Genomic DNA, 60774 nt, shown 5'->3' with positions numbered 1-60774 from the left:
TTATTATACCTACCAAGACCCAAAGAGTTTGAAGTGCACAAAAGTAGCAGATATTTTGCTCCTGCTTTTCTTGGTTATGTCCTCCGAGAATACAGAAAGCTTCCCTCCTGCATTTTCCCCAGGTGTTCCCTGCATGAACAGCAACTTTAGGAATAAAACCCACCACAGGAATAATGCAAGGAAGAGACACAACAAGGCTGGCAGAAGAATGGCTTATCTCCTTTCTTCTGTGCCACAGGAATATACTATCCTGTCACCACAGCCTCACAAGGCACACTAAATATGATTACAAGCACTTTCCTCCTCTTTCTAAGGCAACTGGAAGAGCAACCACAGGAGACATCACACTGTCAGCTCCTGCTGTAAAACATGCAAAAGCTAATTATGCCATGAAGCAGACCCCAGAAACACACACTCTTGCAGGCAATCTGTGTACACTGGAGAGGCACTTCAATACCAAAACAGAAACCTCAGCTTCACTGCATATTTATGAGGAGGAACTTCAGTTCCTTTCATTACCCGCTTAAAAAAGCCCAGAGGAAGCTCTCATTGCAGCCAGACTTGGCCCTTCTCATGGAAGCTGTCCAGCCAAGGCATTGAATAGCCTGGGCTGTAAGACTTAATTTCAGGTTGTTTCAGTAACAGTGTACTATTGATATGCCCTTTGAACATTGCTGAGAGCCAAGAACACCCACACAGCATAAAGACAAAAAGCACAATGAAATATTAAGTGAATGGGTCGATTCTCCCATCACTTACACTAAGGCCAAGAGTATCTCCATTAAGTAAAAAGTAGCAAGAATGAGACCCTGTAAGTCTCCAGTAAAATCAGGCCAGCTGCAAACAAAAGAAATTTAGAGGGTTTTTTGCTCACTGACACTTGTAAGATAGCAAAACATGCAGAGCTGGAGAAGAGGAAGCCCTTCAGAGAAGTGACTGTTCCACCCACATAAGATAAGAAAACAGTAGTGACTGTCCCAGTCTTCATTGTTTCTAAGTATCTCCAAACCAAATGGTTTTAGAAGGGGTAGACTGCTATATTCCACAGCTACTTCAGTGCAAGATGAATAGGTCAAAAGACGCAAGTGTGAGATGCACACAGTTGGTCAGGAATTTAGCCAACTAACATGAAGGAAACAAATATTTGCAGAGTAGCATTTTGCTGTAGGAGGTGAGAGAACTGGTGCAGTTGGCATTACTTGACATTTCTGATTTTGCACACCATTATTATAACAGAAGAAAAAAAATATATATTTGAAATGGTAAGTGAAGTCACAGAATGCATCCGTGAATGTGAAAATTACTAGAACCTTTCATGTTCAGACTAGGGTTGCTTCTAAATATTACTTGTAAAATGTAGGCAGCTGCAACCACCTCAGAAGTTGAAAAGGTGTATTGCATGGTCTCAGTTGTTTCAGCCCATGTGTTAAATGTACATGAATAAATTTGAGTCAGGGAACAGTACCCATAAGCAGACAGCATTTCAGACACCAGCTCAAAACTCTAAACATTGCTAACAAGTGTCAAATCAAAAGGGTTTTTTCCATTTTGGACATAATAAACTTGGTGCCCACAAAAGGCTTTCAATGCTTTACAAACCAACAGGCTTTCCAGAAAAAGGCCTGTGAAAGTACCTGCCCAGCCAAATATCTGAAGTTAGCTAGTAACTAAGACTTCTCTATCAACACCACTGATTTCTGCCCTCAAAGTTGAGTGAAAAAAAAAATCTAACAAAAAGCCCATTACCTCAGGAGTTTAGGAAGCTTTTCCTATATCAAGGGGTGATATTGGTACAAACTTTGTCACGTAGATCTAGCTACACTAGCTCCTCTGCAAGGAGCACAGACCAAGGAGACAATCTTCTTGTGGCAAGACAGGTCATTCACATGGGCCTTTCAGAACCAAAGACATTCCACTGATAACATTGACAATGATAGTGGGACATCCCAACACAAAACCAGATGAAATCACAAGCTCCCCCCAGTTTCTCTGGAGCAGATTTCACTTCATAATTTTCAAAAATTTTACTGGATGACTCCTTAGGAAGCCAGAGCTGAATTGCAACTTCAGCAAGGTATGGGATTTAAATTTAAGATGCTGCAGGCAAACCAACCAAGTCTTTTCTTAGGGCTGCTGGAATTTCTTGAGAATTCAGAGGTGCAGAAGAGAAGAAAGGCAGAGTGCCTCCTGCTGAAAGATCCTTGTCTGACGCACCTTCAGCAGAGAACTGAGAGTCACCCAGTGTAAGCCCTCCCCTACACTCACCTCTGGTGGAAATAAAAAAGTAGAAACATTAATCTGAAAGAATTTCCAGGCTTCCCCCCCGTCATCTGCAGAAGACTTTCAAAAGTAAAGCTGGGCATTAGGTTACAGGAGTTTGACCAAGTGATACTGAGCAAGGGCTGAGTGATAGTGGTCACATTAAAAGCCAATTAGGGTCTACACAGCTGGGTTCCCAGGTACTTACCACCTCACAGGTTTCTCTTTTTGAGGAGCAAGTCCATTTACCAACCTACTCAGCAACAGTAGTCTTGTAAAGTGTACATGTAACAAGTCACAAGTTGTTCCATTTATTTGAGTAAATATCTGGTAAATAAAATCATTGGTAAACATTACAAAATTAAATACATTAAAAAAGCTTGCCAGTATACATAAAATTCACAAACATGTACTTCTTTTGAAAAATAAAATATGTTCAGAGCACCCTTGATATAAAATGCTTGACTAGTGTCACCTACCAGCATATGGTAGCTTATTGAACATTTCAGTTAGGACATTTTCCAGAAGGGAGTAGGAATCTCTCTTCTGTTCTTGCTTTTACAAGTAAGAGAGCCCAAGTTCAGAAGTCTCCCCACTTCTCTGGGCAGAGCCATAAACAAAGACTATAATATTCTTTGCCTACCTCAATAGGAGAGGAATCTGCATTCAATTAAGACCACATCACTAAATGCAAGACAGTGCTTGTAATTTGTTTTGGTAGCACTGCCTTTCCTCCACTGTGAAGCAGCTTTTAAATGGTGATGGACATTTCTCTAGATATCACTGCAGGTCCTTATTCAGTATAGGTTAGCACGGTTCCAAGACACCATGAGGTGGAGAGGAAATGATCTGGCAAAGTGGAGTCAAATAACTTTAAGTCTACAAATTAAGCCCTTGAAATTCCCAATTTTCACATGCTGCAGTCTAAACAAGGAAATATGATGAAATTCTTCACTGGGCTGCTTTAAGGGCATTTAGAAAATGGCAGCACCCATTTTAGTAATCTAAATTAGTACCTTCTGGGAGCAAATTTGCAATAACCACCATTTAAATAATTTACTGTAACAAACTTTTCCTTCCATCCATGTGAAACAGTATTCACAACCCACTTTATAATTTATGTACAGACAAGCACAAGAAACTTGACATCCATGAGTTAAATGTACAACCAACTTAAAAAACGTTATCCAACTAGTTGCAAGAAGTCTCCTAGCTCTGTAAATTTACAGGATCTTCTGGTTCACCATGTAGGCTTGCTGCCCCTCATCATTAACTCTTGGATTCTTCACTTGCTTCAGTAATCCTCAAGTGAAAGTTGAGCAGCATCCATATTGTTGATATTCTTGATAAAAAAAATTGACACTTAAAAAAGAACCCTTAAAACACACAAAAGAAATTCCTTGAGTCAAAACTGAATGAAATCAAAAAAGTTGTGGAGAAAGACAACTATTTTAATAAAGGTCTTGTATTCAAAGTCCCATTTCCCTTGACATGTCTTTCACAGAGTGCTACTACTTCGAGTTATTTATATACTCTTCTTTTGAGGGGGACTGAGTTTCCTCATTCCTCTTATCCGAGTTAGCAGCTCTTTGATAAATTCCTAGGAAAAAAGATTAGACAATATGAGTAATTTTAATGATCCCATAATACCATGATTGAGTTTTTAAAAAAAAGTCAAAGCAAGCTGTACATTCTTACTTAAGCTTTTACTGCTAAGCTGGAATTTTTCTGGCCTGATCTCCATGAACCTTATACGCATACTCTCATCACACAGTGGAGGTATGAACAACTAGCTTTTCCTCTGCATGAGTGTTCAGGCTCAGTTGCTAGCCATCTTTCAGGCTTTTACTACACAGGGCCTTCTATCAACTGCTGAATCAAGCAAAATCTATGGCTGGATACAATGCAAATAGTCAAGGCAGACTTTCACAGTTTTAGCCTGCACAGAAATCAGCACTCCTGCCAAAAGAGGTGTTTCTCTCACCACTCTCCATGACAGTGCTAGCATTTTGGTTGGCTCCATACCCAGCTGGAACAGAAAGCTGATCTGGCTACAGACTCAGCTGTTTTTCCTCTTGCCCTGATACTTTCCAAGCTGGCTCAGCTCTCTGACCAGGCTCACCACTCAGCCCCACATCAACACTCACGCCAGTCAGAGGGCAGGAATTAGGAGCCAGAGGTAGCACCACTGGCTTATGCTGAGTGAAACTAGTTCTGGAGCTCAGCAAATAACACTATTCTGAAAAAAAAAAAATATTAATGGACCAGGTCTTTATTCACAGTGGTATTTTCCAGTTTCAGCAGATTTTCTCTCTTTAAATTGTGGGAAGACAGAAGCTTACAGAGTTGCACCATTATCTGAAATCCTTTTGGAATAAAATTTCTTATAACTGCAGATGCATTAAAAGCTAAATCACCCCCTTACTGTCACATTGGGAGAATAATGTTTACCCACAGTACTACGTATACACCTACAAAAAGGTTCTTACCATGAAATCATTTAGCTATCAACACGGAATATAATTACGGATTTAGTCAGCCAGGTTGATGTGAAAGGACAAAAAGTATGACTTCCTAGCTTAATGCTGGAGGCTAAAAATTCCAATGAACAAGGTCACCACCTAAATGAGAACACAGTACCTTTCAAAAAAAAGTCAATGAAACACGTATTATCCAGGTGCTACACTGTGCATAAGGGAAGTCTCTGTAAATGTGTATTTTAATTTGAGAAAGATGTCAGGTTTTTCTGGTGGGACCACAATCCTGGCAGGTATCACCCCATGAGAGCAATTTCCTTTCCTGACAGGTTATGCACATCTATACTGTACTGCATGTACTGTTGCACCATGGTTATTGTTGCACCAACACTAGCTGTGGCTTCGACTAAGAGTCGCAAAGGCAGGGTAGCAGACACGTCAGTGAGGGCTACACACACTCACAAAGAACCTTTTATATTGAACTAATTAGATCAAGGCCAGGTACAGGAATACATCTATGCATATCAATATTGCGCTTCCCGTCTGGTTAGACGGCCTAAGGAGATGATCAGAAAAGCATATTTGTTAAGACCCCTAATCCTCCCCCTCCATCCTAGAAAAGCTCTCTTCTTCCACATAGGCCCAAGCCACTGCAACAATATCCACTCTAAACTTGTCAGAGTACAGTACTTATCCATTCAGAGGTCAGAAAAAGGAGGGAGAGATTCACTCTAAAATTTCACAGCTTTCAACGCACTATGCGTTGGTTCTCTGTTATCTTTTCATCATTGCAAAGACCTGCTAGATAATGCAAAACTAATGTGGCATGGTGCTGTCTGAAACACATAAATACACTTTAGGCTTTTTTACTATCAAACTTAAATGAAGCCCTGCAGCAAAATCATTATAGAAATAAACTCTCTAAAGTGATCTTAAAAGATTTTTTTACTTGGGATTAATGCAATTATTATTGCCTTTCAACAGCTCTTTCCATAAAAAGCTGTACTCCCATGCCAAAACATCAGATTAAGACAGCTTTGGAAAGGAACAGGCTGTAGTTCATTTCTTCCCTTTGGAAGACTTTATTAGTCATCCGTTAAAGCCACAAATACTCTATACTACCCTCACTCACCATCAAGGCAGCAACAAGACACTGCAACTGGAAACTGTCCAACTGCTTCACAGAAGTTGAAAGTTAAGAGTATGACATGAAGGGGCATCTGCAGAGTGGACAGGGGAATCTATGGTACTCTGACTGTACCCATTTGGGATATCCCTGTTTGAGAGGCACCTCTCCATTTCTGTCCATTTTCTCCCACAACTCAGAAGAGTTTGGAGCAAGTTTCCCTTGGATATGAAACACAGCCAGGGGTCAGTTGCTTTTCAGTACAACATTAGAGCAAGGGAGGAGAGATCCTTCCCCTATACTCTGAAGCAGTATCACAAGCACCTTTTTTTGCAAAACAAGATTATTTGCTTGAGGTTTTCAAGCAAGTTTCACACACCCATAATCTTCTTGGTGCTGCCAAAATAAAACAAAACTGCAGGGGCAACCCCCTAAGCAAAGCTGATGTAATAGAGGCTATTCTTAAGGAAGAAGGGAGCTGTATTCACTTGAAGAAGTACATATAAAAATTGGAAATACTTTACCCCTCAGGAAGTATTTTCTTGAAATAAGAGTGTGCAGTACCAAACAGTAAAATTCAACAAGAGCATTTTGTATGTGGCAGGCACATTACAGAATGCAGTAGGGCTGTTGTCCACATCCCATGGGCATGCAAACCACAGCATTGGTTCAGTACATTTCTGATTTAAGTACCATTTTGCATCTGACACTTGCATGGAGCTGGCTGTCATTAACACAGTTGCACTCCAGTGCTTGTGCCTTTCCTGTTTTGCAGCTCCCCATCAAGGAAAGGCTGCATTCTAGAAAAGATACACATTTTCCCTCTTGGAGGCAGGAAGAAGAGACTTCACAGCATTTCAGTAAGCCTTCACTTTATAACTAACCAACTCAGCTTTATGACAGTAATACCCATATTTTTTTCTTTAAACATCACTCAAAAATTGCAGTTTTATACCTTGTGGACATTTGAGTCAAGGCTTAATAGAAGACTTAATAGCCACATCTATTTCAACCTCATCACAACAATCATTTTTACACAGAGCATTTTATTGAAATCCCCTCTAAGAGATGTGCTGAAGTTTAACATCATGCATTTGAAAGCCGATCACGTACCACTCTGTGCTAAAAGTGGTTCTGTAACACAGGTTGGATTATCTACTTATATAATACTTACTTAATTCACAGAGTTGGAGAAGATTTAACAATAATTCAGCTAAAGATTCAAGAACTTATGAATTATTCCTTTGAGGGCTACAGCCAGAAATACATAGGCCACATCTACTTTTAATAGAAGAAAAATCTCACACCAGCACTTTGGGACTTGGTAAACGGAAAAAAAAGAGTGAAAACATACACAAACTCAGTTTAAATTCTTTACAGATTTTCTGCAAGATCACCTTTAAATACAGTTTTGATATAAGTATTGAGAGTCCTGTTAATTTATAATACAAAATCATTGTTTCTAGAAAAATGTCTCTCTAATTCTAAAGGCAAATTTAAATGAGAGACAGAGACTAAATCTATAGTTCATTTTAACTCATCTATATTCAGCCTTAGGCATTTGTCTTCTCCCTCCTCTAATGCTTTCCCTTGAATCAAAGGCATTCAGTTCAGCAGAAGCATTCATCTAATGCAGAATAAAAAAATAAAGACGACAAACAAAGGTGAAATGATAATTCAGGAAAGGGAAGGAAATCACTCTCTGCTTTGGAGGTGTGATTCAGTGTTTTAATGAGGTCATTTGATAGACAATGAATTCTAGGCTTCCTATTCAAGGCTTCCAATTAATTCTTGAGACTAATTAGACTGTCTCTCCAGATTTCTCTTCGACAAACAGTACACATGTAGCAGGACTAGTTCTTAAGCCAAAATTTAGGGTTTCTAGTCCTCCTGCTTCACTAGAGCATGAAATTAATCCTAAACCAGCTTTCCTCCACAGCTTTACTTCCCTGCAGCCAAGTCAAAACCCAAAAGTTTCCTTGACTGTTTGTCCAAGGCTGTTTCTTGGAGAGTACCTGGTTGGTTGCACGTAAAAAGTAAAGTCAGCCTGAAGATCAATCCCCACAGCTAACTGGGGAAGAAACTAAACAATAGCTCAAAAATGCCATCTGAATGGTAAGAAGAAAAAAAAGGAACTGTACTGACAAACACCTTCCCTTCTCCACAGGCTCAAACTTGAAGTGATCATATAGGAAGACGGGAACTGAGGAGACGCACATGCTTTGGGAGAATGGGGCCAGAAGCTGCCTTAGCAAGAACTGGTGCAGCACCTCTGTAGACTTACTGAACAATCCCACTGGTGTAGCTTCTCCAGTGAGGCCACAGCACCATCAGTGCCCAGAGGAGGACAATATACAGCAATTTAGCTTCTTGGTGAGCCCTGTACAAGGCACTGACTACATACCACAAAGCTTAGCTATAAATATATATAAAATTATATATAAAATATATATAATATATATACTTTGCAATCCAGGTATTCTACAATTCCACAGCATGTAAACAAGCACAACTTATTCTTGTCAAATCACCATTTGCTCCTCCATTCTTATTGCTATGGGTATTTGTAAGTTTTATTCATGAGTACTTGCAGAATTAAAACACACAAGCTTAATTCCCTCCAACACTATAGTACAATATGGGGCAGATCTCAGCAGGCATATAAACGGTTTTAATTCACTGAATTCAGAGTGGTCAAATGGATGAACAAGAAATCATGTTTCTCTAAAAATGCCTGTCTGCGTTGCTTTTAAATATGCATGTTTCTTAACTTTTTTCTCTACAAAGTGTCCTATTTGATTTCAAGTAATATAGACACATAATACAGTTACTGTGGCTTAATAATTCACCACCCATTAGCTAAGCTACAATAAATGTCTATGAGCTCCTAGGCTCATCTAGGTGTAAGGCAGTACACTGCACTGACACTTTAACACATCTTTAATTACTATTGCTTCAAATGGGTATCCTACATGTTGCTGCCTTGCAATTATATTAAAAAAACAAAATAGTAACAATAACTTGAAATAACTCATAACACAGTAGGACCAAAGAAAGTATAATGCTTCAAAAATTTAGGGGTTCCATTTTAGAAGGATTGACGTTTCCATTCATGTCTGCATACTCAATATATACATTATCTGAAGACTACTAAAAATAGTTTTCAGTTTTTAAAACCACAGTGCCCAGATCACTCTGAAAAGCTGCATCACAAGCCTGTCATTTGCTCCAACTAGTAATTAAACTGGGAGAAACACAGTTCAGCAAATGCATCTCTACCTTTCTCAAGATGAAGTGTTAAAAGCTGCTGAAATAGTTGGGCCACCTAAGTAACTGAGTAGTCAGTGACTTAAATCTCTGCCCAAATTCTCCAGAGAATATGCACAACAATTTAACATAATTGATTTGGAAATTATATTGAAAATTGTTATTAAAGTTCCTAGCAAAACAACTTTCTTTTATGATGCAACTTCATGTCCTTTTTCTCCCATTTTGCACTGAGTGAAGAATTATACTAATAATATGGTCTGGATAGATTTAATCCAGCATGAGTGGGAGAGATCTCCAGCCCGTTTGCCTGAAGCTTTGTATATTTCTATGAGAAAAGAAAGAAGCAAAGGAAACCCCAAATATAACCAATCTTTGAAGAGAACCAGATAAATTTTCTGCAGACATTGTGTAGCTCAACTGCATCTTTCAGAGTCAGTAAACATAGAAATTGCCCACTCATTGGATTTCTCTCCCGTAGTAGTTTAAGAGTCTCCTTGTCGTTTCTCCTGTCATCACTTTGGCAGTCTCACTAGTAGAATCTCTAATTCACATCAGCCACAAATGTTTCAGATTTTCCCCAAAGCCCAGTCTAAATGGGTGGTCTTGCTGCTACCAATAGCAGAGATATGCCAGCACAGCTTTAGCCAGCCTCTTTTGAAGCATATGTCTTGACAAAACCTTATTGATTTCGTGCCCACAATCTTCCTATTCTAAATGAGTCTATTGTCAAGTATCAAAACCTTATCATCAAGATTACAGATTATATTTCAATTTCTTTGTTACATTCACTGCTAACATGAGACAAAATTCCCTGTGACCTACATTATGATTCTCCATCACATAGACAGTACCAAGACAACAACTTGACAAAGGTCTGAGTGGGATTTTCCAGAGGCAATGCATGGCACTGAGCCAAGCATTGGCTGCTCTGGCACATGGGTGATGCAGGAGGATGCTGATGCTGCTCCCTGCTCCTTATCAACCACAAAAGTTCAGATCCAAGATTTGGTTATGGCACTGATTTTGCAGATAGCATACCCTTTAAGTTTGTGCAGTCCTAGAAATTAATTGTTCTCTCACTTCAAGCTTTGCCTTGTGTCAAGACATGACATGTACTGCTTTTGAACTAGGTATGATAGTAACAGAATAGAGAAAGGGAAGCAGAGAAAGTGTAGACTGTCTGAAGAACACTTCTAGCACTGTTTAGTTTTGCATGGTGGGAAGACCATCATCATGTGTCAAAGCACTGTCCACATTTGAGATCCCAAAAACTATAACATGAGGTCAGGCAGCTACTCAACTTCCCTTCAACAGGTGCAACTTAACTACACAGAGCCAGGAGATTGTGGCCCAAGTAAAAGGATGTAAAGTATAAATACAAGTTACATACTGCAGTGATTAACACCAATAAAAAACCATATACTTTACAATTTGCTAGTTACCAAATGTACCTCTGCCACTGCTTTTGTGGTTTGCTGGGGGTTTTTAATTATGTTTATTGAAACAGTCAAGTTGGCAAACTGTGCCCAGAGATTATTTTTCATTTCTGTCACATTTTACAAAACTAACTTTTAAATGACTGAATGATACAGTCACATTGCATATGAATCTTGATTAGCAAATCAACATTTTAATTTAAGTTTCATTAACATAAACTTAAATAGCACCCAAAAATCACACTGACTGTGCACTTTCCTGATTAACCTTTAGTTGCCTTGTTTGGGTAAATTATATGACTCTTTACAACAAGGTTCCCACATTAAGCATATTTCCATACCAATTAAAACAACAACCATAACTGCTTAGAAAAGTTTTTAAAATTTTAGAGCACATTCAACAGTCTAGCTATATTTCCCTTTGAAGAAAGGTTTCAGAGCAGTTCCTCGTAAGTTACGGTCAGCTACTATCTTTGGCCAATTTATTAAAGAGGCTGAGACATCCTTCTACCTTTCAAGTGACCTGAATAACACTGCTTCTTCTGATGAAAAGTCAATCCAAAATAAATGTAAAAATCCCTCAGTCTTTCCTTTACCTTTAGTCTAAGTGGAAGACACTATGTAAAATTGACTTAAAATACACCTTTGGGTTGGTTTGGGTTTTTTTAAACAGATGGGATAAGAGCTGCAAGTTATTAAACTTTCTGTCTGTACTATTTGTCTCTACTATTCAGAACATAAGGACATTACATAAATTTTTCCCCAGTTAGGGATTACTGCCTTTTACAAGCTGTATAACTCTTGATGCCAAAATCCCTAGTGCACTTGATTAACTGTATTTGATTGGTCAGGAGAAATTCCATCAGCTCACATCCATTCTCCACAAATCTTCTAGAAATCCGTTCACAAACCAATTACCTCAATAGTTTTGAATGGTCTGCAAATATGAAAGGATTGCAGATTTTCTAGACAAGGTGTGGATCCTCATACAGCAAGTTTAAGCCAACTTAAAGGCTCTTCTTAGTCCACACATGGCAGGTTAAAAATCACTATTTTTAAGTGACCTAAATTAGCAGTCATGGAGTATTACTGGGCTTATCATGCTACAGATGAAGAAAAGCTGCTGTTGTGAGAAGTCCTGGGAAATTACTCCCATTTTGGCAACTATCCCCACAGAAGAGTGGCTTTAAGTACTTGCCTTGATTCAAGGGCCTTGAAGACAGGCAGGCACACGTGTCTAGGATGTTGTTTGCTGTGAACTGCCACGTCAACTTAATTTACCAGCACAGCACAAATATTCCCTGCAGTTCTATGACCAAGGTTTCCAGTCGAAAACTCACTAACATCTGTCATTTGCCCTTATCAGACCTCTGAAATTTGTCCTTGCGTTAAGTGTCAAGCTTCAGAGCCAAGAAAAAAATTCATATTACATGTTCAATGAAAGAAGAAGGGTAATTATTTGATTCTCTGCCTTCTTATCTGCCTTCAGATAATACAGAGGTAAGAGGTCAGCATGTGAGTGGCTGCTCAACTCTTGGAAATCTGTTCCTCCCACCCACTCATGACCCCCACTTTCTCTCACTAGCCTGTGACAAGAACCATGTCAGGCTCCTCATGCTGTATCAATCTTCACACTTATCTTATGAAAAAGAACTAAGGTTCAATGGCACGTGCCGAGAGAAGGCTGGAAGAGGCTGACAGATCATCTGTAGTGTGGCATTACTACAGTAAGACATCTGAAGACTTGATTTTTTTTTTTGGTCTGGAATCTCCATAATGGGAGATGTGTGTTATCTGCTGTAAAGAAACCAACATACAACACAGACCAAGCTATACAAGTGTTACCATGTGAATCTTTCTGGGTCAATTCCCTACACTGTCAAAAAGATAGTACCAACAACTAGTAGCAATTCTGGAGAGTTTTCCCAATCTGCCATAGAAATCAATAAAAATGGAAAAGCCCTGAAGAGAGTATCTGATGGACAGGGAAGTGTCTATATAACAATACCAGTGGTTCTTCCTGACAGCCTGAATATCCTTAAACCCCAGCAGTTTAAGGGGCTGCAGATGTTAGAGAAACCCAGCTATATGCAGCCTTGTTTCAAAACCCAAACACCTGGCTTCTAGTAATGCCAGCTGAAAGGTCCCTAATTAGGGAAATCCTATAACACACCCACTCTATTAAATACTGCACAGCAGCCACTGGTGGGAAAGCACTGACTCTATAAATTGAACCAGAAACTAGACTTTTTTTTTTTTTACAATAAGTCCAATTTTGTTACAATTACTTTCTAGTAAGCACACTTTACTATGAGAAGTAGCCTATATTGACATTGGACATGCTAATGGATATTCAAGTTGAAAGTTGAGTACTCTTAGCTAAATCCTGCTAGTTCAGGTTATCCCACAATTGTATTCAAATTCATTCACGAAAACAATTAGCTGAGCTGCATATCTACATAACAGTTCCCAGAACAAACAATTTTACTGTCAGAGATAAAATTAAATGGCTTCATATTGAAAAGCACACAATCCATCTCAAGTTGAAGTTTCATACAAATATAGTTGGGTTTTAACAATCTAATGAGAACTGTGTTTAGTTCTATTGTAACATGACAGCTTTAAGCATCAGTAAAGTCAATAAGGACATTACAGAAGACAATATTGGTACTTCAGCTAGAATGATCAGCAGTTCCTCTGCAGGGCCCAATCCTTTTCTTACTGTAGTCAAGTGACAGGCACAAACATTCCCAGGATATAAAGCCCCAAGCCCATCAATTCCCCATTAATATTCCTATATTTACTTTATCTTAAGTATAAAAAAAAGTTACTTTAGCTTGAATATAGCTACACTTTCCACACATGAATAGTATTTAAGAAAAGTCTTTTTACCTCTGTTGGTTTGTAGCAATCTACAAGAGTTTCCTAGAAGCAAAATATGAAAGCATCAGTTCCAGTACAGAGTAACAGTGAACACAAACAAGTCTACAGTATGAAACCTGGCAAGGGAGTGGGGAAAGAAAAGGAGCAAGAACCAGGAATCACTGGATGAAGATGCTACTGAAAACTGAGCATTATAGCAAGTCACTTTTGCTCCCTAGGTAGATCATAATGATTTTCAAGGGGAGAAAAATAATGGCTTCTTCCTCCAGGTTGGAAGTTACAAAATCCCCCTCTCCAAGAAAAAGCAAGAAGAGGAGAATCCACGAACATTTCTCCCAGCAATACACACGTGAAAGGTAGTTTTCTGTGAGGGCATCAGCCTTTGTAATGCAGAAATACAGACTTTAGCTAGGTCAGGCATTCCTAGCAGGGCGGCTGCAGCAGCTAGTTTAGGCAGAAGCAGCAAAGCTATTTATGAACGCCGTGTAAACAGCCTGGCCCCACGTCTCTGGCTGGGCAGCGGATACTGAGAAAAGGGTGCCAATAGGCACTGCAAATCAGATGTAGTGCATCTAAGCACCTCCCAGAAGTGAGCTGAGGGCAAACCACTGCTCTGGGACGGGTTTCCTTCCTTTAGCACATCTGAAAACATTATAAACAGAGACCCTCATATTGGTTTTACATGTATCTAAACCAGGATATATCTCTTAAGACAATGATGTTTCCTTTCCCCTTCATTTTTTCATTCATTAACTTTTACCTCAAGCAGGATTCAGAGAATTAGAGAGATGGTTTGAATTGTAGAATTTCAGTAGACAGCTTCTGACTTTCCCTACTAATTCCTGTTGCTGACCATCTTAGATTTTCCTCAAGCTTTTAGACAAGTTACTCCAAGATAACTCCATGGATTCCAATTTCTAGCTAGTATAGACAGAAACAATTTCCAGTATCCTAAGGACAAGGGAGGATTTCTGGACTCTATATCATGCATATATATTTCTGCTGCTGCTGGGAATCACACAAACTATCTGGTCATCATAACTGACCCTCAGCCACATAATTTTTCTATGTGACTTCCTTATTTTTCTGTTTTCTGTTCTTTTATATACTTGTAAAAATTAGAATGAGTCTGATCTGTCTCAGCACATCTCTCTGTATTACTGGATTCTTTGAACTTGTATTTACACCTGTTATCACCTAACTTCCAAAGATTTTTTTTATCCTAAAGGATTTTTATTACCTTTGTACAGTCCGGTAGATTATGCTAAATTCAGACCTAGGAACCTCACAGTTCTAATGCTGCATTTACAGTGGATTCAGTCAAACACAAGATACAGACCCAGACACATTCCACATTCCAATTTAAAATTAGAAAATAATATTACCTGTAATTTGAGAGCTCTCTCCTCTTCGTTGGCTGCATCAAGAAGGTCATCAATGTCAATTTCTACATCTGGCATCTCTTCTTCCTGAAAAGCAAGAATTGCCACTTAGTCCACTGAGATTTCCTTTAACTAGCCTCAAAAGCAGCCTGGAGCCAGACAAGAAGGAAATCAGTAAGGGGTCGTGGCTTGATTCCCTGCTCCTGGGCCAGCAGAAGGCCAAGCTCTGGCCACACAGGAGGTGACAGCTCTTCAGCAACCCTTCTCTCACAGCCAGGAGCTGTGTTACTAACCCATGCCCAGCAGCACAAGTCATGCTATTCTCACAGTACTGGGTAACAGGATGAAGAAGAGGTCAGGGAAGAGGAAGAAGATAAAAACTACTTCAAAGCAATTTCATGGCTTGCTAACAATCTTGATTGGACTGCTTATTTTATTACACTATGGAAGAGCTCCCTTGCTTAAAGTTGGGTTACAAGGATGACATTACATGCCCCATCAGAAAAGCTCAGATTTCCTGTGCCTGCAGCAAAGCATGAAGTCTAAGGCATAGAGTTTTTACAGAACTTTTTCTAAACCTCCTCCACCCATACACTACTTTCTTTGCATCACCAGCACATCAGACACATTGTTCCCTGAGTCAGAGCAGCAGTCCACACATTTCAAAGGACCCCTGAGCTCTGGAATCCCAATGAGAATTCATCATCCACAGATATCACCACTTATTGCATTTATAATTATGCAAAAAAGATATTCTGCTGGACATTTTTTGCATTTTCTCACCATAAAAGGTACTTTCAAAATGGTAAAGCAGCACCTCACTGCACATACAAAACACTCTGGTCCCAACCTCTCCTCCACGTCAAGTCCCACCCTCACAGTGGCCTCAGTGCCACAGACACACAGCTCCCCCATTGCCCCTGCTCCACCCAAGCCAACACATGGGCACTGCAAGGCTGTCCTCTCACCCAAGTACATTGTCATTGATCATCTCACTGGCACTGAATCACCTTGGCACCTCCTGAATGAAAGCAGAGACCTGAAAGCGTCCAAAGGGGAGGGTGGATTTGAGAGTCAGGTTGAAGCAACAAGACCACCATCCCCAGTACTAGCTGTCTTCTTGTACCCCACTAACACCTTTTCAAGATCCTTTAAATAAGCATTTTGAAAAAAGTGTGGTGGTTGCAGCAATTTGCAAGAGTTTCAACAACTGTGAAAGAATTTAACAGCTCTAATAGCAACTGCCACAGGTAACATCAGAATTACTCCTCTACTGGATAAAAGAAGAATCCAAACATTAGAAGGGAAGACAAGAAATTAGCTTGAGTTAATCTAAAGAAAGGTAAGTATCTAAACATCAAACTGCCTATATCAGAAGCTCCAGCTAAAATGTCAACTGTTCAACTTTTATTTGGGAGTGAGGAGGAAGGGCAGAAGTAGGATGATAAAGTTCCCCATTCCCCTCCTCTGAAGGAAAGCATGCAGGAACACAATAGTGCAGCTGTGCAGGCTCTGTTAGACCCAATGAATAAAAATACATGAAGTACATCTTTTGCCCAATTAGCAGGTTCACTCTTTTCCAGCATGCATTTTAGTCAGAAAAGGACGGGCATTTGCTGAGATGAACTATAAAAATACTAGTTACTCTAACACAATTTGGCAATAAAGGAGTTTTAACATAATGCTATACACTCATTAGCAAGTTAAGCAATGAAGGGAAGAGGAGAGAAAAGAAGTCTTCCACTGACTACAAAGATATTCAGAAAAAGCTATCAGGATTGGAAAGGATAAAGATTAATCCCTAACAGTGGTACACTTTCTTAGTAGCTTACTCCCAACTCTACCCTATTCACATATCACACTAAGAACCAGAAATTCCCCAAATACACAGTAAACCTCCTGAACATTTTATCTAAGCAGTTCGTTATAAGTACTGTTAGGATAGGGTGCCTGGAGTTACCATTAATACTGTAAACTTATTAGAATACACATCCATGGACCCGTGTAAGTGTTGATTATGCATCTGTCTGTGCTCAGATGCGCTGTTCAACACACTGAATATTTTGTCAGATAAACATTTTGAACTCTCGCCTGTGACAGTGGCATTCTGGCAAACTGAAATGATATTGAAGTGTGACATCAAGGGACAATTCCCTAGAAGGTATACAACGCTTTATGATCACATTTCATTGAAGCTAAACACTCCTGAAAGGTCAGTTTTACTCTGATTAGTAACAGTCATGTGGGAGAAATGCTTGCTTCTATGCCTTTTCACTCATTTTCTTCAAATCAACTTTCTCCTACATCTTCAAGGTTCATGCTGCCATCAGCCCAGAGGGCAACTGTACCAGTAAGTCACTGAAGCTTTGGTGTAAGAGGTAACACAGCTCTTCTACATCAAGGAAAGATGTAACAAAAACTAAAGTAGGAATACTTCAGAAATGAGGGATTATAGTTCTGTCAGACATCCCAGCATTCAATTAAGTTACATTTTCTGTAAAGGCTCATGTGTATCTTCATCACGTCACTGCAGATTTGAACTCTGATACACAACACAAATGGAGGGGAGAATCCCAAAAAGGTAACTCTTGCTCTTATTTTTGGCTGAATGAACAAATATAATCAAAACATTTTTTCCCATCTGAACTACTGTGCCTGAATGATCTCAAGAGTTTTATATTAGGCATGAGAAACATGTGCTTAGGTCAGGAGCCTGACCACTACACAACAGCTGTAATGACAGAGGGATTTTTTTGCCTGATTTTATTGGCAAGATAAGTGTGGTTGAATCCTACTACAATTAAGCAGCTAGATCCAGATTAGGCTTTGACAAGCCTGAAAGGGGCTGTGCATAGCTGAAGGGTGGTATTGCAAGGGTCATCTTAGTGCCATGAGGCTGTACAACAAAACCAAAGCACTGCCATATTCTGCTCCTGTGAGAGGGAAACAGGGTCATCATCTGTAAATAGCAGATGATGGGAGGAAAAAAAAGAAGCCACAAGAAGCATGCTGACACAGAGCAGCCCCCAGAAAAGCTAAAATAGAAGAGGTGTGGGGCTTATGGGTGCAAACACCCATCAGTTGAAACAGGTGGGGGAGAGGAGGATGGACACTCTCCTTTTAAGCACCCTCTCCGGTTTGCATTAACAATGTTGGTAGGACATGAGCTGATTTCTTCTTGAGTATTCAGGAGTCAAAAAAAAATCAAAAGTTAGTTTCCATGCTATTTAATGCAACTTAAATTCAGCCTTGCATTGGAAGATTGCCCTGTGATTATTTAGGTTGCATGAATCCTTTGCAGGCTACTGACAAAAGACCTTGGGGCACAGACATGCACTATAGTAGTAAATAGATGTAGCAGTTCAAGACATTACAATCTCTCCAACTGTTTGCTTTTTAGCCTCTGGCAGAGGTGATCAGAGCTCCAGCCGTGAATGGACCAGAAACAGGTGAGCATCCTTTAGTGAGACTAGGGAAAAGGTCTGAAACCACAGGGCTGGATTTTGCAGGGACAGCTGAAGAACACTCACACACTCTAGTCTGCTGACCCTGAGGACAGCACCTCCAGCACAGCAAGAGCATGTCTAACATCATTAGAAGTATTTACCAACATTTATCTGAGGCTTTAAAATTTAAAAGGGCAACAGTTGCCCTATGGATAAACCCCACTCTCAAACTAGCCTTAATAGCTATCCCTCATCCTCACCGCCCATTCACTGTGTATCATCTCATACACAGTGCTGGGAAATAATGAAATAGGTTTGTTTGGTCTTTTGTTTAGATTTTAAGTTTTGGCGAGAAAGCAGAAGTTAAGCTCAGCAAGAAAAGTTAAAACCATCATTTGTATAGTGAGTTTGGAAACAAACTGGAAGGACAGCAAGAGAAAAAATGAAGGAAAGGGAGGGAATGAAGACAATACAATTCAGACATATGAAAAGTTTCAGACTGTATGAATCAGGGATTTCTCTCAAAGTCCTGGAAGATGGCAAGTGTAAGTGATCAAAACCAAACTAGAAAATAAGATCAGTTCTAGAATTATCCATTTAATACATGATTTTTTTTTCTCCCCAAAGAGACATCTGCTGGACATCTAACAGTTAGATCTAAACAAGTTCATCTGCAGATATGGATGGCATTGCCCCAATGCAAGACAATGTTTTCAGTCTTAGGATGATAAATATAAGTGCCATAAATTACCACAACTAGAAGTTGTTGGCTGCATATGTAACCTGGTGGGATTTTGAATGGGTTGCACTATATACAGGTAAAAGAATACTACCAAATAGTCATTTGTATGAAACACAAAGGAAAGACCCATGTGTTCCTCGTTTCAAAGTGTTCTGTCATTTTGAGGGACTTACAGGTCAGGGTAAAAGTAGATAAAAATAAGAATAAAAGGAATAGTTTAAGTCATCAAAAATCATGAATCCAGAATCAAAACAAGCTCTTTTTGACTTAAAGCTAATCCTAGTTAAGTGGAGAGTCAGAATACAACAGCTAAAATAAAGCTGTTTGCAACACAAAAAGGCTGTTAGTGTCTATTGATTGTCATGAGGAAGAGAAGATTAGGAAAGGATGTCAAAGACAGTGAGACTCAGAAGTGCCAGGGTTGGGGACACTTGCAGTAGGAACAAGAATCCTCAGTGGTACAGTCCAATTACTAAATGACCGTATGTCTTCTCCAATCCTAAAATATTAACAGCAGTAACGCTATAGCAGCCATGATGATCTAATGTTAGATATGCAAAAAAAAAATTACCTCTCATTTCTGTTGGTCCAGGTGAAGTGGTTCATGCAACAGTGAATATTAGTTTGCACAGTTGATAACCAGTGAACAGATTTAGGATGCTGCTCCCAGTATGACACAATCCTTATCATGCAGTTGCATACTAGTTCCTCAGCCATCAGATACTTACCTAATTAGCAACCCATCGGTTTAATGTGAAATCTCAAATGCACCACAGAGTTCGAGGCCCCACACCCCCGAGCACTTGCCATCCAGTCTTGGCTCCAACTAAGAGTTAGAAAACACTGTGTTGCCCCCAGGCTGTTCTAACCACAGCAGTGGCCTCTTCTACCAACACCAACTCTACCCTTCTTTATCACTTGTTTATTAAATATAAGTGCAGAGACATTAAAGGCAAAGTTACCAGATTTGTCCACTCATTTTGAGTAAATAACTCTACTGTTTCTGAAAAATCATGATTTATCTGTGGCATTGTGGCTATTTACAGAAACCTTCTCTTGTGCTGAATTTGTCTTCAAGCCTGACCTCATGTGAGTTCAGTTACATACCCAGGAAGGGGGGGAGACTAAGTGCATCCACCTGTTAAGAGAATGGCTTATGCAAGTCGCCCAGTATCTCATGGGAACACCAAGTGCATCTGTATCTACATAACATCGTATGAATGACTGGAAAGAAGTCAAGGACAAGCTGTTTTATCTATATGGTCTAGATCGGATCTACCCTCACCACTGGAGCTCGCAGGGGACTGTGCCCACAGCCTCGCACACACACCACTAGAGGGAGGTAACACTTTACAAACACAGCAAGGGCCCCTGAAGTTGCTAGTAGAGCATGGAAGTCTTCTTGAGATCTAGATTCAGTTCTCAGGTCTGGAGAAAAGCAGTCCTAACTTTTGCCCTCAAGTACCCATTTCCCTCTGCTCCTGTTCTTAAAAATTGAGTCCTCAGCTTTTACTCTCATGGCTTGGTTCCTGTAAAACCCTACCTCTTCTGCTCCTATTTTTTGGGGTACTGCTTCTAACTCCTTCCTATGTATCCCTTCTCCTCAGCTGATAGCCAGAGGAAGGATCACTGCAAGCAGAGAAAGGAGAAACTCTCAGCTCCCAGGCACTGTGACCAGGCTCCCTGCCAAGATGGACGGCAAGAGCCCAGCCCCTCCTAGCCTACAGAAGAAGCTTGTTCACATAAGATAGTCATTGAGCTTATTGCCAAACTTTAATGAGTCTGGGCACATGACAAGCACAAGTGAAACAGGAGGGGAGATGCTTGATTAAACTGAGAACACTTTCATAAACTGGCCACAGGCATCTCTAACACAAAGCAAGTCTGCTCCCTCCCAAACTTCTAAGATCAGACATTGGAGTTTCAACTAAGCTGTTGAAAGTCCTCATGCAATGTGGAAAAACACCTTTTTCCTCCTAATTTTAGTCTCAACATCAGAAATAACTGAACTCTTACCTAGAAATCTTTCCAAGATGTTTCAGCTGAGTCAGGCACCTACTGCAAATCTCTTCAGCTCAGATCATTTTAATTTAGACAAGTTTAACATTTTAAAAGTGTGTTTTCCAGTTGTTAAATCAAGGGTAATGCCAAGAACATTGCTTATGGGGCTCTGCATGGAGGAATACACACCTTGTGAAGCAGAGGGGTAGCTTACCTAGGAATCATCAGTGCCTGGCAATAAAGAGGATGTAACAAAGCTGCGGGGAAAGGTTATTAAACCAGATGAGAAAGATGGACAGAGACACACACATGCACAGTGATAGCATCTATACAGACAGATACAGCTGGACCCTTGCTTGCTCAGCCAGTGTGCACAAACTGCATGGCCCAGAAACTACAGCTGCATTAGTGCAGCTTTCAGACCAAGAGAATAAACCCGGTTGGCAGAGCATTTACTTTCAGGTGCCATAGCTTATTAACATAGCAATCGGATTTCCAGACCAAAGCTTACCCACATCCACCTGGCTCAGAGAAGAAAGAGCTAGCTAAAGCCTGTCTGTATCTGCCAATTCACCCTATGTTGTTTAGCAGATAAATGGGCAAATAGCCTGAAGCTTATATTAGGAAGAACACATCTTACTCCAAGGAAATCCTAAAGAGAAGACCTGTTGGAGATTCATGTCTGAACTCAGGGAACAGGGAACACTCTCAAGCTCCCAGGCCTAAAGCGTAACCTAACAGCATCCCAGATCCATGTCAGTATGCAACTTAGGTATGTGTTGCCCCCAGCCAGAGACACACTATGAGAAAAAGCACAGGATTACATGTTAAAAGGATACCACCATGCTCCTTGAACAATTGGAAGAGCAAGCCCATCCCACCAAGCCAGCTTTCGGTGAAACAGCATGGTTAGGAATACTTCCTTCTCCTTCCTCCTCATACCCCAGCACAAGCAAACACACCCTTCTAACAGACCCGCTTCAAAATACAGAGACAAATTTGCAGAAATAACCTTAAAGAGTCAGTAAAGTCTGGGAGGACAACACTGAGCAGATGATACGACAATGACTAGATGCCTTTGCATTTTACAGACTAATACTTTCTGTATAAGACATATCTTCAACATATCAGTACATCCATACATATCACTAAGCAGCTGATCAGCAAGTGACTCATGTTTTCACGAGTCCTGTGAGTCAAAGCTTCAAAGAGTAGGGAGCTCACTCTTGACCACCAATGAGCAAGGAAAAGACTGAAGCTCCTTCTTTAGCTTCAACAGCTCAGTCATTATTCCTGGTGAAGAACCACATAGCTTTCACAGTATTGTCAACTGCAAATATTGAAAAAAGCACATAGGGCTGCAAAACTGTACTGTGACAAGGTGACAGTAACCTCTAGATGAGCAAACTACAGTATGCTCTCCAATAGACAGCAATATGGAGTCAAAGGGAGAATGAGACTGGAGATGAGAAAGGCTTTTGCTCACATTTCACACAAACCATTTGCAAGCATTTTGGTGAAAAAAATATGGTTCCTTTTTATAGGCTTGGTAAGACATTCTGAAGTTAACCCTAGTTAAAGAAACACTAGCTCAGGGTGCATCTGAAGCAAATGATTTCCTTGGCCAAAATGGAAAAACCAGACAGAGGAGAGGGATCCTGTGAGAATGCCTCCTTAATGGCTGGGACTCTCATGAGTTTTGAATATTTAGGATCACTTATTCCTTTTTGAAGACTATGAGAGGGCGTAAAGTTAGCCAAGTGAGACAGAGGAAGACGCACATAGCTGAAGTATAAGGGCAGCCTCTAAGTAGCTTGGCCTCCTCCATACCCACCACCATTCCCCTTTATAATTTCCTGTTATACAGGTAGCAGACCAGTTTGAGCAATGTGTCCCTTATGGGCAAGAGAGGGACCCATAGTTTGGATTTAAGCAGCATCCACAATGACAAGTTTAGAGATTTTTAAAATTTAAAGGGATGCAGTCAAACAAGAGGGACATGCTCCCTCTGTGTGTTACATTATCTGACAACATAAATTGTCAATCAGTACTCTTGCAAGCTGCCCGGAGAGCATAAGTCATGAGGGTCACAGGTTTGGCAGTTTGGTTTTGGGCAGTGGGAGGAATGAGGGAATTCAGAACAGAATAACATCAAGTGGGATGATCCCTGTATAAGGATATCACCCTAGACAAACCAGGACACTAATCCTGTATGTTAGTGTTGCTTATCAATAGCAAAGAACAACTCAAACTTCCTTACTCAGAAACGATTATAAAGAAAAAACATGGTGCAAGACAAATTTAAAACAACTTCTGGGAAACACTTAAGTATAAGGGCATCTTAATGTCCACGTATGTGCCAGGAATTAGGTACAGCTGTAGCTTCAGAATTCAAATGGAAGTGAAAAATACACTAACAGGGCAATGACTATACAGCACACACAAAACGCTTAAAATTCTAGTTATGAACCTCATTAAAGCTATTAACAACCACTGATATTTTCAATAAGCAAGGAAGAACACCCATTCAAGCCAAGTTCTTCCATCTCATTACCCAAGCTGGCTCTTTCTCTTCCCTCAGTCACTGTAAACCATTGTTGTTTGTTTCAAGCTGGCACTGCCATAGATCAGCCTCTCCTCTTGGCTTTCAAGTGTCTGCAGAGCAGATGAAGGGGACAGATGCTATTCCAATTACAAGTTCCATTCAAAGAGTCAGCCCCTCTAAAGCAGTAAACACAGCCCAAATTTTTATTATAAAATAGCACGCAAGTCCACCAAAAGGACAACAGCACAATCCTAGCACTTTCAGTGATAGAAAAAGAAGCAACTTTGTTGTGCCCTTCCTTCAGTTGGGGTGCCTCTGTCAGCATAGAGGGATCAGGGTTATGGGCAGCAATATCATCATCCCTCAACGCAATTCCTATGAAAACTCCCTTTATGGGCAAGCCTTTGTGAAAGAGGATAGGGAAAGGACCTCCATGTCCAGAGCATGGGTCCCCACCCAGCTTCCCTGAATATCTTCACCCTCCCCAGAACACAAGCCTGCCTACATTGACACTCGACAGAAACAGCTGCTGTCTTTGCAGATGCCACTGCAGTTTTGTCTTTCCTTCAGTTCAAAGGCTAGAGGGCAGAAAGACAATGGCATGATTTCCTCCAGACAAACTCTTTATAGCTACAGGCTGACCAAACACTAAATTTGTGTCAGCTGCTTAGGTCCTACATCAGACCATGGTTAGCACGTATGACATTTTGCCCTGTTTAAGGGGTGGAGGAAGACAGCCAAGTATGTCATAAATCAGCTGAAAGAGGGGAAAGGGAAGTTTAAGTCAAAGCATGGTGAGACAGGTACAAGTACTGCCAAACCATTCACTGAAGTCACTCAGGGAAAGGGAGGCAGGACCAATTTCAGAGGACAACTCAATATATAGAGGCTATGCAACTAAAGATTTTTGGAATTGGAGCAATAGAAATCTGGACCACTCTCCTGCTACTGTGTTCTGCTGCACATCACATCTAAACTGCCTTAGTGTCACACAGTTATGCCAACATAAGGCTTGGAATAAAACATGGTATCACTTAGCACACAACAAAAGAGCAAGCAGTTGAAAAAATGTTGACATATTTACTTGAAGCTAGCACTTTATAACATTAGTAGCTTGTAATAGACACTGCATCAGAATTTCCATGAGCTGTTTCAGTGTAAGTTCTGGCCTACCTCCACTTGAAATGCCATTAAAATTCACTGTATACTTCAGCATCAATGTGACCACTACTGTCAGACTCCTCTATGTTTATAGACCATACAAGAATGCCATGGTGACCTCACTCTAACACTCTAAAACTGTCTCTGCAGAAACAGCCTTGGTCCTCTTTCCACAGTTCTCCTTTCTGCTTGGTAGCAGGGCCACAAAGCTGCTAGTGAAAGAATAATGTGTTAGGAGGGCTAAACTGGAGTTTTATCGGACTTCAAACCCTGCCAACTCAGTCAAGGCCAGGTTTGCCTAGCAGACACACTGCATACTGTTGGTCACCACCATACCCATCAAGTTTTCTTGGCTGGAAGGAAGGTTTTCTGTGCTCTTTCAGAAGGCCGTGCCTTTTTACTTAGACACCCTTAGAGCCAGCATGGGCTGGCTGCCACATTTCACTGGCTGCATTCTCCCATACGCAGCAGTGAAGTAACTCTGTATGTACAGTTGCAGCTTTCAACTCCATAAACAGCACTGGAGGCTTGTGCAGGCACCTCGGCCAATAAATAACAGATCCTTTTACTTTTCTTCTCCCCACTTCTGTGGGGAATTTTTTCCCCTCTCAGCTTTTTTTTTTTTAATTATATGAGAGCTAAGGAAGTAATTTGCAAAGAAACAACAGGAGTAACTTCTCTGATTAGCTGCTAAATGGGCTTTTGTAAAAGTAAAAATGCATACACACATTACTTAGGTGGTGGTTTTAGCAAATTAGTTTCTTGGTATCCTGTGTTTTAACAAGTGTCAAAAGAACCTATTATGTAGGTGACTGAAAATACTTATCCTGGGCCCTGGACTTGCTATTTTTAGTTTGGTATTTATCTGTTGCTTGAATGGGTGACTGAAACACTAGTCAGGGGTCACACACTTGCAGTGCTGACTCTGGTCTGTCCATACACAGTAGTTCTTGTATGAGCAGCTGTTTAGGAAGCACTTGCCATAAAGCATCCAGCAGTGAGAAACCAAAATAGGCTCTGACTTGGAACAGAACAGCTTCTAGGAATCCCTTGCTGGCCAAAAAACACAGTTTGGCAATCCCTGCTTCGTTTGTGGCCTCATCACTCGTTTAAATACTTCCATTGGTTCATCTGGAAAATGGAAGTTGAGAGTCAGATACAGCTTATTATTTACTCTTATTTTACCATATGGGTATTTGATAACTTCAGAGAAATTGTGACAGCCCTTAAAAATGAGATGGTTTTAACTATGACACTGATGCAGCTGCCCGGTACAATAGAAACATGGCCACTTCTCTTGAACAGTCAGTATACCTCTTTGTACTCTCCTGTCCTGGCTGGGAATTCTTTGCCTAGTCTACAAGGAAAAGTCATCATGGTGTCAATGCAGACACAGCTGCTAAATGAGAAAAAGGCATCTTTCCCTAACATCTACAGCCAAAATAGCACAAGCCAGTAAAAAATATACAAGGAAAACTCCATTTCTCTACCACTTGACAATTTAAGAAACTTTTCAGATGAGACATTTGTATCAGTGGAAGATAGAGCAAACAAGTAGTGCTGGAAGGTGAAAGCTGAACAAAGTTCAGACTATATTTTCTGCCATTGGCACAGGCATATTAATTCCTTTCAAAAAGGGGATTTTCAATGGAAGCATGCAGTTCTCTTTCTTTCATTGAAACATTGTCTTCACAGCTGGTTTGTTAACTGGGATTTCTGTTTTGCAGCATCACCCCTCCTTCACACTTGCAAAAGCCCCATTTCACTACCTGACATGTGTTCACAGGTCCTATATGTCATCGCATCCTGTTTTAATTAACATCTAATTGTCATAAATTTTAGTCCACTCTTTTTTTCCAAAATCCTTTTATTATATCCAAATGTTGCACATTTGAAAGGAATTTAGGCTTTTGCCTTCATTTTATGATACCTCCACTTAAAAGCTCTAAGTCCAGTAAAAACGTCTTCCCATTCATTTAGTTACAAGTATACACATCCACTCTTTCCTGAGAGTCTCTGAAAAACAGGTTGTAAGGAAGCACTGTATTTCCATATTAAGAGCACATCCTTGCAACCCAAGCACTGAATGCAAGAGAAGAATTCATTGCAAAGAAGTCCAAAGCACCACTAAAATAAAAGCTTCCAGCAAACCCTTCTGAGTCCCAGCTCCTCCCATATTCTTCTACCCATTTTACTATGAAGCCCCCTGCGTCCCTATGGGCACATTTACCTGTCCCAAGAGAAACAGACCTTTGCTCACTGCCAAAGAATTACACTGTAAACAGCCAGCCAACCTTACAAATGGTATTGCCATCTTGAAAATTCAAACTGAGTAAGTATCATTTGACAGAGTCTGCAGATGATCTGCAACAACTGTTTTAAGAACATACTGGCCTAACTGCCTCACAAGGTACCAGGACCTCCCATTTCAGCTCCCAGAATCCTTAAAGAGTGCACTTTTTCAACAGAATTCTCACTTTGCTGTGATCTGCCTAAACTGTGCTGTGGTCCTCCTGCTTCAACTTCAAGATTTATCTTTCTTAAGCAGATGTCACAAATATATGTTAAAATATTTTCCTCCATTTTTCAGAGACACAAACATGCAGAATCAGGACTTGCCAGCGATCTCTAGTCATCTGCATTGTTGGAAATTGTCACAGGCTGAAGAAAAATGTGTGTTTCTCTTCCCAGTGGCATTCCAGAAGAATGAAGAGTTATGAATGATACAGATTTTTTCTTAAAGGAACAAAAGCTTTGTGGTTCCATAACCACAGCCCAAAGAGTCATTTAAGGCACACTAAAGGAGAAAAGTATAACATAAGGCAAGATATTTGTTGCTTTGGCTTGGTATAAAAGTAAAAAAACAAAGTCATTCTGAAGCATCTCATTTACTCACAGCTTTACTTTTTAAATGCTAAAGAGCCAGGATATCTTCCAGGACATGCTATCTTGCCAGCAGCAAACACGTGGCAGACCTTTTCACCTTGGATAATGAAAACTTGTGGTGGGCTACATGATCATGACAGTGTTAGCAAGCCCAAATCAGAATGGGGCCAAAGCACTGAGGTGTTCCTCTGCTCCTTGGATACACAAACGGGTAATATTTTCCTGCACAACCTTAAAAATTCCAGATGCTCACACAACAGCTGCTAGCCCTCACGAATCGCTATAGCTGAAAGATAATGTAGGCAGACAGAGCAAGTCCAGGACTGATGAGGGCCCTTAAATGAGATGAACTTACAGACTGGCAATATCAAGAACAGAAACTGCAATTGGGCTGAACTGAAGGGATAGAACTCCAACAGGCTGCTGAAGGATGAACACCAATTTTTTTTATTCCCTTAGCAGCACAGCTCCCATGTACATGCTAAAGAAAACAACTGCTTAAACTGTTTCCTATGACTGAAGTACAGCTCTGGGAAAGGACTATTTTTAAAAGCTGTATCAAGCCTAGCCCTTCAGTACTGGGTTGGAGTCCTGGTAGAAAGGCTATAATCCTCATGTTTTCAAGTTAAGGAAAGACTGATAAGACTACTCTTAAGTATGTTAATCAACACAATAGGCAAAACAAAAGGTGGGGAGGCAAAGAAGGTTTTAACGACAGTGTAATTTTCTCAAGTATCACTTAAATGCTGGAAGGACCCACCTTCAACTATCAAGAATACCAAAGCATCCCAGAAAGGAGAGAATTCACATCCATACGCAAGATCTCGTTTCTTAAATAGTTTCCAGGTTCTGTGGGACAGCACACACCAGGACTATGTGGGATCCAAAGCACTTTGATATACATCAGAGATCCTCTGCAACTCCTGGAAGTCCAGGACAATCAAAGCAATGCTTCTGGTTAGCATTGAGTTTTCAGAGGCCAAAACAAGGGTCTTTATCTGTGGCCAACTAGACAAAGCTTTTCAGACAGAACCTAAATGAGTACAGCAGTCTTTCAGTTCTCCTAAAGTTATTTACCTAATACGTAAAGCATTTCCAGCAGCCTGGGTATATTAAAGATACAGCCAAACAGTAGCTTCATTCAGACTGATGTTACACTGAATTGTAATACTATTTCATGTTACACCATCCAACGGCATACTATATACGCAGTGTACATAAATATATACACTAACCCTTCAGAAGCATGTTAATAGACCACAAATATGCACCTACATACTCATATGTATGAACAGTCACCTATTGTTACAGAAAGTTACCAGAAGAAAAAGAACCTGTAGGCAGATTTCTGCAGTGAAAGTATAGGTAGCAAGACCTTGAAGAAGCACAGCTTGCCATAGCACAGCAGAGCATATTAACAAGCCATCTGTTCATTATAACGGGCTCAACAGGATTCAGCTTCTAGCTGCAGAGATGCTACCTACAACATGTCCCTTGATCAAGCAGACAGTTGTTAGATATTGCCAAAGTCTTGCCACATCCCTTTCAGAGAACATGGTATATGTCTCTGCCGCCAGCACAGTCTGGATTTAATAACGGCTTTCCCAGGGGGCTGTGCCTTTGAGCAGAATTAGTCACACTAACAAGCAGCCCAGAGTCAGGTTCCTCCAGCTAGAGATATGCAGACATAACCAATGCTATTTGCTTAAAGCTCTCAACTTCTGCTCTCACCTCAGAGAAAGATGCATTGTATTTCCAGGAACACAAACACTGAAGAACATGAAATCTGTTCTCAGAAGAGATACTGGTTCTTGAAAAAGAGACAAGAACATTTCTCTCTAGTCCTTTGCAAGCAAGATGACTAGTCTTTCAGTTTCTTCCATCCTCCCCTTGCTATGTTTCTCTTCAAACAGAGAAATTATGAAACAGCTGTTGCTTTTGCCAGCTTTGTGAGAGGCAAAGAGCAGCAGTCAGCAGTAGCAGCAGGGGAACAAAACTGTAATATACTCCAGGTCCCATCTGTTGAGATTAAGTAACAGAAGACAGAGGGCAAAGAGACAAATAGGGACTCCAATACACAGTCAAACAGCTTCTCTCTCACCACCTATCTTATGCTCTTTCGTTCAATACCCAGCAACAGCAGGAAAGGAAAGGACAAAACTCTTCAAGTTAAAGTACAACATCAATCAATTTAGTATCTTGAGAGTGTTCACAAGCAAGTTGTTTAATTAATACACTGTGCAGCCAGTATTTTGGCTTAGTTGTTACTCTGCCATGTGGCAAACTAGACAAAGCAGATGGTCAATAAGCTCTGTTAAACTGTCAGGGCCAGCTATTATGAAGAGACACAAAACAATTCTCTGCTAGGTCCAAAATTTTTAAGCTAAGTCTTAGCAACCTCAGTTCAGTTCCTCCTCCTAGAAAAGCTGGCATCAAGAGAATCAAGGTTCAACTAATAACTTTCCCAAAGCTCCAATGCTGAAGTTCCAAGCACGCCAGGCCCCATGCTAAAAGATGCTCAAGTTCATTAAAAGGCACAAAAATCTGAGAATAGCTGGTATCACCTGCACTACACTAAGAAACCACCGACTTGTAAAATCAGCTGGTTTACATCTTAAAAAATAAGTGTAGCACTTAAGTCAGGAGAGTGAGGATTGAAGTTGAATATTAACTCCTCAGTCTTTGAATTCCAAACAGGGAAACCAGCGTAAGTCTTACTTAAAAGGATGAATCAGTTAACAAGTCAAATTTCAAAATATTTTCTGCTCTTCACCAAAAAAGTTGTTGTCACACTTAAACTCTGAAACAATCTCAGACACTTTACCTCACATGTACCTCCAGATGGTACTTTGATCCTCACAACAAAGACAGACACTCTGAACAAATAACCAGAGTTGAAGTCTGGTTCAGCAAACAGCATGAGCTTTGCCATGTTAGAGGAGAAGGTTTCTGGCAGGGCATTCAGCTACTCCTTGTTTTGTTCTGCTAAAATCCACCTCTTCCCACTACAGCAGCCTCTCTGCCTACTCACCAAGAGACATTCATGTAGGGGCCTTGTTCTGAGGCGTCTCCAGAGACAAGTGTTCACATTTTGACAAAAACGTGCCTCTGCCTCCTCTACTGCCTCCCATGACAGCAGGCTTTCCTTCAAGGACTTCAGGTGGTACAGTTTAACTTCTGTGTTTCACCCAAGGAAAAGCACCAGGCAGTTTTAGAGCAGAGCACTTATGACAGCCCTAGTCCCAGCTGCAGCAAACTCAGCCAGCAAAACATGACATACATACAGCCCCAGGACTCCACAGAGCTCTTCTGAAATGAAGCATCAAATAAGGAGACTGGTATTTCTATAGTGCCCAAGTAAGGTATGTTGCACTTTACCTGCAGATGGGAAGTTCTGCTTTCCCAAATAAAAAGCTGCTGAACCTCTACACCAGGAGACTAAGAACAACTGACTTTTATTAGTCTCTAGTACAGACCGACATCAGAGACAACCAAATAATGAATGTGTTGGCTTAGCACAAGGTGAAAGTGAAGCTTTATCATATTTTAAGGCAAAAACTTTGACCAGTCGAAGGTTTATGCATCTACATCCATAGGCTTCAGCCCCACCTACATAGGGTATCATATTGACTACCACAATGCCAGCATGTTTTGTTCCCTGGGCCATAAGGGAGCCAGGTAATGCCTACACATACTGCTCCCTGGCCTTATAATGCCTAAGGACAAGATGTTCCTTCTGCTTTAGCACATCTAGCTAAAGTAGCTAAAGTTTGCTCAGGATTTAAAAGCTTTGAGCCCAGTTCTCCATAAACCACCATGAGGGGAGGCTAGAAGCTTAAACATGTATTTCAGGCCCCAGAACACATGGAATAGTATCATAAAAATACTGTAGTTAGAAGTTGGTTTGATGATGCCATTTCTTACTGCATTTTAACATTTATATTTAAAGTAATTGAAAGTCTCCCTTAACAGACAAACTGCAAACTTTACTAGAGAGTCTTGAGAGGGTGTCCAGTGAGCTGATGCACCTGTCTCTGCGAGCTCATGAAAGGCAAGTTCTTGAAGCATCCTTTTAGAAAGCCACTTTTGTGTTCACAAGCAAAACATTATCAGTTAAACCTTCTGCCACCCAGAACCTTTTCAGGGTCCAAAATGGCCCTCATCTTTAAACATGCTACTTTGAGGCCAGCCACCTCAGATGAGAACTTTAGACTACCAACAGCTTTTAGAAGGTTCCTACACCAGCTCACTGGGGTGCATTACAGTCACCATCACTAGACACGTCAGCACGACATTTTTCATGTAGTACTATCTCCCATATGTGTTTGCAACTAAGTGCCTGCCACAGTAGGGCTCTAATTTGCTCGATCTTGCAAAACCTCCTGCAACAGCCAAAGTCCTTTTAATCATAAGTTTGCTGGCATCATTCAAAAGCTGCTGGCAAGAGAAATTAAGGAGTCTAGAGACAGACCAACTTTGTTTGTCTAAATTATCTCATGATTTGTGCAATACAGGCTCAAAATTTCTGTATCTTGAGCTCAGTAAATACAATATATTTACAGCAAGAAGCCAGACCAGCTTGAGCAAGCATCAGGTGAGGCTGTAACAGCATGGGCTTCCTCTTTCTGTACAACACTGGCTAGTTTCTATCCTCTGGCAGACTTTCAAGGAGTCATTCAAAGAATTTACCTGGATTCACACTTCAGCTAGACATTCCTGCGAGTTTCACTTTCCTTCCACCATCTTGCACCTTGGAAGCACTTGGAGGTTAGTCTTCTCCTTTCTTCATCTCCTCTGCTTTCAAACACGCACGTCCATCACATGACAACCAAAATTCATGCATATGAAGCTGCTTAGCATCTAAACAGACATACCTAACTCAGGAGCAACCATCTTCCAGAATGAGACCTTCATCTGATCAAAATCATTTGTGTTGGGCAACATTTTAAAGCAAAGCTACAAAAGTGACTTTTTTTACCAAGGCCCAGGACTCACAAGTTGTGATTTCTCTCACCTGGCTTTCTACATCTGCCATCCTTCTACAGTAAACAACAGGAGACTGTAAATGGAGAGTCAAACAATTATAGCATAGAAGTCTGTCTCACAGCAGATGAATCTTACTAATGGTATCTCTCATATACCTGCATGGAAGACCTGTATCCTCCTGTTATGGGAGTAGCTGAAGTTCACTATGGCTATTTTTCATCCTGAAGGCAACATACAGCATTATCCTAGTCCAGGAGAGCTGGAGCCAATGCCCTTCTTCAGATCTTGATAAAGTTAACCAGTGTACCTTGGTAAAGGTTGAGTCAGGACATGAGATTAAGGACAGACTGTCTTAAAGTCTGGCTGATTGTGTTACTCATACAGCTTCATCAAGAGATAAATGTTACAAGTCACAATTAATGTAATTTCGTTTTTCCATCTGTTACACTGTATTTTAAAACTAAACTTTTTACCACCAGATCAAATGAAACACATCAAAAGTTCTAAAGATGGGCACTACCAGCTGGCTACTTTGACCACCCAACAAATGTTAATTTCAGTGCCAAAAAAACCCAAACAAACCCGAGCCTGCCTCAAGTTAAACATTTAGCTTGGGCAGATTTTAATTAATTTACTCAATATAGCGCAGTAGTCTTTTCTGTAGAAAATTATTTTCTACCTCCAGATCAAAAAAAGTAGTAATACAATTTGAGCATCCTTTCTGCTCCAGTTCTGAAACACAATTTAGCTTTTTCTCATCAACACACCTTAGTCAAAGAGCTGACTACTTTGCATTCTTCTCACATTACTCCACCTTTGAAATCAAAGATAGAATTGGAAATGCAGGAAAAGAAAATTTCAAGCACTTAAACATTGCAACTTAAAATAAAATGGTATATGTAAAGGACAGCTGTGTTCTCACTGACACACACTGTACTTAGCATATACACTCAAATGCAGAGTCTTTGGGTGGCACTGAAGTACATATAAGAAATGTAACATCATTATCCCATGGGTCACAGATAAAAAACTAACTCCAAGGAATCCAAAATAAAGTCCTTCAGTAGAGCTCCTTCTCAGGTGACCCAGGCCTCCAGAACACCAAATATCTGCAACAGCCTATTTCTATTCTAGGGACAAAATGATAGCCATAAGTAATCACGTGCTTTCAGCAAACAGAAACTCCATTGACTCTGACCTCAGTCACAGCACAGAACTGATACCATCAAAAGGAATCCAGAAGCACTCCTGCACATCCTTAAAGTACCAGTTGTGTGCTAGGCTATGTTTAATACAGAACAGCCAGTTCAAAGCAACTTTGAATTCAAAGTATAATACTATGTTTAACAAAAAATCAAGTTATTTTTACCTGGCTACTTTTCCTACAAACATCCAAAGTCTATGATTTGAGGCCCTTGTAGAGATCAGCCTGGACATAAACATGTTCATGAGGAAGACTCCTATAATCTTTGCTCCTTCAGATTCTCACAGGCCTGTTTCTATTCCCACCTACAGATTTTCTCAAATGGGAGATATTCCAGGAACACCAGAGACGATAATCAAGTCTTCAGACATGAAACTGCATGAACATGCACGCAGAAGCCGGTGGAAGGAAGGGAATAAGATCAAAGTCAGGCACTCCCTTTCCCTCCCTGGGAAAAAAAGATAAGAGAGAAAGCTCCATGGTGCTCCTGTCTCATATTTCTGTTGTTCCCCACTTTAAAAGACTTCAGTTGTCAAAATAGTTTTCAGCACAAACTACGTCCAATGCATCCCAAAACAGCTGACTTCCACAAGACCTCCTGTAGATGGAACAGGAGTGTTCACCTAGCTCCCAGGGCAACACATAGGACCACTGGAGTCTGGGAGGGGGGGGGGGGAGGTGTGTATTTTGAGATGGGTTGTTTTGTTCTTTTGTTTGTTATTTTATACTGTGGCACAACAAAAGAGCAGTGATTCCCTTTGCCACTGAAATGGCCCATCAACAAAGTAGATTCAGGGGATGACTAGTGGCTTGAAAATAAATTTCACATCAAAGTATTTTCTTTAAGATGACATCCACTTTAAAGTGAACATTGTCTCCCATAAACTAAAAGAATTTTAAAAATAAGAAGATGGCACTATGATCTGCTATGAGAAGCAGATCTACACCTGGTCTGTTGGAGACCAACACAGGAGCTACTCAAAAGAGTGCTACATACCACATATGTCATTGGATTCCTCATGTTTGTTCTTACACGGAGCAGAAACAATGACACAGATTAGGAAGCACGGGAGCTAAGGAAGCATGAGTTTCCTATGATTCATGTCTTGAGTCTCAGGTGCCCAAATAAAGCTCTTTCCTTAAGAATATACAGAAAGCTATAACAGTTTACCTGTGTGGATTCACTACCATACAATAACAGATAAAGATCTTCCCTCCAGTGAAGATACTCAGGGTCTCTAAATTTTGTGAAAATAGCCAGCTAAATTCTACGGTTATCATTATGCTACAATATCATTATCCCTCTGGCCAATTTCAAGCTAGTGTTATAAAAGTTAGCATGGCAGAAGACACACACACATGGATTTTCTGCCAAACACTTTTAGCTTGCCATTTTAGCTTAATAATAGAAACAAATACACTCAGTGGCTTTGAAATACAACTAACCCTGTTCTAGTGGCAGTCCAAAATGGTATTGGCCAGAGAAGCAGGTTTCAGGATTTGTATTTGAATGGGTTCAGCAAGCTGTTCTGAACTTGGAGAAAGCGTTTGTGCCCATAAAAATAACCTGCTCCTGCTCAGCTTTTAGAGTACCTTGTAGCACCAGCTCAGAAGACTTCCTGCAGTGGAAGAGGACCCTCTTCAAATTGGTAGTGGTGAATCAGTGCTCAGGTAGCCTCAAAGCATCTTTTTTCCCCCCAGAGGAAAAGCCTGAACTTTAGAGGACTTCCTATGCAGCGTCGTGATTGCATGCAATTGCTCTTTGTCCAATGTATGTTACCAAATTTCTTTAAAACTCTCCTTTTAGGCACCCTAAAACATGGTAGCATACCACATTAGCCACAAGCTGTAAGGGATGCACATTTCTTTAATATTTGCTCTTATCAATGAAGAAGGAAACAGAACAAGGAAAAAGTCAGCATAACCAAAGTGACAGGTGGATTCTGAAAAAATCACTTCAGGCTACAGCTAATAATAGAATACTCAGTTTCAAATTAAAAGTTTGGATGAGTAGTCTGACACCCTCAAACACTAAAGAAACACTAGTGCTTTTCCATGAGCTGGTCAGGGAGAGTGAACATGCCAAAATACAGGAGCAGCATGAGAATTTTCTCATATAGCAATTGGCCTGAATCCAACCTCCTGAATAGGCTTTTTCCTCCAAGGGGAGCTAGGCTGCACACACATGCAGCCTCCAAAGGCAAGCTTTGCTCCAGCAAACCAAGCCAAAGCATTCTCAACATAGCTCAGAAGAGAACCTGGCTCACACAGGGTCATACCAGTCAGCACAAGACGGTATCATCAGCTCCCTCCCACCAGCCTTCACCTGGTGCTAACTTTCTTAATTATTCAAATGGCCAATGAAAGCAGAGTTTAAAGTTCACCTCACCACTTCCAGGATGTCTCCAGAATGAGCACATGGTTAGACATGTCAAATTCCTCCAGGAACAGCAGCAACCACACTTTCCACCCCTGCATGCCTCTTTACTGAACTTCACCATCAGAGCAACAGCTTAAGAAATGCCTGACTCCTTCCTGTGACAGAGGACTTGGACAGGTTGGGTCACTGAAGACATCTTAATCTGCTGTCTCAAAGACAACATAAAGGATTGGGGGAGGGAGAACTGTTTTCTGAAAATAAAGAGAGAAATTTTGAGATGTTTCTAAAGAAGCTACATCTCAGCACTGTTTGAGGACCTCACTTTCTCACTGTTGCCCAAAGCTACCAAATAGCTACTTTTAATCCTCAAATTCTTCCAAACCCAGATGGTTTGGAAGAGAGAAAATGGAACAACTCCCTCAAACCTATCTTCACAGCTTGTAGAAGGTACATGTAAAGGACACTGTACTCCTATTACTCCCACAGGCAGGGAGCTTAGATAAAGCACAAAGGGTCCAGTTCTGCACACATAGTGCCAAGCACAGAAGTCAGGACCCTAATAAATCCTGCATTCATAATAAGCAGTGCTACCTTCCATAACAAGAGTTCACAGGATAAAAATCTACTGAATATGGAATGGATGCAGCAGCCATTGCCTGGTCATTTCTGCACAACAGAATACAGGCATCCAGGGAGCATTTTATGACAAGGAAAGAGTCTCGCCCAAGATTTTTAACTGGCCTATGGAATAAGGAGTTAAAATAAGGTGGCAGAATCCACTGCTACTCACTAAAACTGAACATATCCAATATTCCTTTAAGATCCCCATTACCTACAGCTGCAAGCAGGAGATGAGCTGTGCCAAGAGTACTCTTATGTCCATTCCACTTTAAAAATGCTGAAGATCCTTCATACAATGCTTTTGGCATCTACCACTGAATAAAGATAAGCCAAGTCATAAGATACTTTGTCAGACAAAAATATTCAAAACCAAAGCACACAAACTTGCAACACCATTTTCCAATCCAAAGGGTTTAAACAATTATGTACTTAATTAGAAAAATTAGGACATCAGTTTCACCCTGTTTCTACACAGACCAGAACTCATTTCCTGCTGTGGTTTCAGATGTACCTCTGGATGACTACTTATGCAGACAGTAAGGAAAGAAGGTTAAATTTTAAGTTCCTATGTGGTGTTGTTCTTAACAAATAAACAAATATTACACACAGAGGAAAAAAAGAACTACTTTTTGTAAGTGAAGAGTTCAGGATGTATGCACTCAAATAGGGAATATTCATGTGAAATTCTGAAATACTTCAGAGCCAAAGGAAAAATAACACCTAGTTGAGCTTCCAATCTACAAAGAAGATTCCAAATATACAGAGGAACAACAGAGGGTAAGTTAAAGTTATAGTTAAAAATTACTCATCCCTTGGTAAACCCAGGTTGGTGGCTTATGTTATACACAGATTCTACCTGGCAATCTGGCTCAGGTGCCAAGAGTTGTTTTGAGCATTGGGCCACAGTTTTACACCAAAGCATCTTCACATTGCCCTAGCAGTCAAGGCAATGGTATCTGTCTTGTTTGACTTTTCTTATTCACAGGAAGTTACTCTGGCCTTCTTTTAACACTTTGTTTTATAGCAAGTCAGCTTTGGCCTTTACTCATGTACTGGTCCTAATGAGCTCCTACACACAAGTAGTCCATTGTGCACTCAGGGCTCCCACTCCCTGGCCTATTTGGAGCTACAGGCAAAAACCCCACTGCTGCTTACCCACACTCTTCCACCTTTTGATGATTATAGCCGTTTGATTACAGCCTTAAAGCTATTTCAGTCATTTGATGCTTTTCCACAATATCTTCCTCCTTTCCCCCCTCAAAACATGCCCCAAGGACAGACAAGTTCCTACAATTCACTGGGAAATAAAGAGCAGCTCAGTTTACTGGAGCAAAAAAACCATGGGAATAAGACACCAGCAGTCCTAGCAACGGGCATATGGGACTGAAGTGCCTAGATACACAGTGATCCATGCTGCTCACAAGTGCACCAGGCCTGAGAGCCCAGGTTAGTCCACCTGCTCTGCATCTGGCTGTGTTTTACACGCAAGGCTATCCCTGCACACAGAAGAAACACGCCAACTGAACACCAAACTCATTGTACACTACACAGCTGCTCTCCAGGGCTTGCAGAAGTCTGATTCACAAGGAAGTGTGGTCTTGAACTGTGTGACACTGGGCAAGTCAAAGTGATCATTTCCAACTGACATGGAGGAAATACTTAGCTAGCCCTTAGTTCTGAAGCTTTATTCATTAACCTTTGAGCACTCGAGACCGACTGTGCTTCAGAATTAAAGCAATGTAAATATTTATCTGGGAAACAGGAAAAATAAAATTCTGTGAGTAAGAGTCAAATGAAAACTAACCCGTTTAAAAAAAAAAATCTGTCTTTAGTTGCTTGACTGCCCTCAATCACGCAGCCTCAACGTTACATTAACAAGCTTCTTCCTTTTTAATTGCATATAATTTTTCTTGAGATGATGTCTGTTTAATACTGGCAGTTAAATGGATCATTAGGACTGGAACTGTTCACCTCTTCAGAGACAAATAGGATGAAGCAGGGTAAGTTTCTGTTTTCGAAGCTGCCATTAGCCTGCTGATAGTTTTCGTTAAGACACCATTAACACAGCAGCAGCCAAGACTGGCTTACATTGCTGCAAAGACACTATTATCCAACAAGTTTAATCCTTTTTCCCTTACCTACATAAGCCTTTGCAGAAATCTTTGCAGGTCAGGTAGTGCTCTGAATATTATAAAGATACAACCAGAAAAGTCATCAGCTCCTGCACTTCCATGACAAAGTGATAGGAAGAGGTTGTACGGCTGACTTCTGGAGGAATACTGGACTGTAAGTAGTACTTGGGCTCTTACTGTCTTTCCTCCTTTTAACAGCTCCAGCAAGCACCCAGTCCCCAACAGTCCCTGAACACAGCATGGGCTCTGGGCTTGGCCTGCTCCCTCCTCTCCCTTCCCCTCCCCTACTGTGTCTTGTACAGCTATTTCATCCTCAGCACCAAGAGTCTGTGGCAACCAGAATCTTTCAGCGTATCAAACTGTCATGATATGAGGAAATTAAGATAAGAAACATTGTTCCAGATATTGACATTTAAATGGGCTTCGAGGCTGAACAAAGATGCTTCAGAAAATAAGTCTTTACATAAAAGCTAAATTAATGGTGTGACACGCACCTTCTCACCAGGGTCCATAGGGCTGCTCTGGTTATGGTAACACACCTGGGTCTGCACTGACATCTTCAAATGCTCAGTCTGACACGCACATTAGCATACCTCACACCCCTACCTTACAGCCTGTTTTCCAGACCTGGAGCTCTCCCTGCAAGGCCAAACTTCCAACATTTGCACCCCAGAACTAAAGGCTTTTATAAGAATGTATCCTAAAGTGAGCTGGCAAGCCAGTCCCAGAAGCCAAACTCCCTTGAATGCCAGGGCCCTGGGGGCACCACCAGCCCTGACTGTCCCTGCTCAGCTCCCCTGGCCCAGCACACCCCATGTCAGCTCCCATCCAGCAACACCTCAGGAGGGCCAGTCTCCAGCTCCCCACAGCCCTGCCCTGCCATGGGCCCACATCCCAGCCTGGCCTCAGCCCATCCCCAGGGAGGTGTCCAATACCCAGCACTGGCCCTGCCCAGCCCAGGCAACCTGCGTGGTACAGGTGCAACAGCAGCACACAGGACAACTGGCAGCAAGGCCAGGGCCACATGCTGTGCCTGAGCCCCCACAGGACCCACACAGCACTGCGAGGCCACTGCATAAAGTGGATGGTGAAGAGCAAGATCTCTTACCAAATACTATTTTTGCAGCCAGCAGCAGAGGCATCCCCAGCTGAGCTCAAACAAGAAACACCTGGCACTAGGGAGCCAGCTGGAGGGCTGCTGCTGACCTTCCTCCTTTCTCAGGGGTGCTTGAGTCTTCCTTCCTTCACCACCAGCCAGCCTCATCAGTAGTACCACTGCTCTGCAGCCATGTTTTGACCAAAAGCCAACTTCAACATCACTGCTGCTCCACACTGACAACTACAAGATTTGAGAGGGGAGGGTTTGTAAATTAGGAGAGAGGAGAGAAGAGATCACACTCCTTTTCCCCAGCTTCCACTCCAAGTCTCATTTCCTTCAGCATCTCATACACTAAGAGTAATGCCAAATGGTCATCTCTTTGCATATGTTAATTGCCCTCCTATAATACACCCCCGTCTGCTTGCTACAGCAAGCAAAGACTCCTCATCTACGGCAGCAAAGCTGAAAGCCAACTGCTCAGCACACAGCTCCCCCCGTGAGGCAGTCTCTACTAATTCATGGATGGATTTCCTTCTTTTTTGCCTTGTCTGTGTATTGTCTTTTGGGGCAAGAAATTCCCAGGCTAGGTTTTAATGCATCTTTCTTCACCTTGATTTGTTAACGGACCACTTGAAAAGCAAAAGAAGTCAGAAACCTGGATGACTGCTAAAAGAAACAATCATACAGGATAGACTCAACATGAAAAACAAGCCATTGTGGGAGGACAGAGTCAGACATGCTCTAACTTCACTACTTCTATGCTTAACACTGCAGCTGTGAAAATCAGAAGGGAAGAAACCTGCTTTTTCGAGGCATAGCCAACCAGTCTGCTGCAGTGTTTCAAAAGCACATCCCTAGTGCTCCTGTTCAGCACTGTGGAAATAATTGTGTGTATAGTTCAGGATTTGCCTTTTTGTAGATTTTTTTTAAAAGTCAAAAGGATGAGAAAATAGTGGTAGTCTGGAATAACAGCAGATGCCATAATGTGACAGGATGACCAGGTCACTTTGAGATTAATGTTGAGAGACCATCATTTTCTAACACTAACTGTACCATACCTGGAGTACTAAAATTAAATAAGTGTTAAGCTGGGCTCAGCGAGTGGAAAATTGCTTCTATTAAAAATCTGCCTTAAAACATGCCTCTGAGAAGCACAGAGTGCAGAACATTAGCTCAAAACTGTCTATTATTTCATTTTTGCTATAGCCTGTACCTCAGACATTTGGACCTGGTGGTTCCTGTTCCATGAGAAAGTCCTTATGGCCATTAACAATCCATCTTACTGAACAGCTGTCAACCCAGAAAAGTCTAAGGAAAAGCCATTTACAAAGACCATTTCACTTACTGGTGGTAGGCTTGGAGTGAGGTGGCAACTGCACAAGTGTACCTGTAGACACTTGCTCAGGTTTGATGAACAAGTTACAAAAGACATTGACAAATTCTTTAGAAGCATTTGGGTACCTCATGTGCCTTCAGAGTTAATGTACATACATTCTCACTTAATTGTAGAAATGACAACAGTTGTTGATAGTGATCATGTTACTGCTCCTTCTAATCCGCTTCCAGTGGACTCTCCAATACTGGCATTGCTTTAAACATTATTCAAACAAGTTTTCCTAAAATAGAAAATTCCGGCATCCACTTGTCCAAAAAGCAACCTCCAGAGCAAGAGAAGCAAACTTATAAACTACTGTCAATCTCATTGTCCCTACAACCCCTGATGTTCTCTCTTCCACTACTGTGAATATTTCTGTGAGTCTTTAACAAAGAGGAGAAAGACAGAAGGGGACAAGCTGGATTAGGGACTCAGGGGCACAGGAAGAAAGCAAGCTACTAAATAATTATTTATATTTATCAAATTGACACTTTCTACTGCCCATACTCCTGCTGCTAGAAGCAAGCCAGCAGAGTTTAGGCAAGGAGACCTACACCCATATACCTGGATCAGAAGTACACATTAGTGAAATAAATAAAATGGAAAAACAGAGACAAGGCAGGCAGCCTACCATACACTTTCTATATGCATTCTACCATCTCTATCTTACTTCTGCCTCTCCAGGTCCGCCCGACTTTCCATTTTCTCTTTTGCTTATCCAATTTCTTCCTACCTGGCCCTGATAACCCAACACTTCCCATAGGTTCAGAGGCAGTGGATACCCTTCTATCACCTATTTGAGAGGGACTGAAGTGAGCTCTAGGAGAGAGGAGTATTTGTTCTCCACTAGTCAGACATGAGGTTTAGGACAGCACAGAACTTGACCTCCACTTGCTGACAGTGGAGAAGTAGGTGGAGGAAGGGTCGCAAAATCCTCATCTCCTCAGAGCTCTATCAACAACTGCAGCCTTTGCACTTTCTAGGACGAGGGTTCCCAAAAGAGTTGCCAAGTAATCCATCTTCTCAAGCACTTAAATTTCAGAGCAGTTCTCAAGGCAGGAGATGTGTCCTTGTGGTATGCATCCTAAGAAGGTAAGTTACGCTAGAGCCACAGGCAGTAAAAGCAGGGATGTAGCCAGCAGGTGGAGGTGTAGGTAAGACACAAAGTGGAGCAGCAAGTTCTCTGGGATTCATGCCATTGCTACTAAATTATGGAAAACAAGCACCACAAGAAATAAAAGTCAGAATCTCATGGAATTTGGTCTTGTGAGAACTCTAGACCTCATGGTGCCCATAACTTTGACAATAAAAGTGAATCCCCCATTACAATGGCTGCAGCTCTCTCATCTTTATCACAACACAGAATAAAATCAATTGGTGAGAAGATATGATTACAGGGAAAATATTTTAGGACACCAAAATACCCATTTCCCCAAAAAGAACTGCCAATAATACAGCACATCAGGCATTCCATTCAGCCATAAGGTTAATTTAAAAAACCAAAACCCACCTCTGCTCATGCAGAGAAAGTAAAAGAATCTTGCACTCTGCAACTGCAGTGTCATTAGTAAGCACAGAGGAACTGACATGCAGTCACAATAAGGTTTAGACTTCATTTAGCCTTCTTCAGTACCAATACTGGTATTTTACTGTTCTCATAACAACTTTAGCTTATCCAAAAGTATCCATAACATGCTGGTTAAGGAATTGTTGTGTAATTTGTGCATCTCTACAGAAGTCTAAAGGAATCACTAGAGTGTGAAATTGCTAAATGAAGAAGAGTCATCAATCACAAACTACACTGAGCAGAGGAAGAGAGAAGCATTCAGCACTTCCTAACCATACTCATGACATGGATCCAATCTCAGCAAGACATTTGTTAAAAATCAGATGCTGTCTCCAAAGCAAATGCCTTGTGTTCTCAATATAAAAAAACAGGACATGCCAAGTCTATGTTTGGTTGTCACTGTTAAACAAAACACTCCAAAGCAGATAGGAAGGACACATCATGGGTTTTGTCATCATCCACTTTCACACAGGGCAGAAATAGTTTGGTATTAGCAAATACATGTTGTACACTAAATCACTGTTACACAGTCATCCTTGATAGGCACAGGAAGTTAAGCCATCAGGAGCTTTCTAAATGGTGATACTTTGAGGATTACACCAGTGGAATGACTTTCCACAGAGCAGTCACAGGGCATTCCTACCTCTGCCTGATTCACAGTAGCAGGTCACTCTCCAACTTCAAATAACAGAAGCCCCATTTGCTTCCCTGCAATTTGTACATAATTCTGCATACGGGAAGAATGTAATTATTTGATAACAGCTAAACCCATACTCTATTGCTGCACCACATGGAAGGCAATGGTGAGTCAGAGAAGCTGAAGAGAGGACTTCTTGTCTAAGAAGAAAGATGCTTGTGAGAGCAAGCTGCACTACATGGAAGCAAAGTTTGAATATGCTCCAAGCTCCATAGCTAGACAACACAGGAGGAACACACAGGGCATCTTCTACAGTTATAAGTTACTACACCTCATCCTTGCATTTCCATGCTAATACAGCTTTACTTGGAAAGCACATACCATGCCTGGAACTGACTTTCTAGCCTCTGGAAAAATCCATTCCCCTTTCAGAAAGGAATAAAACTCACACAGCACTAGCTTAAGATTACTAAGTGCTGATGTAGCACTTCAGAGAAGCCCTAAGATTCATCAGCAGGTTTTTTCCTTCATTCACACCATGGTGGTGCCATGCTCTCCTAGCATGACCCCTGATGACTAGGGCCACTCCACACTAGGTCAAATTTGAGACTGACTGCTTTCTTTTAAGAGCGGAGATGAAAGACACCTAAGGAAGACACTTTAAAAAAGCATTTCAACCAAACAGGATCAACATCAGGTCCTCTGCACTCTGGGAATTTAGGCTAAACAGCAGTACAATTAAGTAGGTTTGCCTCTTGGGGCACTTCAAGGATTATTTACTCCATCAGATCACTTGAAAGAACACAAGGAAAAGAGCACCTGAGATAATGAGGCCTTTAAATGGCTCTCCTCACCTCAGATTCAGCAGCCCTGTAAAAATAATCTGTTAGTCTCCAGTATTGATTTTCTGTATGCTGAGAAGCTGTGTGTAAATTGACTTCTGCAATAAACGTCATATAGCATGGGTACATCAAGTGTCTGACACTCGTGGTCTTCTCACCACATTTTTGTCTTACCAGCCAGTTAAAGTGTTATTGGTTGGAACAGAGACAGTTTTCAAATGCCAGTATTTCTTTAAGTCAGAAGTATTAGGTCCTGTCAGATTTGACATGGGAAACAAGAAGTCTGCCTTCTGTGGAGGGAAAAAAATTCAGTGGTACCAAAACAAGTGCTCTCACATCCTGCAGAATCTAGGAGCAACATAATCTTGAAGAAATTTAGTCTGTAAGAGATCTGGAGAGCTTCTCATTGTTTGTAGCAAGTCCTTCAAGCAGTGCCTGGGCATAGCAGGGTACTCTACACAGTGATGACTGCAAGACCTCTCCCTCCCCCAAGACACTAATTTTGAGCAGCAGGCAGGCCAGGGACTGGCAGTCAATGCATTTTGGCTCTGGTCCACTGCTGTCAAGAAATATCAGCAGGAGTTCTATCATGCTTTAAAGCAGACAGTCCTCTTACCCAGGGGCCAGACACACTACTTCACTCTCCTGGCAAGTCCCTAGACTGCGAAAGATCGAGTGCCTGAGGTATCTTTAAAATTAATACAAATATCTCCAGATTCAGGAAGTGGGATAATATCTCAACAACGATGACAAACCCTGGGAGAAGGGAGCTAAAGACTGTATGGGACTCCTGTTTGATTCCAGTGCTGCTTTTCACTGTCGGATTCCCCAAAATGTATTTTGGCAAACAGTCCTGCCTCCTTCCACCTGCTACATCCAATGCACTGCAAGCTGCTAACCCAGAGTAAGAGCTACCAATACTAATATCAAATGTAGTCATTACATATTTAAAGGTAAAATCTGATATAAACTTTAAAAAAATGAACAAGAAAAAGCATTCAGAAACCTACTGAAAAAGACGACAAAGGGGAAAAATTGTTTAGGTGTTTGCTTTTACAGAAGTCCTGGAAGTCTTTGTTGCAGGCAACCTCAGACAAGATAACTTCCAGATACTAAAGTGAAGGATTGATATCTTGCTTCCTCACAGAAATGTATTCTTTGGTTATGAGAATTACTTCAAGACACTAAAGTGAATCTTCTGTGTAAGAGTTTGGTCTTCATAAACAAATAGCATCTGGATACAAATAAGCAAGTCAATTAAATCTTTAGCTGAGCAGTCTAGTAAACTAGTACTGCAGTGACAGCTGAAGTAAGAGCTGAGATGTTTCTGGCTGCCAGTGAGCTAGTTCCCACCAGCACTCCTCCCCACATTAGTTTTTGCACTCAGAAAGGATTCACTTTTCAGTATTAAGAGGAGGAATTCAACCATAATCCAGCTTTAGGGAGTTTTGTTAACTTTCTTAGAAAGAAGACTAAGCAGTTTTCCCTCAGTACACCTGAAACAGGAATACAGAGTTTGACAGTAAGCCTAAAATGGCATGATTGCTAGCAGCATAACAAAACCGAAAAGACGCAAGGATTTATTCCAGAACATCCGGACTTCTTTTCTGACAAAAAAATTGCACTATGTGCTTCCGGTATTATCTTTTAAAATGTAAAGCAACAAGTTTTAAAAGCTCAAGGCATTCTTTTTGTTTAAAGTAAATGTGTCAAAATGTTATATATCAGTCACCTAAAGTAGAACAAATCATTTGTACCACACTAGACTTAACTTTTTTGAAGTAGATATCTAAATTATCATTCAAGTCCTAAAATAAGTTAGTATCTTGAGCAGCTAGCATCATATATTTTCCAAGTACTGCTAAATTAATTCTATAAAACATTAGTGAGCACAATTCTCCCAAAGTCTGCAGACATCTACTCAAAAGGCAGATTTTTGTTATAAGGTAGTAAGTGACCTCAGCAGAATCACTGTGTTAATACTTTTGCCCCTCTATTGCGGTCATCAATTGAGCCTGATGATGCTCAGAGTAAGGACAGACAGTAAAGTGCATTTACAATCTATTTAAACATCATCCCAGAGTGAAAGTCCAGGCAAGCCCATCCTAAGCAAGCATTGTCTTCTGTCTATGTCTTTCTATATTTTATGAAGGGGGTGGGAAAGAACCTAGTGTCTAAAAGGTTTAAAGGGTCTATTTAAATCTATGAAATAGTGTGGAAAGCAACATCATATAACTGAGTTACTCCATTAAAAAAATGATATAAAATGCAAAGAGTTTATCTGCAAATGAGAAAGCAGACCCTATGACCTAGGAGATCCTTCCCAATTCTGTGTTCTGGAAAGTAATCCTATTAAGACAGTCTGATAAGAGGATTTTCATTAGGCATTGTAAATGCAAATGATGGCACAGTCAAAGTCCAACACACAGGACCAAAGCATGTGATCCCCTTGTTGGCAGCACACTCAGAATGGGAAACTCTTCTCAGTCACCACTGGAAGGGTCACCTATAGACTAGCACCATTGCACAAACTAGCCATTTATTTACCATTAAGCCACTCTAATGCTATCTTTCATACTAGCTTTGCTCCACATGCTGAACAGTATTACACGAAATTAATTAAGCTACCAGCATTATAATAATTAAAGAACTACAGGACATGTTATGATTTTTCTCTAGGTTTAGATCCATTAGATATGCACTACTGAAATATCATGTGGATTGAAAAGATACAAGATGCCTTCTGGAGCTGTGATCTGTGTGTTCCCTGAAAATAGTTTAAGATACAGTGTTGAACTGGTTCCTAGAATAGGTATCATGCTCCCTAGGGGAAAAAAAGGTAACAGTTCTGCTATTCAGATGTGATCCTCAGAATTAAACAGTTATCACTTCAAAGAAGATTTGATTTGTTTCAGTATGCATCTCTGCCCGAACCTTGTTCCAAGAAGATCTTTAACAGGATAGATTTATTCTACCTTTGAAATATAGTCATATTGCTGCTGTATGGACTGCATACAATTAAGATTTTATCCCTCCCTTCTCCAACATTAATAGCTTCTAGAAATCTTGACTTCCATAATTCCATGTGTCACACAGGGGGGACAGCAAAAGAAACTGCCAATGTTTTATGACAGGCAGCCAAAAGTTGCAGTGACACAGATGGATGGCCATGTCTAACCTACTCAATTTGTGCTGTCAAATAGAAGTTTCTGCAGTTAGATGTAGGGAAGGAAAATAAAAAAGGAAGGGAAAAAAATTAGAACTTAGCTTTCTTATACTGCAGGCAAGACACAAGGCTGCTAGAAGAATGGATTGATATTGCTGCTGCTGCTTTATCACCTGTGGTGACAAGAGACAAGGTGACCATAATTCAGACTGAATCAGGTTAGAGACAGGATAGCATTTTTTTCATCAGCATCTCCTGTACTCTCGGAGAACTGCTTCACACATTATGTGCAGTAATATGCACTACAAAATTGTTCAGGGTTTTTTTGGCTGGGTCTGGGGCCAAGTACAGTGCCTTTTAAGTGGCAAGACATTAAGCTAATCTAAAGGGAGAACTACAAGAATGCAAACAGGAGTTCAGCCAGCTTTTGCAAGGCATGAATTAGTTTATTCTCATGACAACCTAAACTATCACACTACTTGTGAAATGAAGTCTTACTTCAAGTAGAACATCTTTTTATTTAGATACAACACCTATTTAGAAACATTCCCTATGCCTTTTAAAAGAAGAGGCACATGTGCCATGAAATACATATTTTCCTCATTTAAACAGGGTTATTTTTGTTTCAGGCATTTCCTTCCATAGGACGGTTTAGATCAGCTAATGCAAAGCTATGAGAATAATGGGAGATATCCCACTCTGGCAGAATACAGGGGTACAAGGGTCCATCAGTGCACAAGTCAGCCCAGCGTCTTCAACAAAGCGCAACATAACCAGCTCTCTGCTATCTGTGGATAGATCATCCATGTTGTAGTTTAATTGTGCTGCAAGTACAGACACATGCAAGCTAGACTGAAGTCCAAAAGCAATATAGATGGGTTTGTGCGATGAACTTGAGTGGGAAAAAGTGGTAGATTAACGACAAATTCCTCCTCTTCCTCCTTCAGCTAGATGTTCACTGTGTGATTTGCAGCATAGTTTACAATTATTTTTTTTAATCCACAGTTTTTCCATTGTATACATGTTCTCTCTTCCACCCACTCCCCACCCTTGCTACCCTGGATAATCAAGCCCTGACTCTAAGTAAAGCAATTTGCCTAAAGGCAGAAGAGCCTTTGTAGCCACAACAGTTGGAAGCTACTGTTTACAAGTGCAATTATAAAAATTTAAGTGATGTAAGCAATCAATTATTTCTTTGCCTTGTTATAAAACAACCACACCTACTGCTTCAGCAAAGAGACCAGTTGAATCTTGAACGGAGAGGGAAGGGACAAAAGATTTGCTATGGAAGATGAAGATCTATGTTGCAAACCTTCTAAATTAGAAGTCAAGAATATTGCTGCTACTCAAGATAAAACAGTGAACATGACCAGTGCAGAAATGACATCCAGACTATACAAAACTCAAGAGTAGAAAAATAATTTTTTTGAACTCCTTTGAGATGTAGTGCAAATTTTGCATGTAAAAAGGAGGAAGGTAGCTGAATGGGGGTACATTTCCTGCTAGATTAGGGTCTTTAGAACCTAAAATCAGAGTTTAAGCAGTGCATTTGGAGGCAAAAGGCTCTGGCCTCACCGCCATCAGGTGCTTGGCACCCTCACAGGTATTTAAGCCCGTTCCTTCTCTGAAAGTGGCAGCATGCATTTTACAAGGTTGTTTTACAGCAACATGCATTTTATAGGCCATCTGGGCCTTCCCATTTTCTACTCTTGGGATTCAAGTGTCTTTCTGTGGTTGCTACAATAAGAAGCCTTTGCTACGCCAGTGTTACCCATGTCCTTTGTAGGTCTCTGATCACAGCAACTCTTCAACTGACAGGGGTATGTTGAGCATCATTCCTGACCTCCAGAGAGTGCTCCAGAGTTCCTGTCATACCGTGTGGAGATCTCACATCTGTAATAGTTGTTCAAAAGAAATAATTCAAATACATTTCTAGGCAATTTGATGGACCTCCAAGTACTTTACTCCAATGCATCTAGACTGTAATACTCTGTTTCCAGAAGAAACCCTTTATTACATTTCCTACTGACTTGCACCCTTTTAAGGAGTGACACTCTCTAATTCTCAGACCCCTCTGTCTCTTTTCACTTTTGATCCATTTAGAAAGGAGTCCACATGCAATTACCATTTGTGAGATCTTAGTCCCAGTTAGAGGAAGTCTATTCAAAGAGTCAGACAGTCAGCAGAAGCTTGCTTCTGTAGTGTTTTATTCAGTGGATTTCCTTAACAAAAGGCTTTCTGAGAAATGAATAATGAATTTCAAACATTACCTCACCATAGCCTGAGGAATAAGTACTACCTGATCATACCGTCGGGTTCACATCACTACATGGCAGCCGCAGCAGCGTGCTGACCAGGCTGTTTTGGAAAGGACGGGATGTTTGGGGTGTGGGGGGAAGCATTTGGCCCTGAAGTGCTTGCACCATTTTATTCAGAATTCTTCCAAACCCAGAGCAAAACAGATCACTGGTAACCATGGCAACTGTCTCAGACACACAGGATCTGTGGGATGCGCAGAGCCACTGACCCGTGAGCAAGTGGGCTGGAGAAGGCAGTCCATACTGTGAAGGTCAGTGCCCCATATAAATACAGTCCCAAATAGTAGGGAGAGAAGCAGCTGCAACCAAGTCCATCAGATCACAAGACATGCCTGTTTGGATGCAAATGCACACAGAGGAACTGATGCCCTGTACAGCATCCAGTTATTCAACATGTGCAGCATGGCTCTTGGTAGACCACCAATACCATCAGTCTGCAACTAGATTCAGTACTGAAAAGAAAATTTTTAAAATACAGACAAGGCAGCTAATTTGTTTGGAGCTCAAGGTTAAGTGACTAGAACCCTTCTTGCAAGAAGCTATCCTTTTCAGAAAGCCTGACACAAGACGGACAGCTCACCTTCCCAACAACACTCAGTTCACCTTTTACACCTTGTCACTAGCTTCACCACTGAGGCCAAAACACCCATGCAGCAGGAGAGGAAAGGGAAGGCTAGGAAGTTTTTAGTTTCGTGATCTCTCTCTCCAGCCTAGATAAGGGCCCGTCTTTTGTCTTCTCCTGTCTGGCACCAACCAGTTCAAACCGAAATGTGTACAGACCAACAGACTCCCTGACACTATATTAGGGACAAGCTGTCACCATTAGCATATCCCAGGAGCTTCAGGACATCGGCCAAAGAGAGTGTTCTCCAGCACTGCAGTCACAGAGCGCCCAGGGGAAGGGAGCTCAATCTACACAGGACCAAGTTAAATTGCTCCCTTCCCTCCCACACCCCACCAATACCTTTCTTTTAAGCTAATGGCCATAGATTGGCCCTGACAACATGAAATCCCTTATCCATTTCAGAGCTTCATGCCACTCTTGTCATTGCAGTACCCATATCAGGAGGTGGAAGAGACTCTTACATATGACAATTCTTAGTCTGGCACGGCTTTGTACTCTTAAAGAAAGCATTTGAGGGGCTTTTAAGGGCAGATCTTGCAGCTGTATTTTCTTGTACATTTAATTTTTGAACAGAATTCCAGGGTATTTTGCCCTGAAATGGAAAAAGGGTAAGCTTGGATATAATCCCCTGTTACTTCCAGATCAACGTCATATCCTTTGCCAAGCACCAATTTCCATACATGAGTAGTCATACTTGAATAAAATAGTTGATTATCCAACTAAGCTCAGCAGTATCTCATATTAAAAGGTAAGTCTTATACTCAACCTTTAGAGTGCAAAATCTAAGGGCTCATTTGATTTGTATGTACAAGGCTCTACATGAAGAGATATTCAGCAACAAACCCATAGCACAAGCAAAATCTGTCTTCACTGCTTAGTAATGCTGTGCAAAAATCTGTGCCCTCCATGTGCTCATTCCAACAGCATCTTGCCATTTATAGCAAATGTTATAAATGTGGGTAGACAGGACCCCTGAGCACAGTAATTCACCTGCAAAGTTGAATGGTTTCTGGGGACAAATCCAGTGGCTTTTTCCATATATAAAGTTGTACAAGTTTGAGAGGTGCACACGACATAGATCATACATCTGGAAAACTAGACTGTCATCACTTTAATGCTGAACTACAAGTTGCAAACCATTAGGGAATGAATAGTGATGATGTAAGTTGTTCTGTGCAGCATTACTTAACAATTCTTGACCAATAATGGACTTAGCCCAAAACATGAAGCATCTGTGGAGAAACTATTTTTAGAAACAAGATACCTAGTAAAGGTCAACACTGAAGTCAGTTCAAATCCTGCAGTGAAGGCACTGCACTTTCAATATACTAATCTGTGACCACAACCTGTTTCAGCATTCATATAAACCAGAACAAACATTTTTTTAATGAAGCAGCTCCAGGAGCAAACAGCCAGACTGACACTTACAATGAAGCACTTGACCTGAGTACTTTAGCCTGGCAGGTTCTGGTGCCAAACAAATCCTGCCTAAGAGTCTGGTCCTACTAAAATTTTCTACCTTGGTAACCATTTACCATTCACATTGGTTTTTAATACCTAAAGTCTGCATCACGTGGAAGTAACCTCTCAGGCTGATCTTTGTATCACGGATCTGTGGTCAGCATTAAAAATAGTCTCAGAGAACTCCTTCTAAACCACTTCCCCAACCCCATTATCCTGCTTGGCATCCAATTTTTAAACCTAAAATTGTACCGCTTAAGACAAGATCCACTAGAAAAAGAACACAAACCTGTCTCCTTAATTCCCAACCTCATCTCCTAAACTTTGTCACCAAGCCAAGATGGGCTTATAGCTGACTTAACTTGCAAGTACTTGAGAGACTATGAATACATGTTTAGCTTTCAATAAAGGGAGTCTTTCTGCAAGTATCCCCTTACTGATGAATCTCAGCGTAATTTAATAGAAAGCTTTATTTAAATGGAAAACAGCAAGCAGGCACTACATGTATGCAGTCTCACAAAGAGACATCCAGGTCTTCTTACAGACTTCCAGTGTGCCGCACTGCAAGTGCCCTCTACTAATTTCTGCTGTTCCCAGGAATGGAGTGCATTGCTCCGCTCCTCAGAAACAGAGCTCCGAATCAGAACAGTGATGAAACACTGACACCGGTTAGCTCCTCCAGGATTAGCAATTCGATGGCTATTTCTGACATTCTGGAAGATTTCAGATTGTTTCAGAATTTAAGTGTCATTGCATGAGGAAGCTATGGCAGACCTTCCACCCAAGTTAAAGCAAGCAATTCCCAACTCCCCCACAACCTGCCTTCAGACAGGGTTATTAACTGTCTGCATAGGTGATTAAGTTTCAGCCTAAGAACTACATCTGTAAGACTAAAAGTAATTCAAGCAGATTCAAGCAATACATCTTACATTAAATTGCTATTGTCTTTAATCACTACACTCATCATGCATCTTTAACTTTATTCTGATAGGATATTCATTGCTTGACCTTTTCACTACTGTCATCCGTGCTGACACAGGATAGAGTTCATGCATAACAGCAAAGAAGAGCAGAAGACGACTTAAACATTTTGCCCTCAACCTTCAAAGGTAAAAACACTTTCATCTGTTGTGTCAAACCACTTTTTCCCTAAAAGTCACCTCAAATCAAATAATCAAAAAAGTTCTTTTTATGCAGCCATATATGGTCCCCATATTAATGCGGAGCCCTCCTTCTAAAGCAGATCTTCTATTTCAGTCAGAGGCAGCAGCCACAACAAGAAAGAATGAAAGACATTTTTCTCCCTCTAGCAATCTGGTCATTCGAATACTGTGAAGAGCAGCAATAATTCCTCTGGACCTTGGTTTGGTCCCATGTATTACATCCTTTCTTACATATAGAACAACTCCACCTGCATGTCAAAAGCATGCAGGCCAAACAGGCCTGGCGCTTTTGAACAACAGGAGTCAAACCAGAGGCAACAGATCCAGTAGGGCAACCACTAACTACATTATCAGCTCATGCAGACACAGAATCATCAGTTCATGCAAACAGTTGTAAGTACTTCTGACCTCAGAGAAATCCTTGCAGCCTACAGGCTATGTGGCCTAACAAATCATAAGGCTGGAGAGGCAAGTCAAACCAAGATGAAGAGTAACAACTGCTTATTTTTAACCAGAGTTTCCATTTCTATCTTTCCTTACCTTAATTCATAGATGTGAATAGTTAAGGAGGTTTAACTTGTCACATGCACATTTTTTATGAGGGAAAGTCCTTCTGACAAATTTGCTGATAAACTGGTTTTGAGATGAAAGGAAGTTTCTTTAAGCATTTGTATTATGTACATGCTAGATACTCAGGCCTGGTTATTTAGGCCCTCACATCCACTCGAGACATTCACACCTCAGGGACTGTCAAGCTCTTGCCTTCCTAGCTCCAGAATAGCTGGGGACCCTGGGGTAAGATGTTGGCTCCAGAGATGCTATGTGCAAAATTCACATTTGGCTTCAACAAATCTCACTTCAGAAGTATCTAATAAAAGTGAATTAGACTACTGATGGGAGGTGTGGAACCTCAGTTTAGACTTAACATTTTGATCCTTCGTAACAGTAAATACTCGAGATGGCAGGAAGGTAGGATCCCCTGGGGACTAGAAGGTCTACATTTCTAATGAAGCTTTGACAAAACAAAGTACTTGTGCCTCCTTTACTTACAACATTGTCATTTATATAGGGAAGATAACAGTTACTACTCCTCTGAATAATCCTGAAAAATCCTCCCGTTCATCTGTCCTCTACAGAAGAAAAATCATTCTGGCAACACTCACTTTTTCCCCAGAATAACAGAAAGCCAGGTTTGGTGTCTACAGATTAGATGCAACCCCCAGTATTTTCGATTCTCATCCTAACGATCCTCCAACTGCTCACTGAAACGTCCTGGCTAGCATCCACCCGCTTCTGCGGGCCGGGGTCACACAAGAAAGACCACGGTCTAGCGGGGACCGTACCCGCACCGGAGACCTTCCTCCACAACGGCCGCCTCCGCGCAGCTCCCTCCTCCTCCTCCTCCTCCTCCTCCCCGCCCCCCCTCCCGGCAGACCGCTCTCCCCGCTCGCCTCTGACGGGGACCGACACCACCCCCACCCCCCCCCCAGTCCGGGGAAGGCGCCTCCGCGCCCCGGGGGCTGCAGGGACAGCGGCTCCCGGCCACGCACCTCCCCGGGAGCCCGGCGCCGCCCGGCACCCCCGGGCCTGCCGGGGCCCCCCGGGAGGAGCGGGGCCGCTCCATGCGGGGCCGTGTGGCAGCCACTGCCTGTCCCCAAAGGGCTGTCCCCTCCCGTTCACCCTCTTTCTGCCGGCCGGGGGACACCTTCCCCCCTCCCCCGCGGGGCAGGGGACCAGCTTCCCCCCTCCCCCGCGGCGGAGGCGCGGGGCGGCGGCAGGGAGGGGGCGGCGGGCCGGGAATGTCATTTGGAGGTGGCGGTGACAGCGCTCCCCTGCCCGCGGCCGAAACGCGACTCGGGGCGGGAGGAGGGTGCCGGGGGCGAGGGAAGCAGCGGCGGGCGGGGGGACTGCGGCGGCCGCGCCGGGGAACCCCCCACCCCGGCCCCGGCCCCGCACCTCGCAGCCGTAGAGCTGCCCCAGCTGCTCCACGATCCACTCCTCCAGCACCAGCCGCTTCCGCAGCTCCTTCCGATCGTATTTCACCGTCACTTTCCCTTGCTGGTGGCGCCGCTGCTGGACCTGCACCGCCGCCGCCGCCGACACCGCGTCCTCCCGGGAGGAGCCGCCGGAGGAGCCGCCGCTCCCGCCGCCGCCGCTGCGGGGGGGGCTCTGGAAGAAAACGCGGTTCCCACCGCCGCCGCCCGCTGCCGCCGCCTCGCTGCCCCCTGTCGCCACCGACATGCTCCGCTCCGCCGCGGCTCCTGCCGAGCCGAAAGGCGCCCGCCCGCCCGCCGCTACCGCCGGGCCGCAGCAGCCGCCGGTTGCGCCTGTGCCCGGCTCCCCCGCACCTGCCGTTTAAAGCCTCTCATGGCACGGCGGCGCAACCGGCCCCGCCGCCGGGAGGGCTGGGCCCAAACCGGCGGGGGGCGGGGACAGCCGAGGGGCGGCCCGGCCCGGCCCGGCCCCCCCGGTCCCGCCGCGGCGCGGAGCGGAGCGCGGAGCCCCCGGAGCGGCGTGTGCCCGCGGCAGGACCCTCCCGGGAGCTCCCGGGGACTTCGGCTGCGGGGCGGATCTTGGCTTTTTTTGTTTTTTGGAAAGCAATGCAGTATTGCCCCGTCACGCACACAGCGTTTGTAAATACCGGGTATCTGCAGCATTAAAACGCTGAATGCGATCGTTCTCTCCGGGAAGGGGGATGAAGGATTTCAGGGCAGCGAACCCACATAGAAAGCGACTATCTCGAGCTATCAGCAGTGAGTGTAACAATTAGCCATTTGGAGATGGCTGCCTTTCCAAAAGGCACCGGTTAGCATCAGTGTTTTCAGCAGCTTCGTGTCTCTCAGGACGCTCTGAGTGAAATCACACACCAAAACGCACCGATGGCTGCAAGTGAGCAGCCCACGCAAGGCAGGGCCCTGGACCCTCCCCGGTAGCAAAGAGGTTGGTTTACCTGTGACAAGGGCAGAAGCCAACCTCCCGCGCATGCAGACCTGGGACTGGAAGTGCCTGGTGACCCAAAGCTGGGGTACGGCTGTGGGGACCGTCCCCTGCACACGCTGACCTGGCAGAGGATGTCTTAAGTCAGCAAGGGGCAGAGGGGAAGGGGACATGGATCACCACCCGTAATTACCCGGGCATATCTGCTTCAGTCAAATCCTTGCTGCTGTTTGGCGTGCCCAAGCGGTAGCAGTGGCATTTCAGCCCCTCTTGCCCTCCACATTTGACACCCCACTGAAAAAGAGGCTAACATGAGGCATTTGAGCCTCATCAAGCTATCGGCTTGTGCCGCTAAAGAGATCATAATCTAATATGATCAAGAGATAAAATCTTATTATTGGTTTTAAATGGTGTGATAGCTTTTAGATTTTCATCTAAAAAAGCACTAGTTCTTCAAAGCAAAGCATATAAAGTTAAGTTCTTTATCCATATTTAGGGACCACATGATTTTCAGAGATACTGATCAACTGCAACTAGCCATCAGCGTAGATCACACTTGAAGCCTGGGCTGCAGGCAGAGCTTGAGAGAAAGTCACATCTCACAAGTCTGACTTTCTGCAAGGAGCCTGTCCTATCTGCCGGGCAGTCTTCCCTGCCATTACCCAAGCAAATCTCAACTTCCAGCTGCAGCTGGCTAGTGCTGCCTGCCTGGCTCTTATAAATCTGGGCTTGGGTAAATACAGTAAGAAAACACCATCGTCAACAACTTGTTCTTAAAGAAACCATAAAGATGCAGAGGAGTTTTTGAAAGAGGGGAGCGGCTGTCTTTTAAACTCTTGTGTTTGGAGTGGCCTATAATTTGGGTCTTCAGCTCTGCATGTCATGTTGGAAGTCTGGTGCTGACGTTCTCAACCACAAAACTTGAAACTTGCTTGTTTAGAGCATTTTCATCTTTCTAGACTGATTTTGTTTTTGGTTGCTGAGAAAAAATGGATTAATGCAAACGAAGGTAAATATTGCACAATAGGCTTTTTAAAGCTATACTGAGCATCATACTTGCTGTTCGATGGGATATAAAGCAGGAATACCCAAACTGTCACCACAATAGGATATTTTCTGGAGTCAAAACAATGCTGAGGTGTTCCACACTGGACCTAAGCTGGCCGGAAAATACTGAAATTTTTGCTCCCTGTTGTAGCAAGTATCAGGTGTACATATGGCTAAAATATTCTCATTGACCCTGAGTGTGAAAATCCAGAAAGTCTCAGCTGAAGGACTTTTTCAATACTATTATTAATGGGATATTATGCTCACTGCAGACATCTAAAAGCTGGCACCTGTATTCAAATAGCACTTCCACAACACTCTTACAGTAGAAAATGAGGTGCTGGTGATTAAAAAGCATGTCCTCAGAGGTTATCATTTTAAAGTTACAATCCTAACATAATGCATAGTGGTTGGTAAACGTGGGTGGATGAGAAACTGGTAGAACTGCCAGCATTGTCATAAGGCAGTTTTATATGCTATTGGTTTTTCATTCAGTTTTTAAAGCAAGTGCATTCCTCAGGAAGCCAGGGCAAAAAGTGCTGCCAAGAATCTTTCCTGCAACGATTTTGCTTCATTTGAAAGAAAGATCTATTTGTGTAAAAGTCAAAGTTGAGCAAAAACGTTTAGATCTGCTACATCCTGGGAATGAGCAATGCAGGCCTGTGTGGGCACAATCTCTACTTTACTCCTGAGTGTCTGGAGGCGTATGAGAGCATTTCTTGGAGTGAGAAGTTTCCTCGCAAATACTTCTCCATACAACAATGGAACCATTAATAGTTACACCCATAACAAAGACAAGAGCTAAAGTGGCAGAGGGAGGAACAACACTTCCCAACCCTTCAGCCCCAGTTTCAGACCTACCTTGAGGAATGAATTCAGGGCATAAGAGATTAAGTTTCATAGGAGAGGGTCTTCCAGCAGCTAAATCAAAATCACAGTGCTGCATTTCATCTAAAGCTAATGGCTGATCAATAAAACCAAGGGGGGGATAAAATACACTAACACTGAAATATTGTGCTCTCAGTGTGATAATGCCCAGGTCTTTCTCACAGGAACTTTGTATCATGTGACAGGATAAGTAAAGAACAGATAACTTGAATTAGGAAACAGAGGAACACTTGCAGCACCTGCACTTCCTTATGTTTCTTTCCCAAACAGTTGTTGTGGGAATCTCTTGTGAATGTAGGCAACATGAAGCCGTCTTCACTTCCCATGCACATATTGCACGGTCCTAACCTGTTTTCCAGTCAAAGAAAATATTAAAGAGCATCTGGACTAATTTTTCAGGAAGCTTATGCAGTGACCCTTCAGGGTTCAGGGCCCTGAGCATTAATTGCCTGTTCACCTTCAGCAACCCTGTTTGACAGCAGGTATAATCTCTTCTTAAACAACTGACACTTCTGTCAGTGCTGGCCACAAATATCAGTGTTGACTCATTTCTGTGGCTAAAAGGTTCTTCTCTAGGCAAGCTCACTATTTAGGAAACAAACTGTAGGCTTGTTATCTTCAGTGATACTTTAAATCCCCATTTTCCTATGGTGTCACATACTACACAGGCCAAAACCCTTTTTACCATAGAATCATTCAGGTTGGAAAAGGCCCTTGGGATCATCGAGTCCAACCATGAGCCCTACTCTACAAAGTTCTCCCCTACACCATATCCCCCAACATCTCATCTAAACGACCCTTAAACACATCCAGGGATGGTGATTCCACCACTTCCCTGGGCAGCCTATTCCACTGTCTGACCACTCTTTCTGTGAAAATTTTTTTCCTAATGTCCAGTCTAAACCTCCCCTGTTGCAGTTTAAAGCCGTTCCCCCTTGTTCTGTCACTAATCACCTCTAAGAAGATACCAGCACCAACCTCTCTACAATGTCCTTTCAGGTAGCTGTAGAGAGTGATGAGGTCTCCCCTCAGCCTTCTCTTCCTCAAACTGAACAGTCCCAGCTCCCTCAATATCTCCTCATAGGATTTGTTCTCCAGGCCCTTCACCAGCTTCGTTGCCCTCCTCTGCACTTGCTGCAGCACCTCGATAACTCTCTCCTATTGAGGTGCCCAAAACTGGACACAATACTCCAGGAGTGGCCTCACCAGTGCAGAGTACAGGGGGACTATCACCTCCCTACTTCTGCTGGTCACACTATTTCTAATGCAAGCCAGGATGCCGTTGGCTTTCTTGGCCACCTGGGCACACTGCCGACTCATGTTCAGTTGCTTGTCAATTAGAACCCCCAGATCCTTCTCTTCCACACAGCTCTCCAGCCACACCTCCCCAAGCCTGTAGCGATGCATGGGGTTGTTGTGGCCCAAGTGCAGGACCCGGCACTTGTCCTTGTTGAAGCTCATGCTGTTAACATTGGCCCACCGATCCAACCTATCCAAGTCCCTCTGTAGTGCTTCCCTATCCTCATGCAGATCGACACTCCCGCTTAACTTGGTGTCATCTGCGAATTTACTGATAATGCACTCTATGGCCTTATCAAGATCATCAATAAAGATGTTGAACAGAAATGGTCCCAACACCGAGCCCTGAGGAACACCACTTGTGACCGGCCGCCAGCTGGATTTAGCTCCATTGACCACCACTCTCTGGGACCGTCCATCCAGCCAGCGCTTGACCCAGCAGACCGTTCGCTCATCCAGGCCATGGGCAGCCAGTTTTTCTATGAGAATCCTATGGGGAACTGTGTCAAATGCTTTTCGAACATCCAGGTAGATAATATCCACAGCTTTTCCCTCATCCAATACTCAGGTCATCTTGTCATAGAAGGAGATCAGGTTTGTCAGGCAGGACCTGCCTTTCATAAACCCATGCTGACTAGGCCTGATCCCCTGGTTGTCCATTATATGACTTGTAATGGCACTCAAGATGACCTGCTCCATGACCTTCCCTGGCACCGAGGTCAGACTGACAGGTCTAGAGTTTCCTGGATCATCCTTTCTGCCTTTCTTGAAGATGGGTATCACATGTGCCACCCTCCAGTCCAATGGGACCTCCCCAGTTAGCCATGATTTCAGGTAAATCATGGAAAGCGGCTTGGCGAGCACATCTGCCAACTCCCTCAGCACCCTTGGGTGTAACCCATCCGGTCCCACAGACTTGTGTGCATCCAAGTGGTGTAGCAGGTCTCTGATCACCTCCTCTTCAACTGTGCTGACCTCAATCTGCTTCCCCTCCCCATGTCCCAGCTCATGAGGCTGGGTGTCCAGGGAACAGCCAGTTCCACTGCTAAAGACTGAGGCAAAGTAGGCATAGAGCACCTCAGCCTTTTCCTCATCCTTAGTTACCATGTTTCCCTCTGCATCCAGTAAAGGAGGGAGATCTTCCCTAATCCTCCTTTTGCTGTTAATGAATTTATAGAAACGCTTTTTATTATCCTTAACAGCTGTAGCCAAGTTGAGCTCTAGCTGTGCTTTGGCTCTCCTAATGTTCTCCCTGCATAACTTCACTGCATCTTTATAGTCTTCATGAGAGACCTGGCCCCTCTTCCAAAGGCAATAGATTCTCCTTTTGTTCTTGAGATCCAGCCAAAGGTCCCTGTTTAGCCAGGCCGGTCTCCTTCCCCTCCTGCTTGTTTTTTGGCACACGGGAACAGC

At 42.1% G+C, this 60774-nt stretch overlaps 1 protein-coding gene across 1 annotated transcript; it reads right to left on the bottom strand.

Annotated features, from left to right (window-relative positions):
* Positions 1-2541: 2541 nt before the first annotated feature.
* PPP1R14C (protein phosphatase 1 regulatory inhibitor subunit 14C) lies at positions 2542-55555 on the bottom strand. The gene is made up of 4 exons (XM_074820699.1): positions 55147-55555; positions 14837-14920; positions 13461-13493; positions 2542-3859 (listed from the first exon to the last, which is right to left on the bottom strand). The coding sequence occupies exons 1-4, from the start codon at positions 55429-55431 to the stop codon at positions 3785-3787; spliced, it is 477 nt and encodes a 158-aa protein (XP_074676800.1). The 5' UTR covers positions 55432-55555; the 3' UTR covers positions 2542-3784.
* Between the last annotated feature and the right edge of the window lie 5219 nt (positions 55556-60774).

This window comes from Strix aluco, chromosome 3, assembly GCF_031877795.1.
Source record: "Strix aluco isolate bStrAlu1 chromosome 3, bStrAlu1.hap1, whole genome shotgun sequence".
In the NCBI taxonomy this organism is placed as follows: domain Eukaryota; kingdom Metazoa; phylum Chordata; class Aves; order Strigiformes; family Strigidae; genus Strix; species Strix aluco.
This window is presented reverse-complemented; position numbering and strand designations above follow the sequence as displayed.

Bases quoted from the DNA above. Each gene is read 5' to 3' on its own strand.
- PPP1R14C (XM_074820699.1), bottom strand. From the start codon at position 55,431: ATGTCGGTGGCGACAGGGGGCAGCGAGGCGGCGGCAGCGGGCGGCGGC. The intron at 14,921-55,146 runs GTGCGGGGCCGG...CTTGCTTTTCAG, and splicing joins GGCAGCTCTACGGCTGCGAG to GAAGAAGAGATGCCAGATGT. The intron at 3,860-13,460 runs GTAAAAAGACTT...CTTTTTTCCTAG, and splicing joins ATTGCTACAAACCAACAGAG to GAATTTATCAAAGAGCTGCT.